This window comes from Arachis hypogaea, chromosome 16 (genome assembly GCF_003086295.3).
Source record: "Arachis hypogaea cultivar Tifrunner chromosome 16, arahy.Tifrunner.gnm2.J5K5, whole genome shotgun sequence".
Lineage (NCBI taxonomy): Eukaryota > Viridiplantae > Streptophyta > Magnoliopsida > Fabales > Fabaceae > Arachis > Arachis hypogaea.
Genome location: NC_092051.1, coordinates 2,018,506 through 2,073,754, shown reverse-complemented (window position 1 = coordinate 2,073,754; position 55,249 = coordinate 2,018,506). Strand labels below are relative to the sequence as shown.

At 31.4% G+C, this 55,249-nt stretch overlaps 5 protein-coding genes and 2 long non-coding RNA genes across 16 annotated transcripts; 1 reads left to right on the top strand and 6 right to left on the bottom strand.

Moving 5' to 3' along the window:
• Positions 1-2,698: 2,698 nt before the first annotated feature.
• LOC112758561 (non-specific lipid transfer protein GPI-anchored 15) lies at positions 2,699-5,663 on the bottom strand. The gene is made up of 3 exons (XM_025807263.3): positions 4,938-5,663; positions 3,565-3,627; positions 2,699-2,938 (listed from the first exon to the last, which is right to left on the bottom strand). Exons 1-3 carry the CDS (start codon positions 5,317-5,319, stop codon positions 2,778-2,780), a joined length of 606 nt encoding a protein of 201 aa, XP_025663048.1. The 5' UTR covers positions 5,320-5,663; the 3' UTR covers positions 2,699-2,777.
• A 2,271-nt stretch (positions 5,664-7,934) lies between these two features.
• On the top strand, positions 7,935-9,499 carry LOC112754431 (uncharacterized). 3 transcript variants are annotated; one of them, XR_011873733.1, is made up of 3 exons: positions 7,935-8,117; positions 8,690-8,963; positions 9,306-9,499. It is a non-coding gene; the product is annotated as an uncharacterized lncRNA (long non-coding RNA). The 3 variants fall into 3 exon arrangements; XR_011873734.1 differs by having other exon boundaries at positions 7,997-8,117; positions 8,634-8,963; XR_011873732.1 differs by lacking the exon at positions 7,935-8,117 and having other exon boundaries at positions 8,594-8,963.
• Positions 9,451-12,190, bottom strand: LOC112754430 (sucrose-binding protein). Its single transcript, XM_025802080.3, has 5 exons — positions 11,550-12,190; positions 11,136-11,311; positions 10,998-11,060; positions 10,659-10,922; positions 9,451-10,030 (listed from the first exon to the last, which is right to left on the bottom strand). The coding sequence occupies exons 1-5, from the start codon at positions 11,995-11,997 to the stop codon at positions 9,581-9,583; spliced, it is 1,401 nt and encodes a 466-aa protein (XP_025657865.1). The 5' UTR covers positions 11,998-12,190; the 3' UTR covers positions 9,451-9,580.
• A 1,419-nt stretch (positions 12,191-13,609) lies between these two features.
• Positions 13,610-17,654, bottom strand: LOC112754428 (type IV inositol polyphosphate 5-phosphatase 7). 7 transcript variants are annotated; one of them, XM_025802076.3, is made up of 12 exons: positions 17,120-17,654; positions 16,921-17,023; positions 16,468-16,536; positions 16,128-16,215; positions 15,921-16,025; positions 15,218-15,824; positions 14,931-15,124; positions 14,740-14,848; positions 14,516-14,661; positions 14,130-14,431; positions 13,975-14,045; positions 13,610-13,870 (listed from the first exon to the last, which is right to left on the bottom strand). In XM_025802076.3, the coding sequence occupies exons 1-10, from the start codon at positions 17,147-17,149 to the stop codon at positions 14,290-14,292; spliced, it is 1,593 nt and encodes a 530-aa protein (XP_025657861.1). In that variant the 5' UTR covers positions 17,150-17,654; the 3' UTR covers positions 13,610-13,870; positions 13,975-14,045; positions 14,130-14,289. The 7 variants fall into 7 exon arrangements, with proteins under 7 accessions (XP_025657861.1, XP_072075742.1, XP_025657860.1 ...); XM_072219641.1 differs by having other exon boundaries at positions 14,130-14,422; XM_025802077.3 differs by having other exon boundaries at positions 13,688-13,870; positions 14,226-14,431.
• A 16,660-nt stretch (positions 17,655-34,314) lies between these two features.
• LOC140179881 (uncharacterized) lies at positions 34,315-37,274 on the bottom strand. The gene is made up of 2 exons (XR_011873735.1): positions 36,142-37,274; positions 34,315-34,833 (listed from the first exon to the last, which is right to left on the bottom strand). It is a non-coding gene; the product is annotated as an uncharacterized lncRNA (long non-coding RNA).
• Positions 37,275-37,957: 683 nt separating this feature from the next.
• Positions 37,958-39,331, bottom strand: LOC112754426 (multiple organellar RNA editing factor 1, mitochondrial). The gene is made up of 3 exons (XM_025802070.3): positions 38,893-39,331; positions 38,620-38,802; positions 37,958-38,360 (listed from the first exon to the last, which is right to left on the bottom strand). The coding sequence occupies exons 1-3, from the start codon at positions 38,945-38,947 to the stop codon at positions 38,170-38,172; spliced, it is 429 nt and encodes a 142-aa protein (XP_025657855.1). The 5' UTR covers positions 38,948-39,331; the 3' UTR covers positions 37,958-38,169.
• Positions 39,332-49,955: 10,624 nt separating this feature from the next.
• LOC112754427 (uncharacterized) lies at positions 49,956-51,065 on the bottom strand. Of its 2 annotated transcripts, XR_003178554.3 has the most exons (3): positions 50,625-51,065; positions 50,352-50,534; positions 49,956-50,092 (listed from the first exon to the last, which is right to left on the bottom strand). XR_003178554.3 is itself a non-coding variant. In XM_025802073.3 (2 exons), exons 1-2 carry the CDS (start codon positions 50,973-50,975, stop codon positions 50,457-50,459), a joined length of 429 nt encoding a protein of 142 aa, XP_025657858.1. In that variant the 5' UTR covers positions 50,976-51,065; the 3' UTR covers positions 50,242-50,456. The 2 variants fall into 2 exon arrangements, 1 of the variants encoding a protein (XP_025657858.1); XM_025802073.3 differs by lacking the exon at positions 49,956-50,092 and having other exon boundaries at positions 50,242-50,534.
• Positions 51,066-55,249: the final 4,184 nt, after the last annotated feature.

Here is a 55,249-nt window from a genome sequence, read left to right as displayed (position 1 = left end):
CTAAACATGAAGTCTTTGGACCTATAGTCCGTACACCAGAAGATGTAAAACCTGTTAGATACAGGTGGGTACTTGTGGGAAAACGAAATGAGAAAAATGAAGTTGTACGCTACAAAGCTCGACTTGTGGCACAAGGTTTTTCACAAAGGTCCGGTATAGATTATGAAGAAACATATTTCCTTGTAGTGGATGCAATAACATTGTGTTATTTGGTCAGTTTATCTGCATACCATAAACTACATATGCATTTAATGGATGTGGTAACATCTTATTCATACGGATCATTAGATCGAGATATCTATATGAAAGTCTCTGAAGGACTAAAGATATCTAAACCATCAAATGAATATTCACACGGGTTATACTCAGTCAAATTGCAAAGATCTTTATATGGTCTAAAGCAATCTGGACGATTGTGGTATAATCGTCTTACTGAGTATCTGACCAAAAACGGATTCAAGAATGATGATATCTGCCTGTGTGTTTTCATAAAGAAATCTGCATCTGGATTTATTATAATTGCTGTGTACGTTGATGATTTAAATATCATTGGAACTCTTGAAGAGATTTCAACAATTATAAAAACTCTAAAAGAAGAGTTTAAGATGAAAGATCTTGGAAATACTAAATTTTGTCTTGGCCTACAAATCGAGCATACAAAAAATGAGATCTTTATTCATCAAACAACATGCACAGAAAAGATCTTGAAGAGATTTTATATGGATAAGTCGCATCCATTAAGTACCCCAATGATCGTAAGATCTTTGGATGTGGAAAAGGATCAATTCCGTCCTAAAGAAGAAAATGAAGATATCATTGGTCCTGAAGTACCATATCTTAGTGCCATCGGAGTACTAATGTATCTTGCCAATAATACAAGACCTGATATATTATTTGCTGTGAATTTACTAGTAAGATACAGTTCCTCTCAAACCAGAAGATATTGGAATGGAATCAAATAAATCTTTCGATATCTTCATGGAACGGTTGATATGGGATTGTTTTATCTATATGGATCCAAGTCACAACTAGTTGGCTATGTGGATGCAGGATACTTGTCTGATCCACATAAAGGGAGATCTCAAACAGAATATCTGTTCACATATGGTGGTACAGCTATATCATGGAGGTCCATGAAATAGACGATTGCAGCAACATCCTCTAATCATGTTGAAATACTAGCGATACATGAAGCAAGTCGCGAATGTTTTTGGCTTAAGAGTTTAATCCAATATATTCTGTCATCATGTGGACTGATTGATCATAAGATAGCTCCAATTGTCCTATTTAAAGATAATACAATATGCATTGCTCAACTTAAGGGTGGATACATCAAAGGTGATAGAACAAAGCATATTTCTCCCAAATTCTTCTTCACTTGTGATCTTCAAAATCAAGGGACAATTGATATTCAACAGATCTGCTTAAGCGATAATCTGGCAGACTTATTTATAAAGTCACTTCCAAAATCCTCCTTTGAAAAATTGGTACATCAGATTAGGATGCACCGATTTCGAGATATTAAATGATGTTGACAAGAGGGGGAGACTGTACTCTTTTTTCCTTGGTCAAGTTTTTTCCCATTGGATTTTTCTTGACAAGGTTTTTAATTAGGCAGTCCCTATCACAAAGGATATTATACTCTTTTTCCTCCACTAAAGTTTTTTTTTTCTATTGAATTTTTCTTTAATAAGATTCTAATGAGGCATAATCTTAAATGGACATCAAAAGGGAAGTGTTGTGATAAGATCAAATTGGATGCCCATTAATATGAACGGTTGATTTTGTTTTCAATATTGAATGAAGTTAAAAATATAAAGTTCACATGCCTCTAAATAGAGAAGCAATTTGAGGAACAATACAATCAACAATAAAATCACTCTCTCTTTCTTTATATACTGTTTTCTTCTTTTTCTCTTTTACAAATAAGTTACTACATATATTAGTAGATATATATAAATTATTTTTATTATATTGAGATAATTATATTAACTAATATTAATACTAGAGTCTTCTCTTTATATTTATTTATTTTATCTTTCTTATTTATTTATTTTACAATACAAATTACTTTGTAATAGTTAGTGATAGAGTATATCTTTATTATTAATAGAGTAATTACTTAAATTAATTAAAAAAAAAGATTGGACATTTTAATATCTAAAAGATTTTTATTATTTAATTTTTTTTGAAGAATATTCTCGTCAAACAAATTAATTTTTTATCGCTTTCAATTAAATTTTTTAATATACGTATTAGCTAGATAACTAAGTCTCTAATAAATTTTATTATAACACAATTAAATTTTAATAATTAAGACAAATTATTCTTTTTAAAATAATAAAGAGACCAATTTATATAAAAAAAATTAATTTTCAAAAATTTGTAAAGAATAAAAAGTTGTTAGAGACAAAAACTTCTAATAAAAAATTTCTGGAGAATTAATTTATTCTGTGATATTAATTTTAAAAATTATAATAGAACTAATGCTGGGAGAAGACTATCATTTTGTTTGATATACAGAGTGTCATATATAGTGATATTTAAAAAAGAGATTGGATTATATTGTTCAAAAAGTTTATTGGTCAATTTAGCTTGGCTCCAAAGTAGTGGCATATATAGGGCCAAACGTTTTTTCGCAAATATGTTATGCAATCTATATTAAATCAGCTACACGGCGTAAGAACTAAGAATAGAATTCAGATAATAATAATAATAATTAATAAGGTTTAAGAAAATTTACATACTACATTGAGATTAACGTAGGTAACCTTAGTCTAGGTAATGGTCGTGAAGGCGAAAGTCAAAGACAAAGTCGTTGCAAAGAAAAACATGACAAGCAGCAAAGAAGGTAATTTAGCTGTGGAACTTGAATTCCAGTGAAATGAACCACCGCCAACTCCACCGTTCGTTGATGAAATAATTGTTGATCCAATCCCTATATGCCAAAAAAAAAAAATGGTCAATTCCATTAATTAATTCGCGATTAGAGGCAAAATGAACGACTCAAATATTTTTTTAATTTGGAAATTTTCACAGCGCAATCTATGGAAGGATTAAGACATTTCCCTTTGCATTCGTAAGTGTGTCACACATCAACTTTATGTCTTTTGATTTACTTACCAATACCATAAATAATTGATTTAATTATTCTATTGATTTTAATACCATAAATAATTAATTTAATTACTTTGTTGATTCTATAATTTCACAAAATTTTTAATTAGATTTCTATATTTTTTTTTAATTGAGTTTTTATACTAATTTTTTTTCAATTGAATTTCTATACTTTTTTTTATTTGAGTCTCTGCATCAATTTTTTTTAGTTAAGTCCCTATACAATTAAGTCTTACTACTAAAGGGGACCTAATTAAAAAAAATTTAGTGTAAGGCCCAATTAAAAAAAAAATATAAGAACTTAATTAAAAATTTTGCGACTATAAAAATCAATAGAATAATTAAACCTAAATAATTATACTTTATTATAATGTGATACTCCCTCAATGATCTAGAATAAGAGAAATGTCTTAGTACTAATTAAAGAATTATTCTTTCTTTTGTTACCTGCTGCAGGTGAATTTGGAATGTTGGGCGCATAATAAACACCTGCCGGCGGAGAAACAGATCCTAAAAAGACACAATTCACAGCATAAAACAATCTTAGTCGTATAAATCTGTGTTAGTATATACACGAATTTACCCCTAATTTTAATGTAACGACGGATTTGATAATATTAAAAATTCACCCATATTATACATATACCAAAATTAATTATTAATATAAAATATATATTAAAAATAAATTAAATAATACATATATTTATATATTTTAAATTCGTTCTTGAAAGATTTTTTCAATCAAATTGGTCATTAAAAAATTACAAATTAATCATATCTATCCTTCAGTTACTCCACTCATAATTTTTGTCAACGATTGATGATGTGAAATGTTATAGCATATATATGACACATAACATGTTCAATTAGACGTTGATTAAATATATTTACGAAAATTTATCAATTTAGTCACTAGGTCATATTATGAATATGATTTTTGTAATTGAAAAAAATGATTAATTTAATAAATTTTTATAAACATATTTAGTCAATACCCAATTAGACATATCATGTATTATATATATTATCAATTAACGTTTTACAACATCAATCTTTGAAGAAAATTGTTAATGAAGTTATTGGAGGACAAATATGATTAATTCGCAATTTTTGAAGGACCAATTTGATTAAAAAAAATCATTCAAAGATGAATTAAAAAAATGTCTTATCTTTGAGGGACTAATTTGACTATTAACCCAAATACTAAATTATCTTCAACAAATATATTTTACTAATTCATGTATACAAACTCTGAAAAATATGAGCGCAAACTACATTAACTCATGTATACAAATTCTGATAAATATAAGTGTAAATTATATATTTATTCTGTAAATATATGTGCAAATTATTACTAGCTAAATACGGGTTCAAAATAATAATATTTGCTAATCATATAACATTGTTTTATTTTGATGGCTAATTTTGGTGTATAAATAATTTTTTTTATAAAAACTTAACATTGTTGTTCAATGAAATTTCTGTATTTAAAAACAATCCCGTTACGTTATTAATAGCGTTTCTGCCAACTCTTGTTTATGACTGTATTTAATAGAAATGTTTTTGTGGATATGTCTAACAAAAATACTTTTTTTTATGGTTGTATCTAATAGAAATGTCTTTATATATATTTTTTGGATGTGTCTCTTTATAGATGTGATTAAAATATAATAATTAATTATTGTTGACTATAAGTTGGCAGATAGTATACTGGTATCCTATAATTTTCCATTTAAAAAAAATGTTGAGTTACCTTTACTAACATTATAGAAATTAAATATAGATATGAAAGATTTTGAGTAAGAAATTAGAAGTGATACCAGTAACAGCACTGCAGATGGTAATTGGAGGAGTTTGTAATCTGCAGGCATTAGGAAGGCCCAAAGCCTGAGTCTGATTGATGTTGAGGGTGGCAGCAATTGAAGAAGCACCACCATTAACAACTTCACACAGGCACTGTGGCTGTGACCCCACCACATATGCAAGTTGTGAACAACAACCAGATGATGGTGTTGAAGCACTTCCTGTTATGTAATCTAGGCACGGAGAAAGACTTAGCAGAACATTGCTGCAACTTGAAGAAGTACTAGTCTCAGGATATTGTTGTGTTTGTTGTGCCATTGTTGTTATTCTCATCATCACCAACAAGGACATACAAAGCAGCATCTCAATCACCCTTCTTGATGCCGCCATTGAATTCATTATATCATATAAAGTGCATGCTAAAAATTGAATGAAAAAATTTGGGGTGTTTTCTTTGGGTTGGTGTAAGAATTAGGTTACAGAGAGTTGAAGAAATTAAAGGCACAAGAGAATGGTTTATGAAGAAGGAATAAAGAAAAGTGTGAATAAAAAGAGTGGTAGCTGGCTAGCTTATCATGGTGCATAACTTGCTTTTTTTTTTGTTTTCTTTCTTTTTGCTTTATGTAGAGAGATTCTTTGCCAAGAACCTTATTAATATTGCAACTTTATAAATTTAATTTAATAAAATTGTCTCGTCTTCGTCAGTTATATTATTCGTATTCATTTTATTTTATACGTTTCTTATGTTTTTTGTTCTGCATTGCTCCTTTTGCTATATATGTTATGGAAAGTGCCTGAGGCATATGCATACACTTTTCATCATGGGATTTTTTTTATAGCATGATTTGTAACCAAATAAAGTAGGAGGTAGGAGGAGTTTTAGGGACCAACAGAAATTATGATGTTTAGTCATTAATTAGTCATTATTAATATTTTTAACGGTGTGAGATGATATTTAATGTGAGATGATATTTAATTAGCTAATAGAACCCTCGCCCTTGTTCATGGATTTATCGGAGGAACCAGCTGGATTCGCCGGTAAATCCGTAAACGAGAACGATAGTTTCGGTGACGGTTGCGGGGTAGCGGGAGTCACCATTGAGTGAAGAGCTTGAGGGGTGGTGGTGGGTGAAGGGGGTAGTGGTGGGATTTGAGATTAGAAAGGGAAAAAGGGGTGGTGGCTAGGTAAAGAGGGTTAGGGTTAGAAAGGTGACTGGGTGAAGGAGGTGGTGTGGTGGTGAAGATAAGGGTAATTTAGGGATTTTAGGTAATTTTTTAGTGTTTTGATAATTTTGTTGTGCGAAACCCATATTTCATGGTACAAATGGTAATTTCCGTTTTCTATAGGAAGATATGTCAGCGTTTTCAACTTTCGTGGGTAGAAATGATAGTTTACTCTTTTTTTTAATGGTTAAGTGTTAGTCAAATTTTAATAAAAGTGCTGCCCCTAAACTTTTTTATAAAGTATTCATTCACAAATTATTGGAAAATTTTCAAGTGTACCGTCATACCGGTGTTTCAGTTATTTTTAACCGTTGATCTTAATTATAAAAAATATATAATATATATAATTAAGATCAATGGTTAAAAATCACTGATACACCGATATAACAGTACACTTAAAAATCTTCCCAAATTATTTTCACTGTAACAAAAAAAATAAAAGCAAATGTTTCTTGCTTTTTGTGCACCAATTATGATTACATGGGGAGTGGCCTACTAAGTAGTAAAGGGGGTTTGAAATTTTTATTCAATTATGATGCTTAACAGAGAAGGCATGCATGTTATTAACCCACCTTGGAATGATAGATACTTTTTTCTTTTTTCTTTTTCCTTTTCTTTTCTTTTTCCTTCTCTCTTTTAGATTTATTCTATTACCTAAATTTCCATATATGGCGCTAAAGAATACAAAAGAAAAGATTGAAAAGAGAAGTACTAAAATATAAGAGATGCAAATTTACTGTTAAAGTCATGTATACATAATATATGAGAGCATAATTATTAGATGGTGTCTCTCCTCTTGGCAAGTTACTTAAAATTGTTTTGAAAATCAATTATTTAAGAATAATATACTCCTATGTTCAATTTGTTTCAACTTTTTAAAAACTATTATATTTTTAGATATTAATGAAATTTTATTTTATAATTCATTTAATAAATTCAATAATACTGGTCCAAAAATTTTGATTTAATGTGTACAAAAGATAGACAAAAGGTATATTTTTTTAACTCTCTTTCTATCAATATTGACTCTCTTAACTCTATTCTTCTCAAGATTTCTTCATTTGATGTTTCTTCCCACAGAACATTTTGTTCATGGACGAGTTTAAATCTTTTCCTGTGATAGAGATTAAAAATAGGACCACCTTTTTTTTAAGAGGAAATAAAACACAAAAATTGTTACAAAGAACCTTAGAATTAAATAAGTCAAATTCACTCCAAAATTAATTCAAGAGATATTCAGTTATGACAGAGAGACAAAAAAAAAAACTGTTAAAACTTATTTTATTTAGCATTTGTTATTTATTGTAATAATTAATAAATATTAAATAAGATAAATTTTGATTAATTTTGATTAAATTTTTTTAATTATTAAATATTTCCGAATAAAAAATACCGTCTCATGCTTATAAGTTCTCTAAAAATTATATCCTCAAAATATATGATATTTGTAATAAACGAATTAGTTGCAATAGATTAAGGAATCTATGAGAAAATTAAATTAAATATTGGGATTGAGATATGCGATTACTTCAATTTTTCTTTGTGTTTTTGTACAACAGAAATATTTGATAACAACAAAAAATTTAACCAAAAATATTAAAATTTATTTTATTTAATATTTATTAATTAATATAATAATTAATAAATATTAAATAAAATAAATTCTGATTATATTTTTATCTTCTTAGCATTACCGTTGATGTATCATACTCATTGATCTTTGGATAAGTGAGCAAGCCACGCAACTTTATTCCATCTAATAGATATTACACTAATCTTTTTTTTTTTCCACCAAAATATTGAAGCAAGTAGTGGGATAACTTGTTCTAGAGGGTACTTTTCCGGTTCTAACCCATATTCCTTTTCTTTGCAGTCTTGTCATCCCATGACTCTCTTTTCAGCAGAGAAAGGCAACAGCTTGTTGAATCATTGAGCAGAAGAGGAAATTTGTCCTAGCTAGCTTCCTTTCTTGGGTGAGTTTGGTATATATGGAAGAAACGAGTTTTCAATTAAACTATTGACCCATAAAATTATGAAGAGTTTCTGTATTATCATATTATGTTCATGTACTGCACCTTTTAATATATGGATGGTCTTCTATACAAGTTATTATTATGTATTGAGGTATAGAAAAAAGATTTATTCTTTCTAATCAAATTTATGTCACAAACTTTAAAGTGATTTTGTTATAAATACTTATTAGTGACTTGTTAGTCAATTAATATTTCAGAGTTATAACAAGTGAAACCCTCATGGCACATGAACATGCATTTCTTAGCAAGATGCAAATATGGAAAGTTGTTCATTATATTCTAGCCCACCATACCAAACTTATAACTCATTAGACACTAAAATGTATGTTAGCTAAGGCAGTTGAACTCCTCATTCAAATTCAAATCTAATTGAACATTGCATTATGTATATATAAAAGTCATTTCCTAATTAACTTGAATGCCATTCACTAACAATGAAGATGATGCTATCATCAGCAATAATAACTACCTTTTTGTTGATGACTTCAACAATGAAAATGGTTGATTGTCAGACTCAGAATAGCATAGCATGCACAATCTCCATGATGAGCAGCATCACCCCATGCGCCAACTTCATCACCGGAAGCGGCAACAACAACGGCGGTGTGACGCCGCCATCAAGCACGTGCTGCGATTCATTGCGCGCTCTGATGAGTTCAAGCATGGATTGTGCTTGCAAGGTTTTATCTGCAAATGCTCCAAATCTCCAACTTCCCATCACACAAGCTGTTGCCATCTCCCTTGCAACCGCATGCAATATTAATGGACTCTCCGCACACTGTAAAGGTACTTATCTATTGAATCATCCGCCTTGAGAAGCACACGAAGAAATTTAAAATTCAAAATTCTGTTAGTTTGTTAACGTAGTTTATACTGAGAAGTGCTAGAGAATCAGCACTTTTGTTAAATTCTAACTAGCACTTAATCATCAAAAGAAAATTGAATGATTTTATACCATTAGATACAATTTCATACCATTAAAAACATTATTGATGACTAAAAATCATGATGACTAAAAATCACAAAATCTACTAACCCCTAAACTTTCTTATCACGTTTTATTTCTAAATAAATTTTATCAGTAAAAATAGTATTTATTTACCCTCTTCTCTCTAAAAAATTCGGCAGGAGAGGTGGTGGAAGCAGAATCGGCGGCAAAAACACCGTGAATTTCTAGACCGGTAGCGATGACTCATCTTCCATGGCACGTTTATCATGATCCTCTGTTTTCCACATTTATCTAAGAATGTACGACGAACATTATCATGATTCGTGACTTTAATTGCATTATTACGTGACCATCTTATTATTTCACCGATTTACATTACGGCCTCAGTTTCTACACATATACACACACCATTTGCATGATTATACATATATATTCACGCATAAGCTGTAACGGATCAGTGGTCATAATAGTCGTCATGATGAGGGCCACGGAAGAAGAAAGTCTCTGCTCTGCTGAAAATCTCATCAACCTTCTCCGCCGGCTGCATGAAAGTGAGTTGCTTGGCATCCTTGTCCATTGCACTCATCACGTTATTTTTCCCCGCAAGAGCATGAATCTTGTTCCCTCTCGCATTTACCTCGTAACACACTATGTGAAGATCGTCTTCCTTCTCAGCTCCAACCAAGAATGGATGCCCCGCTGGAACCACAAACACCATTCCTTCTCTCAGCTCCGAACTAAACCTCTGGTATAAAGCCTTATCCTTTGCTCCTCCTCCTCTTCCTCCAGGGTAGCGTGAAGAAGACACGTAGTGTGGACACACTATCTCCACATACCCTTTCCCCTCTCCCACAATGCATATTTTTGTTGCCCTCGTTACATAAGAGGGAGCCGTCATTGAACCCTATAAGCAACTTGTTAGATATATAAATTAGGTGAAAATTCGTGCAGTTAATTCACGTGAAGTTGTATGAGATTGATATCTGAGAACCGTTAGATGATTTAACTAATTTGACTAAATTTTCGTCTACCGATTCTCAGATATCAATTTCACGGAGAGCCGTTAGATGATTTAACTGATTTGACTAAATTTTCATATAATAGCTCTTAGATATTGACTTCACGGTAAATTTTTATCTAACAATTCTCAGATATCAACTTGACTTCACGGAAAACCGTTAGATGATTTACCTGATTTGAAATTTTGAAATTTTCATCTAACGGTTCTCAGATATTGACTTCACGGTTCATTTAACAGTTCTCAGATATCGACTTCACGGAGAGCCGTTAGATGATTTAACTTATTTCACTAAATTTTCATCTAACGGCTTTCAGATATCGACTTCACGAATAGCCATTAGACGATTTAACTGACCTCTTAAATCTCACAAATAGCCGTTAGACGATTTAACTGATTTGATTAAATTTTCATTTAATGGTTTTCAGATATCAACTACTTCACGTGAAGTCACTGAATTTTCACTAAAAAAATGTTGGAAACTAATTCAATTTATGAGAACATTTTAGTTTACCCGGGTGATGTTGGAGAAAGTGAGGACGAGGTTGAGTTCATTGAGCTCGAAAGGCTTATCAAGAGAGGATTGGTAGAGTCGGCCATATTGGTTGGAGATGTAGGGACGGGTTCCCAAAAGATTGAAGGGACCACCCGATTGGGTGCTAAAGGGCCAAAACCCTTCCTTAACCTTGCTCAGTGCTTCCACTTCCTCCCTTGCTATCTTGAATATGGTTCCCTCTAATTCTTCATGGAAAACCCCCTTTATCTTCTCCCTTGGAGTCTGATTTAATTTCACTTCCAATCAAAACATTATTCATAACAAAATTATTTTTAAAACTAGTTTATGTGTGTCTACCTGGAGTGCAGCTTCAAGTTTGTCCATACTGAATGCTGTGAGAAATAGTTCCGGGTTAAATGCCTGCAATGCCATAACTTGTTTTCATCTTATTCTTATGGCTTATAGTAATGAGTTAAAGAGAATTAATGAATGAACCTTATAGTCTCCAGGTGTTGTGAGAGGTATAAAGAGATTGGCAAGGACAAGGTTCTGATTCTCATTTTTGTTAACGAAATAGACTAGTGTGCCTGCTGCTACCCTCATCATGTCTCCATCTTCAAGGTTGAACCTATCCGTTTTCTCTTCTCTCACCAACCCAATTACCGCTCTCCCTATAATTAACAATTCCACAATATAATTAGAAAAATTACGAAGAGTCAATAGAATATTTATACAAGGTGTATAATGGAGGTTTAGAGAGTATTAGAAATATAATCATTAGTGTTACATTTTCTTATCAGCGAAAATTTTTGGATGAGTGGTATCATGACATGGTATTAAAGTTCTATATTCAAAAGGTCAAAAGTTCGATCTTTTACTAAAGAAAGAAAGAAAGAAAGAAAAAGGTACCTTTGAGTACAAAGATAACGGCATCGGAATCAAAGTAAGTTGGAGAGGTGAAAGTGTGTCCCTTAGCTTCCATAGTGACCAAAACATAATTGCTAATGCTTTTGAGGACCTTGGATCTTCTACTGAACTTGTTCAGAACCCGAACTCTTCCGTCTTGTGTTTCCAACCTGGTCCTAAAATCTTCATTATCAAACACATAAGGATTCTGAGTCTCCATCGTGGTTCCCTCTTCTTCTTCTCGCTCCTTCTTCATTTGATGGTACCTCTGGCAACTGCGAACGCATGCTCGCTTGTCACTCTTGGAATACTGTTGCTGCTGGCCACACTGGTGCATGCATGTTGTGAGCTCAGGGTCTTCTTCTTCCTGCTCCTCATCTCTGCTGAGAGCAGATAATAAGTTGGTGCATAGAGAGAGCAGAATAATGAAGAGAACAAGCTTGGTTTTCATAGGTTGCAGTCCTAGACTCCTAGTTATTAAGAAACAAACACATTTCTAATTTGAAGGGGTGTATGTGTGTAGGTATTATATATTGTGTGGTAGGTAGTAGGGACTAAGGATGAGTATGCAATACAGGAATAATAATGCTGGCACTTGGGACTTGGGACTTGGGAGTGGAGATGATTATAACATGCACAAGGACAAGTGTATACCAAGCCTTTAGGTGTCACAAAATTGAAAACTAAATGTCTAAATCATCAACACATTGCCAACTACTTTGCTACAATGCACAAAACCATCACAAACAATAATAAAAAAGTTTTTAAATATACCGATATATCGGTATTTTATTAAATTTTAACTGTTGATCTTAATTATATATATATTTTTTAGTAAATATTATTTTGCTCTCTTTAAAATAATATGTAAATTATTTTTTTTAATATGTCATATTTTAATGTTTATTTATTTTAATTTTTTTAGTAAAATTTATTAGATGACTAATTTATCTAATAAAATAAAAAATAAAAAATTGATTTTGAATCATTAAAATTTGTTAGAAATTTAACAAAATATTTGAAAAATAATGTTATATATTGCTCTTTTATTTTTTACACAAAATCTCTTATTTCTAACAAAAATTAAATAAAAATCCAGATTTTCATAAAAAAAATTACAAACTAACTACATTAATTTTTAAAAAACAAGATATAAAGTGTTTCAATTTTTTTCTTTTTTTTTTCATATAATTCGAAATCAAATTGTATAGAATAAATTTTTAAATTTAAAGATCTATTTGATACAATAAATTTTTTAAATTAAAATTTTTTACGGTGACACTAATTTGTGTTTTTATTTTTAATTTGTCACATTAATATTTTAATTTAGAATTTAGTTAATATAAAAAAAATTTAAATTAATATTTTAATAAATATATAACAAATATATTAAAATAAATATCGAATTGAAATGTGACACATCAAAAAGAGTAACTTATATGTTACTTTAGAAAAAATAGGGTAGTATTTACCATTTTTTATAATTAAGATTAATAGTTAAAAATCACTAAAATATCAATAATATATAAATATACTTAACATTTTTTCCAAATATATCTATGCATCATTCTATTATGCATATATTAGGATAGTTATAATGATTATGGTATTTTAAAAATATTATTAAAATATAAAAGAAATAATATTACCAAAATATCTATTGACATTAAACTATCAAAAAACAAATTTTAAATGAAAAATTATTAATATATAAAATAATAAAATAAGTGATTAATTGTCATTAAATTTGTTACTTTTATTATAATTTTTTTCTATTATTTTAATTTAGAAATAATCAAATATATTTTTTTTTCATTTTACCACCAACCTTGTTGGGTTTATTCGTTAGTTTTATAGGAGGCTGATCCAAAAATTAAACCACATGTTCCTTGGAGAGGAATGGTTTCCTCTTCTTCACCAAAAAGGCAAAAACACATTATTTTCTCTTCTAATATTGTATTTTTCATAAAAGAGAGGAAGACAAATGGTATTACAGTAAGGCTGCAACCTTGATGGGACCATATCTTAGGTTATGACAACTTAATAAATGTGAGACATCTCGGTAAGTAAATGATAATAAATGCATTGTTTGAAGTCCTTGATGGTCCATGTCTTATGTTTGACAACTTTAATGAGAGTCATTATCATGAAACTCAGAATCTCTTATATCTCTAAGTGGATCAAAATCGATTATTGTGTCACTCTTCATTACAAGGTTAACTAACTAACCACTTTAGAAAATACACTTTTTTTTTTGTGTTAATGAATAAAATCAATATTATTTGGATCTGAAGCTTGCCAGACACAGTTCAATTCTTCAAATCCTGCAAAGATCACAAACAGTAACAAAATTAATTTTCCTAAACCAAGTAACCAAGTACTTGTTCAGTTGTGATTCTGTAATTAGTAGTAGCATGAGTTCATATACATTATCTTGTTAATGAGAATTCAGAATTCAGATGCTATTTTCATTGAGAGCCTCAGGTATTCAAGAGTTCTCTGCAACTTCCACAATGAGGTAGTGAAGAAAAACAAAAATTGATGCTAAGAAAAGGAAAGAGGCCGGTAAAACTTGAAACTAACCTTCTATGGAAACATGATAGTAACAGCTGGACCTGCCAGCAAGAGGAGGGGACCATGTTCAAATTCAAATGCATGCTTTTTTAAAATCCAAATTACCTTGCATGGCTATCTCATGTTCATAGGAACTTGTCAAAGGAAATTCAAATCAGTGTAGTCATAATTAATTGGAGTAACTAGAGCTTCTTTGATCAACTTCTGCTGAGAATATGCTATACACAGGTCTATGATCAGAGAATCTTGACTCCCCACGAACATAAGATAATTGGTGAAGGCCTCTCCCATGCCATAAGATTCTATCACACCTTGAGAAAAAAAGCATGCATTATTTTGATTGTTTTGTATTTCCATTAACCACTTCTCTGATTGATAAGAACTAAGAACACTACCATGCTGGAGTTCTCTTTTGTTTTGAATGTCTTCCATCTCCTGCATACCTGTCTGAGTTGTTTGAATACTTGTATGTGGGAGGGAAGTATATTTTCCCTTCGTTCCATCCTTCGAATACTCGACCTTGCCTCTGCTCTATTCGCAGCTGAAAGCAAAAGATATCAAATGGTGAGTAAGGTAAGATTTGAGAAAGGAGCAAAGGGGGACAAAGAAAGTAACATACTTGATCATTCTCTAACAAGTCCTTCCAGTTATGCATCTCAACAAGAGCTTTCGCCGCACGATAAGAAAGGGCTACCCGATAATTTAAATCCCCCAGCCAAATTATTCGGCTACACAAAGTTAAACCAAAAGTTAAATTTAGATTCAGAATTCCAAAGACTAATGATAGGATCATAGAGGTGAAGAGCTTACTCGTGTTCCAGAATTGTCTGAGGCGAATACTGGTCGCTCGTGCCTTGGACAAGGGGAAACCTTGTCTTTCTCAGAATTTCCATTACATCTAAGTTTCTCCTTAGCTCATCACCATCCTTTTGCCCTGAAGTCAAATGACTACAGATGAAACAAAAGCTTGTTTGGTGCAAAGACATGCTAATTGATATTGAACCCTGGACATAACAATATACAAGACTATGAGATTTTCTTAATTTTTTCCCTTAATTCAGCCATGTTAGAATAGAATATGACCAAGTCAAATGCACCTTGTTTCCAAGATATCCCATCAAACCTCTGCCAACAGAAGACACCTTCAAGCTGTGAATATAATCTCTGATATCACTTTTCACCCAAACTGTTAGAAATATCCCCACCATTTGCTTACTAGCAACCAAACAATATCTCGGTTGCCCTGTCTGCTTCTCAACATCCTCCATAGGGAAACAACCGCTATATTGCACTGGCGAATAGGATGCCGTAACTGGGGAGTCCCCAGCTCCATTTTCATCATCTGAAGAACCCCATCGGTAGTCACTAGGCCTGTGAGCATATATCATTCTATCACAGACGCTGAGACGCCGATCAAAGCTCGGTTGTGGCAGTGAGATGTCACTATCCATTTTCATACTATGACTCAAGGATTGAAAAGACCTTCTATGGAGGAAAGAGGTTGTCTTCTGCCTCATTGATCCCTCAAAATCAGCTTCAATCTCTATAATAGGATCAGAGAGTGGTGATGGAGTGTGGCATCCACCACTTGTTCCTGGAAGACTGTTAAGGGTCTTCCTAATAAGTGCAAGCCATTTCCTTGCAGGGCCATTGTCTTCTGTTCCCAAAATGTTACCAGCATTAAGAGGTACAATTTCTTGAAACCTGAGGCCAAAAAGAAAATGCAAAAAGTTTCTCAGCAAGAAACCTTGCAGAACAAAAGGTGACTTACACATTATACAACCGGCATTAGTAATTTACCCAAGAACATAGATATCAGCGGGTGGAGAGGTGTGAAGCCAATCTTCAAGGTTCAAATAACTTGGAGGTGACTTCCCTGCTACATTCCAAGTGGCAACAAAGATTCTGCATGCAGAAGGAATAAAGAACTCAATAAAACAGAAGATCCTTAGTTCTTGTTGTTATAACAAGATAGTTTAGTACAACAAAGAGCTACATGAACCATACCTATAATTATACACTTCTGTAATCTGAGCTTGATCAAGGTCATTCTTACCTCCATGAATTCTGTCTGAGAATCTTCTGCTTGGTTTATCTGAATTTCAAATGAAGATCAACTAATGAGATTAGTAGGAGACAATAGCAGCAAAAAAAGTGACCACAACAAAGTCTTATCTTACTAAGTGTGGTCGGCTACATGCATATTAATAGACACAAAATTCTGAGATTGTAGCAGCAAAAAAGCTGTATTCAAAAATTCATTTTATCTTTTACCAATTTGGAGGGGTTTGGGGTTTGGGAATGGTGTGGTCCAAGGTGATAGATATCAAGGTTTAAGAAATTGAACCTGTTTTGCTTTTTTTGATGGTGCATGCCTCCTTCTCTGAATAGTTGCTCTTCCTCTCTTCATCAATACCTGAAAAAGGAAAAACCATAAAGTAAATAAAGCTGTGTTCTTTCCACTGTTATTTAATCATGTCACTCAATCAAACACAGCACAACAAAACAAAACAAACAATTTTTTTTGGGGGGTACCAATAATGGTAGGAAAAACCATGGAAGCTGGAAAACAACATAACTAAGGGTAAATCAAATAAACAAAGAAAGAAAAGAAAAGAACATTGCTCACAAAAGCTAAACAGAATTGAGGGTGTATTATTGAAAAGATATATGTATAGTTAACTAGTTTAGCCATTTAAAAAGTAAATAAAAAAAAAAAAAACTTTTTAAATGAAAGCTAAGAATCCCAATTCTAGAGTTCTAGATTGCATTGAAGCCATGTGGAAAATTGGTCAATTACCTTGATAAAGGACATCATCATCAACTTCATCATCTGCTTGAAAGTTATCAGTTTTGCACTTGATATTGAACCACTTCTTGACCAATGTCTTGGGCCATGAAAGCTTCACCAAATAAAGAAGAGAGTAAGCAATGGCTATGGCAGAATGCAATTGCAAATGAAGCTTGGAAGCACAAATGCCATTTTTCTTAAATCAAACCTTGCTTTTCTTGGAGTTCTCATCTCTCATTGTTGTTGGAACAACTTCATATATCTTTATGGAGTTAGTGAGTGATATGAATATCTGTTAGTTATTCCTTTAAAAAAAAAAAAAATCTTTTTTCCTACTTAAATAGGGAAGCTAAGTTTATATTGAATTGCTGGTTATGTTGATGTATCTATTCAAACATATAAAAATAAGGTAGAAAAAACAAAAAAGAAGATGGCTTTGATTATGAAAGCAATTGGGTGAAGAGGCCAAGCAGAGGAGTAAAATAGAGGAAAGAATTGAAGTAAGTCTCTGTTTCTGATTATATTTTGAGAAAATGTGGCAGCCCAGTTGGTCATCTGCAACTATCTTGAAGTTGCAGCTGTGAAGTTTGAATCTTTATGGAGAAAGGGAACTGGAAGATGAACAAGTATGAAGATCTTGGAGAAGGCCTTGAAGAAGACAAGGCAATGTAGAAGACCAGAAGTAAGTGTGTGTGTGTGTGTTTGGGTTCTGTAATGAGTCAGAAACAGAAACAGAGAGAGAGAGAGAGAGTTGCAATTGCAATGCTTATATATCAATGGTGACCCACTCACACACTCACACTCAACCAAAAAAAAAAAAAACAAAAAAACAAAAATATAAGCAAATAAGGCTAATTTTTTTTATATGAAAAAATATTGGTATTGTTGTTGAAAATGAAATTATTTGGTGTAATTATATGCGGGTAGATTTTACTTAATACACAAATGTGTGTTGGTCATTATTCTGATATTACGTAAGATGTGTGTTGGATACATTTTTTGTATATCCATAATATTGTAATACACTTTAAATATCAATCTTAAATCAAAACACAATTTTTATCACCATATTAAAAATAATTTTTGAACAAAGGCTAATAACTTGTTTTTAAAAATTACATTTAACAAATCAATGATAGTGAACACCAAATTCATCAGCTATTAATATAAAAAGTTTTGATAATTTGTGTTCTAAAGATATAAATTAAGCATATTATAAAAAAATTATTTTATAAAAATTATTATAAAATTTCTATTATTATAACACAAGTTAATTAAATTTTAATATAACATATGTATTAAAAATAAATTAAATAATACATATATTTATATATAAATAACTATTTTTGATAAGTAAATATTTGATTTTAGTAGTTAATTTTAATAAATAAATATATAACATAAATACAAAAAAATAAAAAAATATTATAAAAAAATTTAATACGATTATTCAATCTAATTCATGCATTAAGATGATATAATGAGTTTAAAAATTAATTTTTTTACTGGTATAACAATATATGATTGATTATTTATGCAAAATTATTTTATATTAATAATGTATAAAAATTAAATTATATAAGTTTTAAATATTAAATTAATAATATACTTTTTCTTATTTTTAAAATTAATTATTTACTTAACATTTTTCAAAACTACAGAAAAAGATGTGTATGTTATTATATGTGTGTTTGATACTACATACAAATACATAATATAATACAAAGACGCTTTAGTACAAAAAATTGTTTGAACAAAAAAAATTATATAAATATAATTTAAATTACTACATCAGGAATTTTTTTTTGGATACATGCTTTGACGATTATTTATTTTATTATATTATAAATGGCATGCACTAACAATATTATATGCTATAAAGCATCGACACTTTGCTGAGTTGCCGTGTTTGCGTGTGGGACACATTTCGGACGCGACACTCACCGACACTCGTCCGATATGCGTGTCTGCTGTGTCCAAACTGTGTCTCAATAAAAAATAAAATTTTTTTTCCGAACACACTTGGACACACCTAAATACCATCACGTGTCAGCGTGTCCGGTCTTATTCTTAATATATATTCTTAAAATAAACTTAGATATAGTATATATTATTATTTATTAAAACAAAAAATATTTTAAATACTTGATATAATTAAAATAAGACATTAAAAATAATTTTAAAAATTAATTTATATTTTAATATCAATAAAATATTAAAATATCATTACAGTTTATCTAAAAAATATTTTATATTTTATATGTATGCGTGTTCCCGTGTCATGTAAAATTTTAAAATTCGTGTGTCCCGTGTCGTGTCGTATCCCGCGTGTCCGTGTCAGTGTCCGTACATCATAGATTATATGCAAGTTCTCCCATTTAAACCTTCTTGGTTTACGTCGTGAATTCACGATGTAACGAATTCTTCAAACTTTACAATTTTTTATTCCAAAATGTAACTTTTAGAATGAGAATCGGAGCAAATGCCTATTGGCATCATGAAAGTGTTATATTACTCTACTAATTAAAAATTCATATAAAATAATTGCTGTTTAATAAAAACAATTTTTAAATTATATTAGAATCGTTTATGCATTCTCTTAGCTTTCAATGTATACATATAGATGTCGTTTTTCAATGAATGATATTTGATCAAGGTATATTCTTTTAAATTAAATGTATAAAATTAGAATGATAAACCACATTTTCTACTAGCTATGCGTAAGAAATATTTTGACTCTAGTATATGTTATTTTTGAAATTGAGTGACTAAATCTAATTTTAAATCTCTACTTATAAAAGGTAAAGTAATTTACGCTAATAAAATAAATAGAGTTTAAAATTACGTAAATGCCTTAAATTAGAATTAGTTATACGCTATGTCTTAAATATTTTTATATAAATTGAATTAAGTTAATTTAATTTACTATGTATATATTGCATTATGTATATATTACATTAGTAGTAAATTGAATCAACTTCATTCGATTTATTATATTTATCCTAGCTTATAGTAAATCTTACTTTTAAGTTAATGGGTTATGTATTATTTATTAATTTTAAAACATAAATACCAATAAAAAATATTTTTATTTGAATTTAAATAAAATTTTAAAAAAATTAAAATAAGTAAGAATAGAAATCTAACTTTTGTATTTTAGTTCAAATTTTAAAAAATCTATATTTTTATAAACTTATAAATTTAAAACAGAATAATAAATTAGTTCTAAAAATTTATTAAAAATTATCATTGACTCATTAGCATCTAAAAAATTATTATCGAGACTTTTAATGTTGAGAAGTTATAAAATATAACGCATAAGAATTAAATTTTGAATTTTTTCATAATTAAAAATAACAAATAATTATATAATATAAAAAGACCAACTATATTTATACGATATATAATTTAAAAAATAATTAAATTATAATTTAATTTATCAAACTAAATATAGAACGGAACCAACGCTTTGATAATATTACTTCTAATTTAAATTTGGATTTTTTTTAAATATAAACCAAGATTCTTCTTAGTTGTAGAATTTTGTTTTGAGGCGAAGATAGAAGATTCTTCTTTCCACCTAAAAAAAGTTTAGCCATCAAATCCAAGATTCTTGTTTCACCCTTGCATTTTGTCTTGTTAAATTTGATCTTGATGTTCAAATCATGATGACATATTAGTTCCACAAACTTAATTGAAAGAAGCAGTTCAAGGCTAACCCAAATGGAGCATAGCTCAATCTTCTTATAATAGTGGCCCACTAAATTGAGTGAAGGTTCCACTCCCATATTAACCCCAAGCCTAGTCTATGTGTCTGTACGGATAATTAAAACCTGTTAACCTACCTAACACATAGACTTTGAAAAACTAATACTAAAACAATATTTATAGTTTTATAGAATTAATTAATTTTTTTCGTTCATAAAACTCAGAGATTTTTAACCGATACGCGGATACTGACATGGACATAAAATACGTTGATACACAAATTTTAAAATCTTATAAGATACAAAAATATGTATATATATAAAATATAAAATATTTTTTAGATAAATTATAATAATATTTTATTAATATTAAAATTTAAATTATTTTTTATTATATAATTATATAAAGTATTTAAAATATTTTTTATTTTAATATATAATAATATATATTATTTCTAAATTTATTTCAAGAATACATATTTAGAATAAGGTTGAATATATTGACACGTATAATAATATTTAAGTATGACCAAACGTTTTCGGAATTTTTTTTCATTAAGACAAAATCAAACGCGCGTATTAAGTGCGCAAATTAATTTTATTATGGAGGCAACGTTAGTGTAGGACGCGGATATGGAGAGGATGTGAGCTTTACCGGGCTGTGGTGTCAGGGACACAGTAATCAGATCTTGCGAGTTGCTGATGGGAACTCGGACCCTCCGATTTCTTGTAAATTAAAAAAAATTTCTCATAAGCACAAATCGGACCCAGGGACTAGTATAACCAAATAAAAAAAAAACCAACAAAGGAAACGGACCATCCGTTTTGGTGAGGACATGTCGCACAGTCCGATTTGTTCTAGGTGAATTTCGTATACTACACGTAAAACGGACCCTTCGATTTGCTTACAAAATTTTCAAAACAAAGAACTCGGAAGGTCCGATTTCTTCCTATCAAAGCTGAGTCAAAAGCTGTCCCACATTTCGGTGTAGCATCCCCTCATTTCATAACTCGGCACAATACCTGCCCCTCCTCCATAACCAAAAAAATTAGCCTATCAAGTAAATGTTATATTTAAAATATGTCGAATACTTCTTTAGCGAAATGTTCATAATTCATAAGATTTGAAAGACATGTTCTCCATTATTAGTGAATTATAATTACTAATTGCCAGTGATGAGTTGCACGTAGTAAGCATGAAGATTAATTGATTGAGAAAAACCAAATCCTTGTTGTTTTTCCCTTCATTTAAGTTGTCTAAAGAATCATTCTATATGTAGACAATTATTTCCATCCATACAAAATTCATCTGGTTATTAATGATTCTTAAGAACTAGCTAGCACAAGCATTGATAATGCACATACATCACTTGTTGACTAAGGACCATAATAATAAATCTCAATTTCAATCTCAATCTGGCAGGTGAAGTGTCACAAATTTTATCTTCATTGCCCTTATAATGCTGCCAATGATGCTCCCATGAAAGGCCAGTATCAAAATTAAAGAAGAATGGGTCCAAATTCATCATGCCATGCAGTATCTCTAAAGGGCTACCTTTACCCTACAAACAAATTCAATCCCTTTTTCATTGCCTACTAACTAACAATCAAAGATTGCTACCTTGTCAAGGATTGGGAACCATTAACCATGGGAATGCACCCAATAATTGGATTCAATAATTATATACAATTATGTTAGGTATATATAAACAATTAATTGCTAATTAGTCACTGTATATAAACATATATCTTTGATATCTTATAAAAAAAAATTATTATATTTCTATAAATAAATTTGATTATTCTATTATGATATATTTAATTATTTTAACTAATTATTTAGTTAAAAAAAATATGTTAGTTAATATATATAAGAATTAAGTACGATTTTGGTTCTTAAAGTATAAATCGAAAATTTTCATCGTCTCTAACTTTTTTTCATACAAAATCGTCTTTAAGATTTAGCTTAATTTAAAAATTGTTCTTCAAATCAAAATATCCTTCTCCAACAACCCTTTTTCAACAAACTTTCTTCACCAAAATACTCAGTTTCGTTTCTTTTTCTTCTTCTTTATCACAGTATCAGCAACAACAACAATAGAATCAGAAGCAGAATCAATGTAATAAAAAAAAAAACAGAAAAATGAACAATGTAATTAACAAATCAACAAATATCAAAGAATCAGAAACAAAAAAATCAACAATGTAATAAACACGAAACAGAAGCAGAAATCAGTACCAAAGAATCAACAATCTGCATTTCAAATATCAATGAATCAACAAAATTAAAGGAAAAAAAAAAGAATTGGAACCTATGGAACAACAGTGAGCATGCGAGGAGCAGCGGCAAGCGAGCGAAGAGTAGCGGCGAGCAACGAGCGAGTGAGGAGCAAGAGCAGAAACAGCGAGCAGCGCACGACGTCCTCCCTCGCCAATCTACTGGTGTCGACGTCAGACACTAGCACAGGAGCAGAAACGGCAACGCGGTGTGCAATGTCTGTCCTCTCTCACCGGCGTCGTTACCACCTTCCTCTTCCGCTTCTTCTTTTTCATGGTTCTCTACTTCTCTTTCTCTCTCTCAACTTCAAACATACACTCTCTTTTATGTTTTTTTTTTTATTTTATAATTTTTTGTTAGGGATAATTTGGTCTAAAATTTTAAAATTTAAGTAAAAAGAATAATTTTAAAACTAAGTTAAATCTTAAGAACGATTTTGTATGCAAAAAAAGATTGATAGTGAAAAAATTTTCGGTCTAAACCTTAGAAACCAAAATCGTATTTAACTCTGTACATAAATATAAAAAATGTTTGAGAAAAAATAAAAACTAACTAAAATAAGTTTAAAATTATTTTATTTTATATTCATTGATTATCTCTAAAATATATACATAATATTAGATATAATAAATATATAATTTTAAATATTATATACACAAAGTTATAAATATTAAATTAAATAAAATAATTTTAAGTTATTATCTCTTTAGTATTATTATATAAATATATATACATAATAATTATTTTTTGTGTGTATCTAATATTTTTTAATAATATATTCCTCATAGTTATTATTGAATCGCACGCGGTTTTCATGCTGAGCCAATTAATAATAAATCGTCTATAGAAAATGAAGTTATCAACCTAGAATAATAATCTCACAATCATTTATGTATACCTTTTTGTTCATAGAATTTCACAATAACAATAATAATAACAATTTTCTTCTATTCGTATTTGAAAATTGATCAGAGGACAGTTAAAAGTTTGATTTGATGATTTCAATAGTTGAAATCTTTTATTAGATTCCTCGATCGGGTCTTTCTCTTCACAATCTGGCAAATTAAAGGAGAAGGGTACAACCTTGGTCCTGTTGTACTTGGTGATATTGTTATAGATATTGTCGTTAATGTCATGGGATTTAATTTCTCAACTACACTAATTATATCTATATATCTACTACTATTTTCCTTCATTACTGCAAAATATTAATGATAGTATGGGACATCATAATATGCATTATGGACCACCTACAAATATTCAAAACTTGAATATATATACTTTCTTGTTTAGGCAAAGATAATATACGGTACCAAAGTTTAAATGAAAAATAATACTAAAGAACTGACTATCAAATTATATGTTGAACATAATGATAATTTAAGGTATACTTATTAATTCAAAATAATTAAATAAAGGCGTCGACAGCTAGAATAGAAGTATATATATTATGGTTAATTAAAGCTTTAGCTTCCTCGTCTAATTTTTCTCCCTTTAAATCTTAGTAAATTAAAAAAATATATATATAAAGTACTAATATACTATTTGCTAATTTATTGTCAATAATAATTAATTATTATATTTTAATTATAATTAACATTGAATTGATCTAAATTAATTAAAAATTTAAATTATAAGGATTTGTAACTACCTAAAAGAGAGCTGCGACGTGAATGTACAAACGAGTCACTCGCCCCTACGTCCTCTCTCACCCGCATCAATCGACATTGCATCCTCTGCCTCTTCCATTACTGCCCTTGCACGTAGGGGTGGCAAGCGGGGAAGCCCGCCCCGCCCCGCGCCGTCCCGCCAGAAGTCCACCATTTGGAGGGCTGGCCCGCCCCGCCCCGCCTAGTGAGGCGGTCCCAGAATCCTAGCCCGCCCCGCCTAACGGCGAGCTGGCGGACCGGCGGGCTAAGCCCGCCAAATATCCTTTTTATTTTACTTTTAACTATTAAATAATATATATAAAGATATAAAAAAATCTCTTTTGTTTTTTACTTTTAACTATTATAATTTCTAAAAAGTATAAACAAATTATAATTTTTGTATTCACAAACATTAAAGTCTTTGTAATTATAAATATTGTTTCCAAAGCAAAATAAACATAATCCAAAACATAATTAACAATATTGTCTCTAAAACAAAACAAACATAATCTAAAACACCCAATTTTCATCTTCATTCTCTTGTAAGTTGGGTTGGAGAAGTTGGGTTTTGGTAAAAAAAATTATAAAAATACCCCTTGCTAAAAAAATACTAAGCCCGGCGGGGAAGCCCGCCCCGCCCCGCCAAAGCCCGCCAAAACCAGCGGTTTAAGCGGTGCGGGTTAAGCGGGCTTTTGTTATTTGGCGGTCCCAATTTTCCAGCCCGGCCCGCCTTTTTGACAGGTTACGCGGGCCAGCCCGGCAGGTTTAGGCCCGTTTGCCATCCCTACTTGCACGAAATGTGAATTTACGAACGAGTCACTCGCACCTGCGTCCTCCCTCACTCTGGCATCAGTTGCCGTTGCATCCTCTGTCTCCACCATTGCTGTCCCTGCACGCCGTGCCGAACATGCTGTCCACGAACCCACTGTCCGCATTACGTTTCTGCGATCGCCGCGCCGCATCCCCTCTACCGCTGTTGTCTTCGTTGTCACGTCGTTCCCCCTTCACCACCGTCATCTTCACCGCCCCACGTGCAACCCCCTCCTCGTGGAGCTAGCTGTTGTGCCGCGCCGTTAGTTGCGATGCTCAGAATGCATGCGGTGGTTCGCGTCTGCGCCGCTGCCGCAGCCTCCACCCCGACGATCCTCTGGGCAGTGCCGGTGCCCTCCGCAACCAAACTCCGTTGCCACAACGCGTGCTTTGCATGCGCAATTTTCTCCTCCGCAGGACCACTGTGGCACCCTCTCCCTTGCGATATACATTACCACCGTCTACCGCAGGCGCTCCCTCTATCGGTTTTCACATTTTCAATCGCGATAAAAGACACCTCCACTAAAAGGCACATGTATAAGAAGACACATTAAGAAAACACATTCACAAAGACATTTCTATTGGACACAGTTATAAAAAAAAAACCATAGCCATAAAAAAGACACGACCCAATAAAAAAAACACTTCCATTAGAAATTCGGTGCAGCGGTGACCGTGACCTTCGGGAGCAGCCACAATGGTGGTACTAAGGACATTGGTAGTTAAAAAAATAGGAGGAAGTGGTAAAATATAATTTTGAATTATGATAAATTTGAGTAATTGAGGTGTATTTTTTTATTTGATGGGCTTTAGAGTCTAGCCTAACAAAAATTGACAGGAGTTGGTAGAATCCTTTTTAGTTACGTAGCAGGATTGAAAAGTTTACATAGGCTGCTACGCATAATTATTTTTTGGGTTTTGTTAGGTAAACAATAATTTTTGTGAACAATGTGAAAAATGGGTTTTAGAATTGGCCGAATAAAATAAAAAAAACACTCTACTTTCAAATTATCCCCTAAACTCTAATATTAAGATAACCATCCGCACACCTAATAAATTGAACATCCACACATTATTAACTGTGTATGAATAAACCAAATCAAAAGAAATAACCATCCAATTAAAAATAATAAACATAATCATCTGCATATTTATTAAATTAAATATGTAACATATCCATTATTCACATTGTTTAATATTTTCATTGTCTACCTATACTACTTTTCCTTATTTTTTATTACATAAAAACTCAATTAATTGTGTAAAACTACAGAAGAATTCAGTTCAACTATATACTCTCTTAGAGAACACTAATAAAAAAAATTGATTACGTTAGAAAGAGATTTATATTTTTTTAATTTAATAAGAGAATGATTTTTTTTTGACCAAATATATGTTGAAAGATAAAAATTTATCTGCAGTTGTTTTTATATAAAATTAATAATAAAAAAATATTAAATAATTTAATAGATTTAACTAAATTATTATTTAATAATTATCAACCATTAAATTCACATAAAAACTATTGTATTTGAGTTTTTCACTATGATAAAAACACTTTCCTAGAACGGGGGAAAATAATTTTAAAAAAATGAAGTCAGTTGACTTTGTGAGTAGTGAGTAATTGTCGAGAGGCTAAATTGATTAAGACTGATATTGATCGATAACGATGTGAAGTTTTTCACTCACTTTATGCTTGGATGGTTTTCAGTTTTCACTCAACACAACTTCTTAATTAATTTTGTTATATATATATATATATATATATATATATATATATATATATATATATTCATTTTGCTCCTTTTCATTGAACTATACAAAAGATATTCTCACTATTTGGTCATGCCATATGCCCTGTTAATTTATCATTATTTTCCGAGCTTTCACAACAATTTTTTTTTTAAATATAATATTTTGTACCACAAGTTCTTATTATACTCATAATCAATAAAAAAAATGTCATTAAATAAAAATGTGAGTTATTAGTCATTCTTACTTTGACAGATATTTCTCTTATTAATTGTCTCTATACTTTATATTTTATGAACAACATTAACACCAAATAAAACCTATAATTGATCAAACCATATCATTGTAGAACCTTTTTTTTCCAATATTGGATTATTAGAATTTATTAGGAGTGAATTTTTCAAAAATGACCTAAATTATATGTTATATACTGTTGTAGGTTTTTACAATGACGTTTTATTTTTTCATAATAAAAAAATATTATTATTATAAAATATTAATAATATTTTATATTACTACTATGACAATGTAAAATATTAAAATAATTAAATATTATCGTATTTCACATCAAAATCACCTGTAGGGGTGGCAATGGGTAGAATATGGTAGGATTTGGATCCAACCCTAATCCTACCCACATGTTACAAAAAATATACAACATTATTATATAACTTGATGATAATTTAAAATAGAACTGATTTTTATGTAAAAAAAAATATTAAATTATCAATTAATAATTTTTTTTAGTAGCTAAGGATCTTTTGTATTTAGTAAGAGGTTTTTGATTTAACATCCACTTAAAAGATATTTTTATATAAGTATATAATATAAACATATATAAAGTATGGGTTGGTCGGGTAGAGTTGAAGCTCAACCCACACCCTACCCGACCCGCACGAGAACCCTACCCGCACCCTACCCTACCCGCTGCGGATCGGGTTAGATACTCGTGGGTATGGTACATATTGCCACCCCTAATCACCCGTGTCACAAAAAAATTATCCTATCATTGTGACTTAATATATATGAACAGTTTTTTTTTGTTTAATTAAAAAAATGATTTGAAACCTGCGCATGCAACCCTTTTTCTTGCATGTTGGATCATGATCAGTGGCAGTTTTCGTGGCTAGTTAAAGGGTACAATTTGGCAAATTTGTACATATGCACATTGATTGTTTCCTCCTATAGGAAAATTCCACAAATATAGTATATGCTATGCTATGTATCCTTCAACAAGTTACGATGATGTTGATCTATGTTTTGTACAAGAACACAACTGTAGGAAAATGACTAGTATATATAAGATAATAAGATCCAATTTAATCATGGCTTGAATTGGAAAATAACCTTCTTGGTAAAAACACTTCACCCCACATACGATTTACTATAAAGGAACCATTCTTTTCTTTGTCCAGGCAGATCAACAGACACAAGAAAGCACAATCTATCTTTGCATGCTCACAAGCTTATTTATTGTTATTCGTTGTGTAATTCAGTGTTACGGTTTTGGAATAATATAATTTTTTTATGAGAAATGTTAGGAATTAGTATTATTACTAATAGAAAATAAATACAAAATTGTTTAGTGTTAACTTAAATATAAAATAAATTCAAAAAAAATATTAATTACTTAATATTTATATATTTTTATATATTGATTAATTAAACTTGTACTACGAGTCTTGGACTACGGATAAGGTGATTGGTATGACTTTGTCCTTGAAAAAGGAGTTCCGAAATATTTTTGAGTTGTAACGAATGACTATCCTCTCCATCATTAGTGGCTCTTGGATTCTTCCTCGGTAGGTACTTTTAAGATTAATTGTGATGCTAGCTATCATAGCAATGATGTTCGGGTTAGTTTTTTGCAGAGATTAGAAGGGAATGTATCAATGAGGCTGTCTGGGAACAATTGAGAGTCATAGTATTATGCAAATAGAGTTGTTTGCTATTTGAAGAGACTTTCTTTTATCCTAAACTCGAGGCAAAGAGAGTTGTGTGAAAGCCTTTACTTTTGTTAATAATTTACAGGATTGCTCTAGTTTTATTGATCTTTTGGTATTAAAAATCCAAAATATCATGTCTTAGAAATGACGTGCTGATCTCCGGTTGATCTTGAAAGATACAAACGCAATAACAGACATCATGATAAAGACTGCAATGAGAACTCTTTCGCCTCAGGTGAAACTTCCGTTGCCTTAAAAGGAGTTTGAAAGTAGTATATATTCAACAAAACTGCCTTTCTTAAGTAGTTTTTTATTTGTTTTTTTTTTTTTGTTATTGTTTGTTTTTTTTTCAATCACAAAAAAAAAAAAAACACTTAAACTTGTGACAAATTATCTTTTTTTTTTTTTACATAAGAAACACTCTTATTTAACGAAATAGTCAAATAATACTTACAAAATGTAGAAAACACATAAAATTTAAAACTAATAAAAAGAAAATAGATAAACTCTAATTCGATTACAAATTGTCTTGTTTAAAGTTAGAACAACAAAACATATTTTTTGAAAAATTAATTCCTAATAATTAGTAGTCACTTGTCAGTACCATATATTTTAGTTTGTTAGATGCTTTAACGTGTTTGTGTCTGCATGTCACTGTCTACATTGCATAGAATTAATTGTTCATTCCTACAGCAAATATATATATATAAAATAAATGAGAGAACAGTCACGGTAGAAGGCTCGTCATTTCAATCAAATTTAAAAGACGTGATGCATGCATATGCATGCTGTATTAGATCTCCAAGTTTTGATCTTTTAATTTTCAGTTTTTCATTCACACACGATGAAAAGAAAACCAGTTTTAAGAATATGAATAGAAATGATTAAATTATTCATGTAAAATAAAAGTATTATGATTTGCAAATTATTTTAAAATATTATTTAAATACATAAATTTGCATGAGTGACAACTGAAATATATTTATGACAAAATATAGTTATATGGTCTAAGAAAACTGACAATTCAACAATTTCTTTCAATATCAAAATTTTAATTTTAACGTTTTGGCCATATTTTTCATATAAGAATTGGGTAATTATTTTTCTTTGATTTAGTCACAACTCATAATAGATAATAAGTCAAAATAATAATAATACAAAGTTACAAACTAAAAAAGAAAAAGAAGAAGAAGAAAGGAGGCAAATACCCATATTTGTTAGAGAATACAGTTTCTGTACATTAGTCATTAACTTGATGACTATCTCACACGTGGTCGTTAAGTGTCTATGTATGCAAACTTGGACAAATCAGTCCTTGAAGAATTTAAAAAAATCTTAAAACATTCTTTGAAAAAATTTTAAAATTTTAAAATAATCTCTTCAAATGTTTTTAATCTTTTTTAAAAACTAACTAACATCTTATCATATATTTATTAATTAAAATAATAAAATATTATTAAAAATATATAATAAATAAAGGATATAAAAAATAATAAAATATATATTAAAAGATAATTTTATTTATTAATACTAAAATGTCGTAAGAAATAATATTATTTAATTATTAACTAACAATACCTACATGGAAGTAATATAGAAATCATAATAATAACAACTAATTTAAGATGTCATTATATTATGAAGACCATTATTATATACCTAAATTTTTAAGATATTGACACTAAATAAATTTAGAAATATATTTTTAATTATAAAAAATCTATTTTTTTGACATAATTGTTAACTATAGTAGTACACACATGTAAGTCTAATTTGTGCAACATTATAATTAGTGAATTTCAAAACTTTCTGAGACGTAAATGGAATACTTGGATTTCCCAAGACATTTATTCTTTAAGTGTTGCAAAGTATTCAGAGTTTTACATTATGATTTTGTAAATCATTCACATTGACTTGGTTTTCGCATTGTATGTAAGTTCTAGACTGATGCATTCATAAGCATTTGCACAAATATTCTCAATTGTTAATGTAAAAAATTTAATATTAATAAGAATTTTTCTATTTCTTGAAACAACACTAAACCCTAAACCCTAAACCCTAAACCCTAATATTAAAACAATGATCATAGAATAGGATATCTGCAAATTAAATTAAATTAATATTTTACTTGATAAAAAATAAATGAGTTTATTTATTTTAAATTATTCTTTTTTTTTAAATTAATGCTTTTCAAAATTAATTTATAATTTATTTTAAAAATACATAAAAAAATTTGTATATAAATAAATAAATTTAAGATAAATAGACTGAAAAGTTTTAGAAATTAAAATTTATTAATTTAAAAATAATTATATATAAATAATTCATGAGGAATATTCTAGAATTTTAAAAATCTTTTATAGACTATTTTGAGATTTTTTTTTAAATTTTTTAAAAACTATTTTATACTTCAATCTAGGAATTAATTTGTCTATATCAAACACGTAGAATTATCATTCTACCTCAATCACTTTTAGTTACTAATAAAGAGAGACTATCTAACGAAAATAAATATAAGAAGTGCATCTAAATAACCGTTTAATTAAATAATTAATATTGTCTAAATTAGGTTCCAAAATTTTAGAATGAGAATTAGAAAATATAAATATGATTTTTGGACTCAATAGATTTTTCTGAGTCAGAAAATATATTTTTCGCGAAAAATCGAGTAAAATCGCGAATTGACAGCCGAATCGATTGACATTGTTCACGAGTTTGGCCTATGCATCATACAAGGCAGTTTATTGGTATGACCCAACAAGCAGTGACATTGAGTCTGGATTGCACATTCTGAGAGGGGATGCAGGAATCAATGAGATGCGAGAGAACAAGTTGAGGAATTCAACCACTGATGAGTTTTACATTTTCTTCGACCACCCCATGGATGAGCCACAGATAGTAGAAGAAGATACTGCTGCAGAAACGGGGGCGGAAGAATTTGATGATCACATTGATGTTGATAGCATCATGAGGGAGTTTCAGTCATCACCATCTACAGAAGATGATGGAATGATAGTGGGGAGGACGAACTGTATAAACCTCCTCTGACTGTCTTTGAAACTATTTCTGATGATGATTATTCTAGCTGTGATGAGAAAAATGATGGTATGAAGAGAAAAAGAACTCTGAAAGGAAAGGAGAAGGTTCTGCCAAAGAGTAAAGTCAATGTCAAAGAAAGGAGAGGGGCAGAGTCAAGTAGAAGTAAAAAATGCGCTAGACCAAGGAATGTAAGTGGAGTGATGCCAAAGGAACCAGAACAACTGCGAAGTCCAAAGGAAGTGGGTCTACAGTAAAGCCCAGAAAGACCAGGCCTGTTGCCAAGCCCAAAGGAACTGGACCAAATGTAAATTTCCAAAGAACTAGGCTTACTGTACATGCTGAAGAAGCTGTGCCTACTGTGCAGCCCAATGATAGGCCTCCAATCAGCCTCTATGTTAATGAGGAGGATTCAGATGATGATGACCCCGTTTATGAGTATGAATCAGAGGATCTTCACACACCAGTGTCTTCAGAGGATGAGGGAGACAAGCATGAATTTTCAGTTTTTAATGATGAGTATGGGTTTGGAGAGGGTAGATTTGAGATTGAAACCAAGTTTGCAACCATTAATGGGTTCAAAGAAGTGTTAAGAGATATGTTCATTTTTGAAGGAAAGGAACTTGTCTGAATAAAAAATGATAAGAAAAGGGTGAGGGTTGGCTGCAGTGATAAAGACTGTCTATGACTGGCACATCTATCCTACAACAAGACACTGTTATACTTCCAGATAAAGACTTATAAGCCAGAGCATACATGTGTTAGAAATTTGGGTAGTAATGCTGCTGATCAACACTGGATCAGTAAGAAAGTGGAGAAGAGAATGGCAAGTCAACCTCATATGACAACTAATGAGACAATCGACTTCCTTAGAGAAGAGTTTCATTTGGTGGTGCATTCGAAGATGGTTTACAAGGCAATGAAAGAGGCTAAAGAGAGGATAATAGAAAACGAAAAAGAACAGTATGGCAAGCTCAGGGACTATGGCATGGAGATAATTAAGAGTAATCCCGAGTCGACAGCAAGAGTTGATGTGAAACCTATCCCTCAATCCCTCCCTGTCTTTGACAAAATATATATCTGCTTCGAGGAGTGTAAGTAGGGGTGGAAATAAGTCAGATCAGGCTTTACTCTTAACAGGTCTAGCCTATCATGTAGTTACTTGGCCTGAGGCTGGCCTGCAGCCTGTTATAGACTCTTTATAAAATATTATGTCTGGCCTGTTATTCAGCCTGATTTGGTCTGAAACCTATTAAAAATTTTGATAAATTTTTCTTTTATAAAAGTAAAAATATTATTTAAAAAAATTATTTATTAATAAAAATATTTATATGTAATATGTCATATTTAATATTTACAAAAATTTTTAATCTTTTAAAGTATTTAAAATATATAAAAATATTTATAATAAAATATAATAAATTTAAAATATCTCATAATTTTATTAATAATAAAAAATTATTTATATATTTAGTTATGTTTTAACAGATTTAGGTAGGCCTGACAGGCCAATAAAACTAATTAGTACCGTTCTTCAATCTGGAGCAAATTTTCGGAGAATCACCAAATTAGACACATTGCAGTTTCATCCAACTATTGACAAAATAGTATCTTACCTTGAAGAATGGACAACCGAAAAACATTCTATTAGGGTTAGTTACTGTTCTAGACTTGTAAAGAATGGCATATACGCCATAGAAGCACTTTGGTGCAATCCCATCTCGATCACATCCTCTTGGCATGGCGCATGAAGATCCTGCTCCAGGTCTTGTGCATGAAGAATCTCCTTCACTCGTCATGGACGATCGCACTATCAACGGTAATGGGTTCGAATAGGGCTCAGTGATGGCAACGACGTCGTTTTGGGGGCATAAGGACCAATTTGTCCATTAACAATTTATTCCCCATCCACATCAACAGCCAAAACGGATAGCTCAGTTTCCACCCTTCCAGATCAGCATTCTCCGTTGCCGTTTTGAGCCCCAACTTGACGGAGGGGTATAATTGTTACGCATTTTATAAAGTAAAAAATTTAAATGTATTTTTCAATCCTGAGGGACGAAAATGTCGGCTTCTAAAAATGTCAAAAACCTATTTGTCTTTTACTCTAAAATATTCTATATAGTATTCCCTGCTTTACTATCACATTACCTTTTGACATCTACTTCATTTAATAAGAGGTTAATATGAAAATGAGATTAAATAAAAGTTAAACACCAAGAATATTGTGATAATTTCACACTTGTTCTCCTTGAATAAAATTCTAATCTGATGATCCATTGATCATTTTTGCATTCCTCTGTTTAGTTATGAGTGTATGACTTGTGCCATTATACATGTACAAACTTTTGTGCAAAACAATTAAAATCAACCACAATATAGTTAGTTAACTATTTAAATTAGCTGTGGAAGCTCAATTTATGCGTAACTCCTATAAAAATAATGATAACTTCCATTACTCTATTCATCACAGCAAGGGGGAAGAGTAGAAGATGAACAAGAGAAAGAAAACCACACATGGAATTCAGTTCAACCATGCTCATAAGTACAGCCACTACAAGCTCTACATGCCACATTCAACTGTCACTAAAACAGAGATCATAACTCAGACAAAGATATACATTGACAGATAAAAAATATTAAATTTTCTACCACAATGGCAGCGACATTCAATCAGCTAAGAGTGCATCTGGTAACTTCAACATAATCCGCCACCATGTCTGAGATTTCTATTAGTATCTTCCCTGATGGTTTGACATTTGATTATCTTGGTGAGATATTAAAATTAAAATTTTTATCATATATAAATTGAGTTTAATTTTAATGTGTTGACAGTTTAAAAGTTTTTATAGAGTCATCTAATTACATCTATTTTTTGAATCACTATTCACGTGATCAATATTAAAAATAATTATTTTTACTAATGCGACATTACATAATTAAATACACGTATAAAATCGTTTTACATTAACAATATATTAAAACTAAATCCATAAAAATTTTAATATTTTGATTTAAAAGTAATTAAATTTTTATATTTTTTAACTTTAGAAAAGTTTAATAATCCCCAGGTGACCTACCTATTTGCTTTTAGTCTTGCTTGATTGGCCCATTTCAAAAGTTAAAGGCGCTATCCATCCACGTGGCATGTGGCATTAACATGAACCAAAAAACTTGTGGTTTGTGAACTTGTGTTGCACCCTTTTTCCCTCTCCCACAATGTTCTTTTAGCGGGTAATGTGGTCTTGCATCACAATGTGCACTATGTTGTTTGGCTTTGATCTAATTTGGTTTATTTGTATCTGACTCTTCTTCAACGAACACTAGGATGTACTATATTTTGCTTCTTTCTTCGAATTCCAAAGGGTTTGATTTGTTTTTTTTAACTGAATTTCATTCTGAGTGAACAATGTCATCCGCTTACATGTGACTCCGTTTGGGAAACTCCGAAAGTTACTTCTTTTAACTTTTGATTTATAAAAAATTATATTAATAGTGTTTGGTACAATTTTTTAGATAAACTTTTAATTTTTTAAAAAGTTATTTAAGAACTTTTGAAGAAATTAAAAAATATGACATGCACAACTTTAAAACAAAGACTTCTATAATAACTTTTTAAATACAAAATAACTTATTTAAAAGTTGTTATTAGTAAAAATCCTTATATTTTAAGCTCCTTTTTCAAAAGAACTTATTTAAAAAATTTAGCCAAACTGACCCTTAAGGGACTTGTTATTTATTAGGGCAAATTGTACAAACAAATAAAGTAAAGTTTAAAATTATCTAATTACAACATTTACATAATAATTATATTTTGATACTGAACTTATTTTATATAATTTATTATAAGATAGGATGTAGAAATTTTAAAATTTATACATAAACTGTTATAGAATATCGCGATTTAAACTTAAATTGAATTATGAATAAACCATTAAAAACTGAAAAAGATTTACATGAAAAAAAAAAGAAAAAACAGAAAACGTTGAAAGGTGTCACAGTTTATTCACATTCATTGTTTCATTCTATGAAGCATTGGAAATTGTTCTTGCCTGGTTATTCCGAGGTATAGCTCGTCCTCTGATAAGGTCGGCGGACTCCTAGAGTGAACCAAGATATATGTCGGCGGCGGATGAACAGCGAGGGTGAGTACCTGCAAAGGCACTCCGACGCTCAAGTTAGTGTCAAGTGGATAATAGATCTTAATTTGGAAAAGTGACGTACCTTTCTCGGCTTTTCCTGTCTGCTTTATATTAGTGTAAATGGTCGGCCGTTTTCCTTAGGTTGTAACGCCCAGGAAGAGGATTAATTGTAAATCCGACGTTATTGATTAATGGTTGTTTATGGCCATTATGAAATCATCGGTTATGATCGGATCTTAGGCGTTACCGAGCTATAACTTGTGACCGATGCTTACTGGTCATATCAGAAACTAAACTATAGACATAGATCATACTTATTTCCAACACCATAACACTACATAGTAATCCTCCTAATAATAACCCCATCTTCCTCCTATATATAGAAAATAATGAAATTGAAAATTCTACAGCAATAACAACAACAACATTCATTAATTCATATTAATTATGCATCTTATCTAAATATGCACATGCAACTGCTACAATGCTAAAAGGCACATCAAAACCTTATGTTTAGATAATGTGAGATAAAGGGGGTAACCTTCGAGTGAATTGAAGTATAAAAGTATAAAACTCACCGGTCAAAAAAGACCAACTCATCAAACAAATATCAAATTTTTCACATTTTAAAGGGTGAACTAATAATTGATTCTACTGTTCTAAAATGACATATATACACTTTTAATTTCAAATCACAACTTCAACCTATATAATGCTGTAATGAACCAAGAATGTCCATGAAAAAAAAAAAAGCTACTCAGAAGCCAATTTTTGATTTGGGGCAGTCTTAGATGCAAGCAGAAATAAGCAAAAAATCAAACTTAAGTCAAAGAAGAGAACATTAGAATGTAGTCTTTTTACGCACCTTTTTGAAACCTTCACAACTACTTTTCGGATCAACGAAATTGCCTACCCCTCTCTTAGTATAATGCTTCTGAATAGCATTATACCTTGCAGCTGTCGGTCTCACCCCATTCATAATGGCCTTCTGGAAGATGATCTCTGCCTCCTCTATCTCTGCAAACTTGAGAAGGCCTATGAGCCTACACCAGATGTTCGGAGATATAAAGCCCTTACTGGCTAGCATTTCCAAAAAAGCATCTCTGCTTTTTTCCAACCTGTCTTGAGATGTATAGACATGAAACATCAATCCCATATTGTAGAAAGACCTCGTAAATGATTTAGGAAGAAGATCGAAAACTTTCTCTGCTTCATTCAATTTTTTTAACCTAACAAAACTCTTTAATGCAGCTTTGGACAGAGAAGGAGGTGAAGATGGAGAGATAGCTTTACAGGCCTCCCATATTCGCTTCACATAATTTCTGTTCCTCAATTTTGTATGACATCACAATAGTGAAGCGAATATGGAAGGCCTGTAAGGCTATCTCTCCATCTTCACCTCCTTCCCTGTCCAAAGCTGCATTAAAGAGTTTTGTTAGGTTAAAAAAATTGAATGAACCAAAGGAGGTTTGCGATCTTCTTCCTAAATCATTTACGAGGTCTTCCTACAGCATGAGATTGATGTTTCATGTCTATACATCTCAAGATAGGTTAGAAAAAAGCAGAGATGCTTTTTTGAAAATGCTAGCCAGTAAAGGCTTTATACCTCCGAACATCTGGTGTAGGCTCTAGACCTTCTTCTCAAGTTTGCAGAGATAGAGGAGACGGAGATCATCTTTTGTTTCACATCATTTCTGTTCCTCAATTTTGTATAACATCGCAGTAGTTGAAAGGCAATGGACCGAAATTGAATTAATTGGAGTAAGCTAATGCCAACATGAAAAGGAGTTACTTGTAGAAGAAAACCCTCCACCTCCCTCAATAGCTTTGTTGCTTCTACCCTAGTCCAAACATAATATGTTCCTGTATTTCCTCTAGACAAATACGGAAAAAGGTTTGTTGCTGTGAATGATTCTGTGACTCTTGACCATAGTTCTGTTAGGGTGGATAATTCTGTGACGCTTGACCATAGTTCCTTCCATCCCCTTGCATAGGCCCCCTATTATTGTAGGAGGGATTTCCCTGATGGTTTGACATTTGATTATCTTGGTGAGGACGTCTTCCTGTGTTTCTTCCATATTGTATCGGTGGAGGCCTAGGGATAATTGTTCCATTGATGTACTTATCTCCTATTTATCATGAAACCACACAACAAAAGTCACAGAAATCATGTTACAAACAGAAAGGCATCAATATATCGAAATGATTATAAAATGATGCTACTAAGTCAAAATGGTAAAAATCAGCTTATTTTGCCATAAGTAAAACCATCACTAGGTTGGTTCAAGTAGTTTGAAATTTATTTCCTAAAGCTTTGTGGAACTTAAAAAATTTTAATTCATCAGACAAAAAGAGCCTGAGTAAATTGTTGCTAAGAAGAAATGATACCTCCATATTCCTTGTTCACGGGATCAATATAGGCATCTGGGAGCACAGAGATGACTCCAGGAAGTTCTGTTACAACAAATACTTTCAAATTTCTTGGATTCTTCTTCAGACATAACAGCTTGAAAGCCAGTGTAGTAGGTAGTGGTACCGCAGGCGTAGATTTTCTGCTTTGCCTCCTCCACACTAAAGCCAAAAAGCACAAATTTAAGAACCACAGAAACGCAACAATCTCGCAGAGAGAGAGAGAGAGAGAGAGAGAGAGAGAGAGAGAACCTGATGCCGAGACCATTTCTTCGGGGGAGGGTTTGTTGTCTCCGGGGAAGTCCATGCCGAAGAGCCAGTGGTGGCAGTCGCAGCCCTCGAACAGTATATCGTCGGGGTCATTTCGTCGGGGATGTTGGACGCCGACGATGATATGTTCGACCAAAGCGATATGGACGACGACCTGAATGAACGGGACAGCCAAGGTGCTGGTGCTGGGGCTGGAGGAGCTGAGGGAAGGACGCGGCGAATGGCGAGGGAAATTGGTGGCGCAGAGGTGGCGGCTGAAGAGGAGAAGGAGCGGTGGAGGGAGGAGATAGCCCTGAGGGTGCGACGGAGGCGAATCGAATTGGAGGCGGCCATGGCGGTGATTGAGTGGTAGGGTTTTGGAAAATGGAACGAGAGTGAAATGAGAGAGAAAAGTGCGAGTGAGGATTTAACCAATTTGTGTGTGTACTGTTTAGTGAATTAGTGGTAAATACCTAGCTCGGCCTGGGGATTTTTTAATTTTGATATTAGGTTTATAGTAGTGTTTTTTAATTATATGTAAATTTTGGTGTGTTTCTTTTTTTTTAATAAAAGGATAGATAAGTTTTTTATTTTTTTTCACAAACAATTTGAAAATATATTTAATTTGGATGGATGAGTCCTTCCGTCTAAATATTTCCGTTAGACCCAATAAAAAAATTTGACATGAGTCCTGTTCTAATGACCTGGCATTATAGGTGCATACGTGGACAGATGAGTAAAATGATCGAAGATCGAATAAATAAATTCCTAATTATACATGTTGTATTAGACCTCCAAATTTTGATTTTTTAATTTTCAGTTTTTCACTCGCACGATGAAAAGAAAACCAGTTTCAAGAATAACTAAAGATGTGAATAGAAATGATTAAATTATTCATGTAAAATAAAAGTATTATGATTTGCAAATTATTTTAAAATATTATTTAAATACATAAATTTGCATGAGTGACAACATGAAATATATTTATGACAAAATATAGTTTTATGGTCTAAGAAAGCTGGCAGTTCAACAATTTCTTTCAATATCAAAATTTTAATTTTAACATTTTGGCCATATTTTTCATATAAGAATTGGGTAATTATTTTTTCTTTGATTTAGTCACAACTCATAATAGATAATAAGTCAAAATAATAATAATACAAAGTTACAAACTAAAAAAGAAGAAGAAGAAGAAAGGCCACAAATACCCATCTCTAATTTTGATTGTGTAAATGTACGTTTTCTAAATGAAATGTGTATTGTATTTGTTAGATGTGTTTATGGGGAGGCTCTGTCTCGGGGACTCGGAGTTGGGTTGGGTGGGAGGTTTTTTTTTTTTTTTTCGGTCTAGGCCAATTTGTTGGTTTAGGTCATGACAAAAAAAAAAGAATTTTTATAAAATTTTAAATTCGATTGAATGTTTTTTTTTTTCCAAATATAATCCATCCTGGAGTTTTTAAAATTGGATGTTTTAGTTCTTTAGATCTTAAAATACAAAAATATTGTATTTCTGTTAGAGAATACCGTCTCTATATATTAGTCACTAACGATGACTATCTCACATGTGGCCGTTAAGTGTCCATGTGTGCGAATTGGACAAATCAGTCCTTGAAGAATTTAAAAAAATCTTAAAACATTCTTTGAAAAAATTTTAAAATTTTAAAACAATCACTTCAAATGTTTTTAATCTTTTTCAAAAGCTAACTAACATCCTATCATATATTTATTAATCAAAATAATAAAATATTATTAAAAAAATATAATAAATAAATGATATAAAAAATAATAAAATATATATTAAAAGATAATTTTATTTATTAACACTAAAATGTCATAAAAAATAACATTATTTAATTATTAACTAACGATACCTACATGAAAGTAATATAGAAACCATAATAATAACAACTAATTTAAGAAGTCATTATATTATAAAGACCATTATTATATACCTAACTTTTTAAGATATTGACACTAAATAAATTTAGAAAAATATTTTTAATTAAAAAAAATCTATTTTTTTGGCATAATTGTTAACTATAGTAGTACAAACATTGTAAGTCTAATTTGTGCAACACTATAATTAGTGAATTCCAAAACTTTTTCGAGACGTAAACGGAATACTTGGATTTACCAAGATATTTATTTTTTAAGTGTTGCAAAGTATTCAGAGTTTTACATTAGAATTTTGTAAATCATTCACATTGACTTTGTAGTTGACCAAAACTTATAAATTTGACTTTATAAATGACTTGGTTTTCGCTAGGGGTGTGCATGGGCCGGGTGAAACCGGGTTTGATGTGACCCAGACCCGACCCGAAATATATATCGGGCCTATTTATTAGACCCGAACCCGACCCTAGATCCGATGAAACCTATACACTTTCGGGCCACGATTATACCGGGTAAAAACCGGGTGAAAACCGGGCCGTTAACATTATATTACCTTGATACATTCTTATAAGTTAGCATATGAAAATATCAAAATTTTCAAGACTCCAACCATTATTTGACATGGTAAAATTCACTTAGAAAAATATAACAAGAACCAACTCTTCTCTAAAATTAAAGCATAACCATAATCAATACTAATATTGTCTAATAACACCAAATATTTAAATCAATACAAATAACACAATATTATGCATTAGTCTAAAATCTTATGTATTTTAAACATAAAACATTAACTTATAGTCTTATAATAACTAATAACACAAAATATTAAAGTTTATAATACTTAAATTCCACATAAAAATAGCCATCATCCATCACTAATAATACAAAATATTAATTGTGTATGATGACCGGGCCACCGGGCCGATTTCGGGTGACCCGAGCCATGGCCCGGACCCGACCCGAAATAATGACCGGGTCTATTTTTAAGACCCTTACCCGGCCCTAGACCCGGTGAAATCACACCAAAATAGACCCTAAAGTGTTCGGGGCCGGGCCGGGTCTTCGAGCCGGGCCGGGCCATGCACACCCCTAGTTTTCGCATTGCATGCAAGTTCTAAACTGATGCATTCATAAGCATTTGCACAAATATTCTCAATTGTTAATGTAAAAAATTTAATGTTAATGAGATTTTTTCTATCTCTTGAAATAACACTAACTCATTATCTTCTTTATCATTATTTATTAAACAATGACCATAGAATATGATATTGCAAATTAAATTAAATTAATATTTTACTTGGTAAAAAATAAATGAGTTTATTTATTTTAAATTATTCTTTTTTTTAAATTAATGCTTTTCAAAATTAATTTATAATTTATTTTAAAAATACATAAAAAATTTGTATATAAATAAATAAATTTAAGATAAATAGACTGAAAATTTTAGAAATTAAAATTTATTAATTTAAAAATAATTATATATAAATAATTCATGAGGAATATTCTAGAATTTTTAAAATCTTTTATAGACTATTTTGAGATTTTTTTTAAAATTTTTTAAAAACTATTTTGTACTTCAATCTAGGAATTAATTTGTCTATATCAAATACGTAGAATTATCGTTCTACCTCAATCACTGTTAGTTACTAATAAAGAGAGACTATCTAACGAAAATAAATATAAGAAGCGCATCTAAATAACCGTTTAATTAAATAATTAATATTGCCCAAATTAGGTTCCAAAATTTTAGAATGAAAATTAAAAAATATAAATATAATTTTTGGACTCAATAGATTTTTCTGAGTCAGAAAATATATTTTCCGCAAAAAACGAGTAAAACCGTGAACTGGCAGCTAAACCGGTTGACATTGTTCACGGGTTTGGCCTATGCATCATACAAGGCAGTTTATTGGTATGACCCAACAAGCAGTGACATTGAGCCCGGACCGCACATTCTGAGAGGGGATGCAGGAATCAATGAGATGCGAGAGAACAAGCTGAGGAATTCAACCACTGATGAGTTTTACATTTTCTTCGACCACCTCGTGGATGAGCCACAGATAGTGGAAGAAGATACTGCTTTAGAAACGGGGGCAGAAGAATTTGATGATCACATTGTTGTTGATAGCATCATGAGGGAGTTTCAATCATCACCATCTACAGAAGATGATGGGAATGATAGTGGGGAAGACGGACTGTATAAACCTCCTCCGACTGTCTCTGAAACTATTTCTGATGATGATTATTCTAGCTGTGATGAGAAAAATGATGGTATGAAGAGAAAAAAAAACTCTGAAAGGAAATGAGAAGGTTCTGCCAAAGAGTAAAGTCAATGTCAAAGAAGGAAGAGGGGCAGAGTCAAGTAGAAGTAAAAAATGCGCTAGACCAAATAGTGTAAGTGGAGTGAAGCCAAAGGAACCAGAACAACTGCGAAGTCCAAAGGAAGTGGGCCTATAGTAAAGTCCAGAAAGACCAGGCCCATTGCCAAGTCCAAAGGAACTGGACCAAATGTAAATTTCCAAAGAACTAGACCTACTGTACATGCTGAAGAAGCTGTGTCTACTGTGCAGCCCAATGATAGGCCTCCAATCAGCCTCTATGTTAATGAGGAGGATTCAGATGATGATGACCCCGTTTATGAGTATGAATCAGAGGATCTTCACACACCAGTGTCTTTAGAGGATGAGGGAGAAAAGCATGAATTTTCAGTTTTTAATGATGAGTATGAGTTTGGAGAGGGTAGATTTGAGATTGAAACCAAGTTTGTAACCATTGATGGGTTCAAAGAAGTGTTAAGAGATATCATTTTTTAAGGAAAGGAACTTGTCTGAATAAAAAATTATAAGGAATGGGTGAGGGTTGGCTGCAGTGATAAAGACTGTCCATGACTGACACAAAGCATACATGTGTTAGAAATTTGGGTAGTAATGCTGCTGATCAACACTAGATCAGTAAGAAAGTGGAGAAGAGAATGGCAAGTCAACCTCATATGACAACTAATAAGACAATCGACTTTCTTAGAGAAGAGTTTCATTTGGTGGTGCATTCGAAGATGGTTTACAGGGCAATGAAAGAGACCAAAGAGAGGATAATAGAAAACGAAAAAGAATAGTATGGCAAGCTCAGGGACTATGGCATGGAGATAATTAAGAGTAATCCCGAGTCGACAGCAAGAGTTGATGTGAAACCTATCCCTCAATCCCTCCCTGTCTTTGACAAAATATATATCTGCTTCGAGGGGTGTAAGTAGGGGTGGAAACAGGCCATGTCAGTCTTTGCTCTTAACAGGTCTGGTCTGTCATGTAGTTACTTGGCTTGAGACTGGCCTGCAGCCTGTTATAAGCTCTTTATAAAATACTATGTCTGGCCTGTTATTCAGCCTGGCCTGGTCTGAAACCTATTAAAAGTTCTGATAAAAATTTTTTTATAAAAGTAAAAATATTATTTAAAAAAATTAATTTTTAATAAAAATATTTATATGTAATATGTCATATTTAATATTTACAAGAATTTTTAATCTTTTAAAGTATTTAAAATATATAAAAATATTTATAATAAAATATAATAAATTTAAAATATCTCATAATTTTATTAATAATAAAAAATTATTTATATATTTAATTATATTTTAACAGGTTCAGGCAGGTCTGACAGGCCAATAAAGCTAATTAGTACCGTTCTTCAACCTGGAACAAATTTTCGGAGAATCACCCAATTAGACACATTGCAGTCTCATTCAACTATTGACAAAATAGTATCTTACCTTGAAGAATGGACAACCGAGAAACATTCTATTAGGGTTAGTTGCTGTTCTAGACTTGTAAAGAATGACATATACGCCATAGAAGCACTTTGGTGCAATCCTATGATGCATAGACACTGACACGGACACGGGACACGACACGATACGGGACACGCTGACACGCGAATTTTAAAATCTTACATGACACGGGGACGCGCATACATATAAAATATAAAGTGTTTTTTAGATAAATCGTATGGATATTTTGATATTTTATTAATATTAAAATATAAATTAAAATTTTTAATTATTTTTAATGTCTTATTTTAATTATATCAAGTATTTAAAATATTTTTTATTTTAATAAATAATAATATATACTATATCTAAATTTATTTTAAAAATATATGTTAAGAATAAGACAAGACACGCTGACACGTGATGGTATTTAGGTGTGTCCAGGTGTGTCCGGAAATAAATTTTTTATTTTTTATCAAGACACGGTTGCACACAACAGACACGCGTGTCGGACGAGTGTCGGTGAGTGTCATGTCCGAAATATGTCCGACACGCGGACACGGTAACTCAACGAAGTGTCCGTGCTTCATAGGTGCAATCCCATCTCGATCACATCCTCTTGGCATGGCGCATGAAGATCCTGCTCCAGGTCTTGTGCATGAATAACCCCCTTCACTCGTCATGGACGATCGCACTATCAACGGTCATGGTTCGAATAGGGCTCAGTGATGGCAACGGCGTCGTTTTGGGGGCATAAAGACCAATTTGTCCATTAACAATTTATTCCCCATCCACCCCTCCAGGTTAGCATTCTCTTGAACCCCAACTTGATAGAGGGGTATAATTGTTACGCATTTTATAAAGTGAAAAATTTATATGTATTTTTCAATCCTGAGAGACGAAAATGTCGGCTTCTAAAAAGGTCAAAAACCTATTTGTCTTTTACTCTAAAATATTCTATATAGTATTCCCTGCTTTACTATCACATTACCTTTTGACATCTACTTCATTTAATAAGAGGTTAATATGAAACTGAGATTAAATAAAAGTTAAACACCAAGAATATTGTGATAATTTCACACTTGTTCTCCTTGAATAAAATTCTAATCTGATGATCCATTTTTGCATTCCTCTGTTTAGTTATGAGTGAATGACTTGTGCCATTATACATGTACAAACTTTTGTGCAAAACAATTAAAATCAACCACAATATAGTTAGTTAACTATTTAAATTAGCTGTGAAAGCTCAATTTATGCGTAACTCCTGTAAAAATAATGATAACTTCCATTACTCTATTCATCACAGCAAGGGGGAAGAGTAGAAGATGAACAAAAGAAAGAAAACCACACATGGAATTCAGTTCAACCATGCTCATAAGTACACAGCCACTACAAGCTCTACATGCCACATTCAACTGTCACTAAAACAGAGATCATAACTCAGACAAAGATATACATTGACAGATAAAAAATATTAAATTTTCTACCACAATGGTAATTAGGGATGGTAAAACTTCCCGAGACGCGGGCATCTCTGCGGGAACTGCCCCGAATAGGGATCCGATTGTGAGAAATTTCTTCCGTGGGGATGGGGATAGGGGATAAAATTCCTCCGAAGCAGGTGCGGGGACCCGAGCGGGGATCCCCGACCCGTCCCCGCTATTCCCCGAAATTTATGAATTTCCTGAATTATCCTTAATAGTTTATTTCTCATATATGTTTTTTAGTCATTTCTCATACACACATATATAGAAACCCAAAACTCCTAATCTTTATTTCCATGACCCTTCTTCAATTCAGAGATCCATAACGCTGTCCATACTCCATCCAACCTCTCTGCAGCCACCCCATCGCCATCCTTCTAACCGCTTCGTCACACCTCACCGTGCCATCACCCTTATCGCGTCGTAATTTCTATTTGTGGCGTTCCTTTTCGTAACTCTGTCGTCGTGTCCATTCTCCTCTCTGTTGCCGCGTCTCCCACCTCGTCCACTGCTTTGTCCTTTGGCTTGTTGTTGCATCCTCCCATTGCGTCATTTCGAAAGAAGTCACCATCGTGTCATTTAGACTTTTTGTATAAAATCTTGCAGTTTTTGTATAAGATATATACTTGTAACTCTATTCATATGGAAATTAATAATTAGTTAGAACTATTATATAGATGGAAAATGGGATCCCTGCGGGGAATGGAGCCCCATGGGAAATGAGGATGGGGAACAATATTCCCCCACGGCAAGGAATGGGGACAGGGATGGGGAGCAGGGAGACATCCCCTCTCCCGTCCTACCCCATTGACATCCCTAATGGCAGCGACATTCAATCAGCTAAGAGTGCATATGGTAACTTCAACATAATCCGCCATCATGTCTGAGATTTCTGTTAGTATCTTCGCTGCAAGGAGACAAAAAATAATAATAAATGTAATCTTTTCATGAATTGCTTGGCTCGCCAATCAAATTTTCAAAGACTAAAATATAAAACTAAATGTTCTAAAAAAAGGAAAAGCATTAGCTATTCTAAAACCGTTCTCTATAGTAACTAGTCCTATCCAGAAATAGGAACTTTAGTACTTTACTATATCCTTCTTTATTTTGTTCTACCATACCTCTCCAATAAAATTGCCATGGCCAGGGGTTTGACATTTGATTATCTTGGTGAGATATTAAAATTAAAATTTTTATCATATATAAATTGAGTTTAATTTTAATGTGTTAACAGTTTAAAAGTTTTTATAGAGTCATCTAATTACATCTATTTTTTGAATCACTATTCACGTGATCAATATTAAAAATAATTATTTTTACTAATGCGACATTACATAATTAAATACACGTATAAAATCGTTTTACATTAACAATATATTAAAACTAAATCCATAAAAATTTTAATATTTTGATTTAAAAGTAATTAAATTTTTATATTTTTTAATTTTAGAAAAGTTTAATAATCCCCAGGTGACCTACCTATTTGCTTTTAGTCTTGCTTGATTGGCCCATTTCAAAAGTTAAAGGCGCTATCCATCCACGTGGCATGTGGCATTAACATGAACCAAAAAACTTGTGGTTTGTGAACTTGTGTTGCACCCTTTTTCCCTCTCCCACAATGTTCTTTTAGCGGGTAATGTGGTCTTGCATCACAATGTGCACTATGTTGTTTGGCTTTGATCTAATTTGGTTTATTTGTATCTGACTCTTCTTCAACGAACACTAGGATGTACTATATTTTGCTTCTTTCTTCGAATTCCAAAGGGTTTGATTTGTTTTTTTTTACTGAATTTCATTCTGAGTGAACAATGTCATCCGCTTACATGTGACTCCGAAAGTTACTTCTTTTAACTTTTGACTTATAAAAAATTATATTAATAGTGTTTGGTACAATTTTTTAAATAAACTTTTAATTTTTTAAATAAACTTTTAATTTTTTAAAATATTATTTAAGAGTTTTTGAAGAAATTAAAAAATGTGACTTCTCCTATTTTCAAAAGTTATTTTATCACTCCTATTTAATGCACAACTTTAAAACAAAGACTTCTATAATAACTTTCTAAACACAAAATAACTTATTTAAAAGTTGTTATTAGTAAAAATTCTTATATTTTAAGCTCCTTTTTCAAAAAAACTTATTTAAAAAATTTAGCCAAACTAACCCTTAAAGAACTTGTTATTTATTAGGGCAAATTGTACAAACAAATAAAGTAAAGTTTAAAAGTATCTAATTACAACATTTACATAATAATTATATTTTGATACTGAACTTATTTTATATAACTTATTATAAGATAGGATGTAGAAATTTTAAAATTTATACATAAACTGTTATAGAATATCGCGATTTAAACTTAAATTGAATTATGAATAAACCATTAAAAACTGAAAAAGATTTACATGAAAAAAAAAAACAAAAAACAAAAAACAAAAAACGTTGAAAGGTGTCACAATTTATTCACATTCATTGTTTCATTCTATGAAGCATTGGAAACTAAACTATAGACATAGATCATACTTATTTCCAACACCATAACACTACATAGTAATCCTCCTAATAATAACCCCATCTTCCTCCTATATATAGAAAATAATGAAATTGAAAATTCTACAGCAATAACAACAACAACATTCATTAATTCATATTAATTATGCATCTTATCTAAATATACACATGCAACTGCTACAGTGCTAAAAGGCACATCAAAACCTTATGTTTAGATAATGTGAGATAAAGGGGGTAACCTTCGAGTGAATTGAAGTATAAAAGTATATAACTCACCGGTCAAAAAAGACCAACTCATCAAACAAATATCAAAATTTTCACATTTCAAAGGGTGAACTAATAATTGATTCTACTGTTCTAAAATGACATATATACACTTTTAATTTCAAATCACAACTTCAACCTATATAATGCTGTAATGAACCAAGAATGTCCATGAAAAAAAAGCTACTCAGAAGCCAATTTTTGATTTGGGGCAGTCTTAGATGCAAGCAGAAATAAGCAAAAAAATCAAACTTAAGTCAAAGAAGAAAACATTAGAATGTAGTCTTTTTACACAACTTTTTGGAACCTTCACAGAATGTAGTCTTTTTACACAACTTTTTGGAACCTTCACAACTACTTTTCGGATCAACGAAATTGCCTATCTCCTCTCTTAGTATAATGCTTCTGAATAGCATTATACCTTTCAGCTGTCGGTCTCACCCCATTCATAATGGCCTTCTGGAAGATGATCTCCGCCTCCTCTATCTCTTCAAACTTGAGAAGAAGGTCTATGAGCCTACACCAGATGTTCGGAAGTATAAAGCTCTTACTGGCTACCATTTCCAAAAAAGCATCTCTGCTTTTTTCCAACCTGTCTTGAGATGTATAGACATGAAACATCAATCTCATGCTGTAGGAAGATCTCGTAAATGATTTAGCGAATATGGGAGGCCTGTAAGGCTATCTCTCCATCTTCACCTCCTTCTCTGTCCAAAGCTGCATTAAAGAGTTTTGTTAGGAAGTTTGCGATCTTTTTCCTAAATCATTTACGAGATCTTCCTACAGCATGAGATTGATGTTTCATGTCTATACATCTCAAGACAGGTTGGAAAAAAGCAGAGATGCTTTTTTGGAAATGGTAGTCGGGCTTTATACCTCCGAACATCTGGTGTAGGCTCATAGACCTTCTTCTCAAGTTTGAAGAGATAGAGGAAGCAGAGATCATCTTCCAGAAGGCCATTATGAATGGGGTGAGACCGACAGCTGCAAGGTATAATGCTATTCAGAAGCACTATACTAAGAGAGGAGGTAGGCAATTTCGTTGATCCGAAAAATAGTTGTGAAGATTCCAAAAAGTTGTGTAAAAAGACTACATTCTGTAAAGGTTCCAAAAAGTTGTGTAAAAAGACTACATTCTAATATTCTCTTCTTTGACTTAAGTTTGATTTTTTTTTTCCTGCTTGCATCTAAGACTGCCCCAAATCAAAAATTGGTGAGGACGTCTTCCTGTGTTTCTTCCATATTGTATCGGTGGAGGCCTAGGGATAATTGTTCCATTGATGTACTTATCTCCTATTTATCATGAAACCACACAACAAAAGTCACAGAAATCATGTTACAAACAGAAAGGCATCAATATATCGAAATGATTATAAAATGATGCTACTAAGTCAAAATGGTAAAAATCAGCTTATTTTGCCATAAGTAAAACCATCACTAGGTTGGTTCAAGTAGTTTGAAATTTATTTCCTAAAGCTTTGTGGAACTTAAAAAATTTTAATTCATCAGACAAAAAGAGCCTGAGTAAATTGTTGCTAAGAAGAAATGATACCTCCATATTCCTTGTTCACGGGATCAATATAGGCATCTGGGAGCACAGAGATGACTCCAGGAAGTTCTGTTACAACAAATACTTTCAAATTTCTTGGATTCTTCTTCAGACATAACAGCTTGAAAGCCAGTGTAGTAGGTAGTGGTACCGCAGGCGTAGATTTTCTGCTTTGCCTCCTCCACACTAAAGCCAAAAAGCACAAATTTAAGAACCACAGAAACGCAACAATCTCGCAGAGAGAGAGAGAGAGAGAGAGAGAGAGAGAGAGAGAACCTGATGCCGAGACCATTTCTTCGGGGGAGGGTTTGTTGTCTCCGGGGAAGTCCATGCCGAAGAGCCAGTGGTGGCAGTCGCAGCCCTCGAACAGTATATCGTCGGGGTCATTTCGTCGGGGATGTTGGACGCCGACGATGATATGTTCGACCAAAGCGATATGGACGACGACCTGAATGAACGGGACAGCCAAGGTGCTGGTGCTGGGGCTGGAGGAGCTGAGGGAAGGACGCGGCGAATGGCGAGGGAAATTGGTGGCGCAGAGGTGGCGGCTGAGGAGGAGAAGGAGCGGTGGAGGGAGGAGATAGCCCTGAGGGTGCGACGGAGGCGAATCGAATTGGAGGCGGCCATGGCGGTGATTGAGTGGTAGGGTTTTGGAAAATGGAACGAGAGTGAAATGAGAGAGAAAAGTGCGAGTGAGGATTTAGGGCTTGTTTGGGTGAGCTTTTGAGAAAAGATCTTTTTTCGAGTTATCTTTTTTTAAAAGATCTTATAGAGAAGTAAAAGTAATTTTATGTTTGGATATCTCATGTAAAAAGGTCTTTTTATCTATCAATTATGTTTGGGTATAACAATATAAAAGTACTTTTTTGTTTATTTATTACACGAAAAACATCTTTTTTTTAAGGAAAAAAGATCTTTTAAAAAAAGATGTAAATTACAGCTTCTCAAAAAAGATCTTTTTTTGATTTTACTAGTGCTTTTACTTTTACTACTAAAAATTTGCCAAACACGTTAAAAAATAAAAAAAGATCTTTTTTTATTGAAAAAAGATCTTTTTTTAACAAAATAATGGCGCCCAAACATGCACTTAACCAATTTGTGTGTGTACTGTTTAGTGAATTAGTGGTAAATACCTAGCTCGGCCTGGGGATTTTTTAATTTTGATATTAGGTTTATAGTAGTGTTTTTTAATTATATGTAAATTTTGGTGTGTTTCTTTTTTTTTAATGAAAGGATAGATAAGTTTTTTATTTTTTTTCACAAACAATTTGAAAATATATTTAATTTGGATGGATGAGTCCTTCCGTCTAAATATTTCCGTCAGACCCAATAAAAAAATTTGACATGAGTCCTGTTCTAATGACCTGGCATTATAGGTGCATACGTGGACAGATGAGTAAAATGATCGAAGATCGAATAAATAAATTCCTAATTATACATGTTGTATTAGACCTCCAAATTTTGATTTTTTAATTTTCAGTTTTTCACTCGCACGATGAAAAGAAAACCAGTTTCAAGAATAACTAAAGATGTGAATAGAAATGATTAAATTATTCATGTAAAATAAAAGTATTATGATTTGCAAATTATTTTAAAATATTATTTAAATACATAAATTTGCATGAGTGACAACATGAAATATATTTATGACAAAATATAGTTTTATGGTCTAAGAAAGCTGGCAGTTCAACAATTTCTTTCAATATCAAAATTTTAATTTTAACATTTTGGCCATATTTTTCATATAAGAATTGGGTAATTATTTTTTCTTTGATTTAGTCACAACTCATAATAGATAATAAGTCAAAATAATAATAATACAAAGTTACAAACTAAAAAAGAAGAAGAAGAAGAAAGGCCACAAATACCCATCTCTAATTTTGATTGTGTAAATGTACGTTTTCTAAATGAAATGTGTATTGTATTTGTTAGACGTGTTTATGGGGAGGCTCTGTCTTGGGAAATCGGGGTTGGATTGGGTGAGAGGTTGTGTTTTTTTTTTTTTTCGGTCTAGGCCAATTTGTTGGTTTAGGTCATGACAAAAAAAAAAAAGAATTTTTATAAAATTTTAAATTCGATTGAATGTTTTTTTTTTTTCCAAATATAATCCATCCTGGAGTTTTTAAAATTGGATGTTTTAGTTCTTTAAATCTTAAAATACAAAAATATTGTATTTCTGTTAGAGAATACCGTCTCTATATATTAGTCACTAACGATGACTATCTCACATGTGGCCGTTAAGTGTCCATGTGTGCGAATTGGACAAATCAGTCCTTGAAGAATTTAAAAAAAATCTTAAAACATTCTTTGAAAAAATTTTAAAATTTTAAAACAATAGCTTCAAATGTTTTTAATCTTTTTCAAAAGCTAACCAACATCCTATCTTATATTTATTAATCAGAATAATAAAATATTATTAAAAAATATATAATAAATAAAAGATATAAAAAATAATAAAATATATATTAAAAGATAATTTTATTTATTAACACTAAAATGTCATAAAAATAATATTATTTAATTATTAACTAACGATACCTACATAAAAGTAATATAGAAACTGTTACGATGGGTAACCGGAGATTAATGGGTTGGATTAGTTTGGCTGGCCCAATCGTCAATAAGAGGAAACCTTCAAGTGGGTCTATGATCCCAGGCCTCTCCGTCTGACTTGTGCGTGAGAGAATGGGGGTGGTGAGCCAATAACCACCGTTGAAGTAGTTCCACCTTTTAAGGTGAATAACCGTCCCTTTATCTTAGGGAAGTTGGGACATGGCTCCTGGAAGTGGGTTGAGAGATCTTAGGGGCAGTTACTCACTTGAGTGAGTGTTTATCTGCCAGCTAATCTTCGTTCCCGACTTCCTTAGAGCAAGTCGTGATGAGAGCCGACTTCTTTAGGGGAAGGTCGGTGCGGGGTGAGGCCCAATCTTTTGGACTGGGTCTTTTTGTTTGGACTTGGGCCTCAATCTTTTTTAATTTAAGAAGTCATTATATTATAAAGACCATTATTATATACCTAAATTTTTAAGATATTGACACTAAATAAATTTAAAAAAATATTTTTAATTGAAAAAAATTTATTTTTTTTGGCATAATTACTAACTATAGTAGTACAAACATTGTAGTCTAATTTGTGCAACACTATAATTAGTGAATCCAAACTTTATGAGACATAAACAAAATACTTGAATTTACCAAGATATTTATTCTTTAAGTGTTGCAAAGTATTAAGAGTTTCATATTAGAATTTTGTAAATCATTCACATTGACTTTGTAGTTGGCCAAAACTTATAAATTTAACTTTATAAATGACTTGATTTTCGCATTGCATTGCATGCAAGTTCTAAACTGATGCCTTCATAAGTATTTGCATAAATATTCTCAATTATTAATGTAAAAAATTTAATGTTAAAGAGAGTTTTTCTATTTCTTGAAATAACACTAACTCATTATCTTCTTTATCATTATTTATTAAACAATAATTATAGAATATGATATCTGTGAATTAAATTAAATTAATATTTTACTTGGTAAAAAATAAATGAGTTCATTTATTTTAAATTATTCTTTTTTTTAAATTAATGCTTTTCAAAATTAATTTATAATTTATTTTAAAAATACAAAAAAAATTTGTATATAAACAAATAAATTTAAAATAAATAGACTAAAAATTTGAGAAATTAAAATTTATTAATTTAAAAATAATTATATAAATAATTCATGAGAAATATTCTTGAATTTTTAAATCTTTTATAAACTATTTTGAGATTTCTTTTAAATTTTTTGAAAACTATTTTGTACTTCAATTTAGGAATTAATTTGTTTATATCAAACACGTAGAATTATCGTTCTACGTCAATCACCATTAGTTACTAATAAAGAGAGTCTATCTAATGAAAATAAACACTAAAGACTATTTTATATATTTTAAAACCTAAAAAATTAAAATATCTAATTTAAAAGATTCGAGAACTAATTTGGATAATTATTTTAAAACCTAAAAGGCTATGTTTATTTGTTGAATTTCTATTGAATTTGCTGAATTAATTGCATGCCTCATGAACATGGTTCTGAAAATCGGATTAGACTGACTGATAAAACCGGTTCAACTGAGACCCAACAATAAAAGCAGTCTAATCTACTAAAGAAAAAATTATTTAAAAACCGTCGAACTAGTAAGTTAGACCAAACCGATAACCGACCGATTCGAATAAAACGACTGTCGTTTTGTTTATTTGGAAAAAAAAAAAAAACCAAAACAAGCAGAACCATTCATGAACCAACCTCCCCCCTCCCCCTCTTCTTCAGTTATGAGTAGAAAATTGCTTAGATGGATTAGATTTTATAACTTATTATATGTCTAATTTTTCTGCATTTTTTTTCGGCTATACATGTATTTTTTAGGTAATCCGCCATTTCCCGCGACATCATAAGCTATATTCTATGGCGGATTTTTGGCTCGCCACCATGAGCTGCCACCTGCAATAACCTCCAAGTTGATTCATAGTTATTTGTTTTCATTGTTATTCATTCAATTATCGTCTCACCAATGGTTTCTCTCTTTTGTTTTTGGGTCATATGACCAGCTGCACAGATGGATTTGGAGACTGAAAACAGATTAGCTGCTACTGTACGTGGGGTACAACAAGGTTGTTTCTTAGTCACAAATTTTAGATAGAACTTGGTTATTTTTGTTCTAGATTATCTTATGTTTAAGGTCTGTTCTTTCAAGGAAGTTATATTACTATGCATGAAAGAATGTCTGTATATCTGATCCAGTGGGACTTTTCCTGTTTGTAGTAGAAAGTTTATCTATTTATCTAGGTAAATGCAATTTGGCAAGCATGGATGAGATCTATGCCTACAAAAAGTTACAGCAACTTTTAGTTGGCAAAGTATTG

Bases quoted from the DNA above. Each gene is read 5' to 3' on its own strand.
- LOC112758561 (XM_025807263.3), bottom strand. From the start codon at position 5,319: ATGAATTCAATGGCGGCATCAAGAAGGGTGATTGAGATGCTGCTTTGT. The intron at 3,628-4,937 runs GTATCACTTCTA...GTGTCTTTTTAG, and splicing joins CATCTGCAGTGCTGTTACTG to GATCTGTTTCTCCGCCGGCA. The intron at 2,939-3,564 runs GTAACAAAAGAA...TTTGGCATATAG, and splicing joins TCCAAATTCACCTGCAGCAG to GGATTGGATCAACAATTATT.
- LOC112754430 (XM_025802080.3), bottom strand. From the start codon at position 11,997: ATGAAAACCAAGCTTGTTCTCTTCATTATTCTGCTCTCTCTATGCACC. The intron at 11,061-11,135 runs GTTCATTCATTA...ATGGCATTGCAG, and splicing joins CAACACCTGGAGACTATAAG to GCATTTAACCCGGAACTATT. The intron at 10,923-10,997 runs GTAGACACACAT...AAATTAAATCAG, and splicing joins AACTTGAAGCTGCACTCCAG to ACTCCAAGGGAGAAGATAAA.
- LOC112754428 (XM_025802075.3), bottom strand. From the start codon at position 17,149: ATGAGAGATGAGAACTCCAAGAAAAGCAAG. The intron at 15,825-15,920 runs GTAAATTACTAA...TTTTGGCCTCAG, and splicing joins GCTGATATCTATGTTCTTGG to GTTTCAAGAAATTGTACCTC. The intron at 14,432-14,515 runs GTAGTGTTCTTA...TTTTTTCTCAAG, and splicing joins CAAAAGAGAACTCCAGCATG to GTGTGATAGAATCTTATGGC.
- LOC112754426 (XM_025802070.3), bottom strand. From the start codon at position 38,947: ATGGACTTCCCCGGAGACAACAAACCCTCCCCCGAAGAAATGGTCTCG. The intron at 38,803-38,892 runs GTTCTCTCTCTC...TTTTGGCTTTAG, and splicing joins AGAAATGGTCTCGGCATCAG to TGTGGAGGAGGCAAAGCAGA. The intron at 38,361-38,619 runs GTATCATTTCTT...CATGATAAATAG, and splicing joins CGTGAACAAGGAATATGGAG to GAGATAAGTACATCAATGGA.
- LOC112754427 (XM_025802073.3), bottom strand. From the start codon at position 50,975: ATGGCCGCCTCCAATTCGATTCGCCTCCGTCGCACCCTCAGGGCTATC. The intron at 50,535-50,624 runs GTTCTCTCTCTC...TTTTGGCTTTAG, and splicing joins AGAAATGGTCTCGGCATCAG to TGTGGAGGAGGCAAAGCAGA.